Source organism: Phaseolus vulgaris, chromosome 8 (assembly GCF_051622355.1).
Source record: "Phaseolus vulgaris cultivar YP4 chromosome 8, ASM5162235v1, whole genome shotgun sequence".
In the NCBI taxonomy this organism is placed as follows: domain Eukaryota; kingdom Viridiplantae; phylum Streptophyta; class Magnoliopsida; order Fabales; family Fabaceae; genus Phaseolus; species Phaseolus vulgaris.
In genome coordinates, this window is record NC_143505.1 from 4,540,718 (window position 1) to 4,602,877 (window position 62,160).

At 32.3% G+C, this 62,160-nt stretch overlaps 7 protein-coding genes across 8 annotated transcripts; 3 read left to right on the forward strand and 4 right to left on the reverse strand.

The window, feature by feature from the left end:
* The first annotated feature begins 8,544 nt into the window (after positions 1 to 8,544).
* On the forward strand, positions 8,545 to 11,738 carry LOC137826117 (Thioesterase/thiol ester dehydrase-isomerase superfamily protein). The gene is made up of 5 exons (XM_068631977.1): positions 8,545 to 9,083; positions 9,787 to 9,964; positions 10,194 to 10,660; positions 11,037 to 11,165; positions 11,281 to 11,738. The coding sequence occupies exons 1-5, from the start codon at positions 8,673 to 8,675 to the stop codon at positions 11,491 to 11,493; spliced, it is 1,398 nt and encodes a 465-aa protein (XP_068488078.1). The 5' UTR covers positions 8,545 to 8,672; the 3' UTR covers positions 11,494 to 11,738.
* Positions 11,739 to 12,374: 636 nt separating this feature from the next.
* LOC137824560 (formin-like protein 1) lies at positions 12,375 to 16,763 on the reverse strand. Of its 2 annotated transcripts, none has more exons than XM_068630227.2 (4): positions 14,688 to 16,763; positions 14,262 to 14,461; positions 13,762 to 14,006; positions 12,375 to 13,430 (listed from the first exon to the last, which is right to left on the reverse strand). In XM_068630227.2, the coding sequence occupies exons 1-4, from the start codon at positions 16,505 to 16,507 to the stop codon at positions 12,690 to 12,692; spliced, it is 3,006 nt and encodes a 1,001-aa protein (XP_068486328.1). In that variant the 5' UTR covers positions 16,508 to 16,763; the 3' UTR covers positions 12,375 to 12,689. The 2 variants fall into 2 exon arrangements, with proteins under 2 accessions (XP_068486328.1, XP_090149868.1); XM_090293742.1 differs by having other exon boundaries at positions 14,262 to 14,426; positions 14,688 to 16,602.
* A 2,488-nt stretch (positions 16,764 to 19,251) lies between these two features.
* On the reverse strand, positions 19,252 to 24,483 carry LOC137824464 (Rhodanese/Cell cycle control phosphatase superfamily protein). The gene is made up of 4 exons (XM_068630115.2): positions 23,816 to 24,483; positions 22,545 to 22,647; positions 21,969 to 22,214; positions 19,252 to 19,480 (listed from the first exon to the last, which is right to left on the reverse strand). Exons 1-4 carry the CDS (start codon positions 24,424 to 24,426, stop codon positions 19,430 to 19,432), a joined length of 1,011 nt encoding a protein of 336 aa, XP_068486216.1. The 5' UTR covers positions 24,427 to 24,483; the 3' UTR covers positions 19,252 to 19,429.
* A 1,071-nt stretch (positions 24,484 to 25,554) lies between these two features.
* Positions 25,555 to 30,018, reverse strand: ATSPO22 (Tetratricopeptide repeat (TPR)-like superfamily protein). The gene is made up of 5 exons (XM_068633334.2): positions 28,610 to 30,018; positions 27,803 to 27,992; positions 27,684 to 27,716; positions 26,552 to 27,169; positions 25,555 to 26,395 (listed from the first exon to the last, which is right to left on the reverse strand). The coding sequence occupies exons 1-5, from the start codon at positions 29,923 to 29,925 to the stop codon at positions 25,772 to 25,774; spliced, it is 2,781 nt and encodes a 926-aa protein (XP_068489435.1). The 5' UTR covers positions 29,926 to 30,018; the 3' UTR covers positions 25,555 to 25,771.
* Positions 30,019 to 34,027: 4,009 nt separating this feature from the next.
* Positions 34,028 to 38,754, forward strand: LOC137825746 (DNA-directed RNA polymerase). Its single transcript, XM_068631502.1, has 7 exons — positions 34,028 to 34,230; positions 34,316 to 34,467; positions 34,565 to 34,674; positions 35,315 to 35,400; positions 36,045 to 36,149; positions 36,229 to 36,407; positions 38,333 to 38,754. The coding sequence occupies exons 1-6, from the start codon at positions 34,121 to 34,123 to the stop codon at positions 36,362 to 36,364; spliced, it is 699 nt and encodes a 232-aa protein (XP_068487603.1). The 5' UTR covers positions 34,028 to 34,120; the 3' UTR covers positions 36,365 to 36,407; positions 38,333 to 38,754.
* A 7,018-nt stretch (positions 38,755 to 45,772) lies between these two features.
* BIR1 (BAK1-interacting receptor-like kinase 1) lies at positions 45,773 to 48,681 on the forward strand. The gene is made up of 3 exons (XM_068631978.2): positions 45,773 to 45,999; positions 46,269 to 47,228; positions 47,478 to 48,681. The coding sequence occupies exons 2-3, from the start codon at positions 46,392 to 46,394 to the stop codon at positions 48,483 to 48,485; spliced, it is 1,845 nt and encodes a 614-aa protein (XP_068488079.1). The 5' UTR covers positions 45,773 to 45,999; positions 46,269 to 46,391; the 3' UTR covers positions 48,486 to 48,681.
* Positions 48,682 to 53,016: 4,335 nt separating this feature from the next.
* Positions 53,017 to 55,384, reverse strand: LOC137826538 (cytochrome c). Its single transcript, XM_068632536.1, has 3 exons — positions 55,083 to 55,384; positions 53,783 to 53,916; positions 53,017 to 53,394 (listed from the first exon to the last, which is right to left on the reverse strand). The coding sequence occupies exons 1-3, from the start codon at positions 55,192 to 55,194 to the stop codon at positions 53,302 to 53,304; spliced, it is 339 nt and encodes a 112-aa protein (XP_068488637.1). The 5' UTR covers positions 55,195 to 55,384; the 3' UTR covers positions 53,017 to 53,301.
* Positions 55,385 to 62,160: the final 6,776 nt, after the last annotated feature.

Here is a 62,160-nt window from a genome sequence, read left to right on the forward strand (position 1 = left end):
GACCTCACCCCATTGAGCCGGTTTTATGGGGTTGAGTTAGGCTTAAAGTCCACTCTTTCATAATATGGTATTTATTTCCTCTTTGCTGTTCTTGGTTATTTTTTTGTTTTGTTTTTTTTTTCTTTCTTTAAATCCTTGGAGGCGATGGCTAATGCAAATCCCATCCCACAAACAACATGGTTGTCTCTTGGTTAGTACACTCTGTTTCAATCCCTATTAGGCAAAGCATTGTTTGGATGGACATAGCCTTTGACATCTGGAATGATTTAAAAGTTAGATATTCACAAGGGGATTTATCTCGCATTTCTGATTTGCAATTTGAAGCTATTTCTTTAAACCAGGGGATATGTCTGTCACAGAGTATTTTACAAAATTGCGTATTATTTGGGACGAATTAGAGAATTTTAGACCTAATCCTGTGCACATGCCCAGTAAAATGTTCTTGTTCTATCATTTCTATTATAAATCAAAGAAAATGTGAGGATCGTGCTATGCAATTTTTAAGAGGATTAAATGATCAGTATAAAAATATTTGTTCTCATGTTTTGCTCATGGATCCCATTCCTGCCATATCCAAAAAAATTTCCTTGGTTGTTCAACAATTATCCACTGTTGTTCCTGCCCCTAGTCTTCATAGTCTTAACAGTAGTCGCACTACTACATGCAATTTTTGTGGTAAATACGGTCATACTGAAGCTGTTTGTTTTCGAAAAGTGGGTTTTCCTTCTGCTGATGTTAAAACCTCAAAGTTTTCTTCTACTAGAAAAAATTGCACTTTTTGTAATCGTCTTGGCCACACTGTCGACACCTGTTATAAAAAGCATGGGTTTCCTCCTGGCTACAAATCCATCAATAGGACATCCCAAGCCAACAATATGTTTACTACTAACTCTTCTTCTGAGTCTTTTTCTAAAAAACAGGATGTAAAAGGGATTCAATTTACATCACAGCAGTGTCAATTCCTGACCAACATTTTGCGTCAGCAAAACCTTGAGGATCATGCCCCTCACGCTCAAATTAATCAAGTCGGAACCTTCTCGACGGACAAAATCACCAATACCGAGCAATCTTCAACGGGTAAGTTTTTCTCTTCACTATCTGCTATAAAAGAATCTTGGCTTGTTGATTCTGGTGCCACTGATCATGTTTGCCACAATTTGAGCGCTTTTACTACTTGGACTAAAATCAAACATGTCTTAATTAGTCTCCCAAATGGTCAAACTGTTTATGCCACATATTCTGGTTTAGTACACTTTTCGGCCAAGTTTTATTTGTCTGATGTGTTATATGTGCCTCATTTTCAATTAAACTTAATATCTGTTTCTAAACTCACACACCAACTTAAATGCACTTTAACTTTCACTTTAACTCACTGCATTATACAGGACAATCTCACCCAAGAGAGGATTGTACAGTTGAAGCCACTGGTGGCTTGTACCCTGTCACTACCTTGTCTGCTTCTAGTCGCTCTAAACCACATAACTTTGCTCCTCTTATTAATTGTAATATCACAGACAAAACACTGTGGCACTATAGACTGGGGCACCCTTCACATGAAAGATTACATGTCTTACGTAAACAATACCCTTTTATTACTATTGATACTCATCATGTATGTGACACTTGTAGTCGTGCAAAACAGAGAAAACTTCCTTTCACTTTAAGTACTACTGCTACCTCTGCTATTTTTGATCTTGTACACTTTGATATTTGGGGACCCTGTTCCATAACTTCTATGCAAGGTTTTCGTTATTTCTTAACTATTGTTGATGATTACTCGCGTTATACTTGGGTTATTTTGTTGCATAATAAATCTGAAGTGCGTTCGCACATCATTCACTTCACTGTTTTTGTTCAAAATCATTTCCAAACTAATATCAAAACGATTCGTACTGACAACGGTGTTGAGTTTGCTATGTCCAGTTTTTATGCTTCAAAGGGAATTATACATCAAACACATACTAAATGTAACCAGGGCCTTACTTTTTCAAGCAAATCTTCCTCCTATTTTTTGGGAATTTGCTGTAAATCATGTTGTTTTCTTAATAAATTTTATTCCTACTCCATTACTTAATAACATCACTCCTCATGAACAATTGTTTGGAAAACCGTATGACATTTCTTTTTTAAAAGTGTTTGGTTGCCTATGTTATGCTAGTACCATTACTGCACATAGGAAGAAATTAGATGATAGATCTATCAAAGGTATTTTTCTTGGTTTCCCGCAAAATACAAAAGGTTATATTGTCTTAAATTTAAAGTTTCATCGCATAAAGATATCAAGACATGTAATCTTTCATGAAACCCATTTTCCATATAAATTGGATGGTGGCTTGCCTAGGGACCCCAACACTTTATCTCTTCCTATTTCTAACGCATATAATTCTGCTCTTGATTTTTTTTCTGATACTGCACCTCCTGCCGAGTCGTGTGCCTCTACTCCTGCATCTCTTGCCGAGCTGTGTGCCTCTACTCCTGCACCCAATACTGCCCCTCCACCAGCCTTATTATCCTTTGATCTTCCAGCAAATAATGTCTCTGCTTCTGCATCCAACACTGCACCTCCACCAGCATCATCACCTCCTGCACCTCCAGGAAGCACCTCACCCCAATTTCCAAGAAGATCAACTCGTCCTCACCGACAACCTGCCTATCTTGCTGATTTCCACACAGCAACCAACACTGTAAGTAGTAGATATCATATTCATAATTACTTGTCTTACAATTCCTTATCTTCTAATTTTAGAAATATTATTTCCTCTATCAATTCTCATCCTGAACCTCGCACCTATACCGAAGCCTCCAAACATGCTTCTTGGCAATCTGCCATGCAAGTTGAGCTTCAAGCTCTTGCTGCTAACAATATTTGGCAACTTACCCCTCTCCCTCCAGGAAAGAAAACTATTGGTTGTAAATGGGTATATAAAATCAAATATCATTCTGATGGAGGGTTCACCCAAGTTGAAGGACTTGATTTCTTAGACACTTTTGCACCTGTTGCTAAACTCACTACCGTTCCCCTTCTCCTTGTTGTTGCCACTACCAAAAATTGGGTTTTAAAACAACTTGATGTCAATAATGCCTTTCTTCACGGTGATCTCCATGAAGAGGTATACATGACCCCCCCACCTGGCCTCTCTCTTCCTTCTCCCCAGCATGTCTGCAAGCTTCAACGGTCTTTGTATGGTCTTCGTCAAGCTGGTCGTCAATGGTACGCAAAACTTTCTACTTTTCTTTTATCAGAGTCATTTCGAGTCTATCCTAGCGAGTGTTTGTGTTGGGCCTATCGTGCCACCCGCTATCGGGCCGCTATCGGACCACCCAAAATATATAGTCCCACGCACGAGTTGGCAGTCTCGGCGTGAGGGGGGTGTGTTGGAGATCCCACATCGACTAGAGATTAGAGCCTTTCATAGTGTATAAGTGGGTGCAGACCTCACCCCATTGAGCCGGTTTTATGGGGTTGAGTTAGGCTTAAAGTCCACTCTTTCGTAATAATAAATTAATTTAGAGAAAAAAAATAATTAGTTACTATATTAACTAAATTAGATACTATTATAGAAACTAAAAAAATTGTTAGAATCTAAAATAGTTTCTATTATTGATAAATAATTTCTAAATTGGTATCTAATTAATTACTTTGGACATTATTTATTAATAATAGAAACTACTTACTCATAATTGTTTTAGTATCTAATTTAGTTAATATAGTGACTAATTATTTTTTTGTTTCAAAAATTAATCTTTATCTAATGATTTTCTTGTAGTGATGGATATAAAAAATATCACATATCACTACAAGAAAATCATTAAATAGAAATCAAGTTTAGAGATAAAAAATAATTAGTCACTATATTGACTAAATTAGATATTATTTTATAGACTAAAATATTATTGATATTTAAAGATTAGTAGCTAATTAAATACCAATTTATAAATTTTATTAATAATAAAAACTACTTTAGATATAATACGTACGATAATCAACCAACCAATTAATTATAACCACCATACTCGGTCTCCATACCTAATACTATAAAAATGCAAAAATATACTTGGGATGTTTCTCTCCAACACAACGTTGAGCACAAAATTTAAAAAGACTAGAGTGACACCTGACTATTTGGATTTGGAAGCAATTAGGTCTGTGTAACATTTAAAGCACGAATATTAAACAAAACTAAATTGATATTTAATTAGTTATCAAAATTTTAAAGTAAAATCATTCAAAGAAAATTAAAAATAAATGAAAAAAAAATTCAAACGTCACACATGACTAAAATTTTATAATGAGACAGGTTGAATAATATGGTAGTGGTAGGCACATATTTTTTTTTATATCACTAAACAAAAATTATTAAATATAAATTAATTTTATAAATAAAAAAAAAATTATTATATTAACTAAATTATATATAAAAATTAATTAAGTTATTAGTATCTATTTAACTAATGATATCTAAATTGATAGTTAATTAGATATCAATTTAAAAATTATTTATTAATAATAGAAATTAGGTTAGATCAATATTTTTTTAATTTTTTAAAATAATATTTAATTTAATTAATATAGTGATTAGTTATTTTTTATATCTAAAATTAGTCTTTATTTAATTATTTTCTTATAGTACATGTTTTCACAAATTTTTTAAATTTACATTTAATTATGATTCTCAGATATTTTTATAGGAAAATTAGAATTCAAATTTTAAAATTTGAGTCTTATAAAATATTCTAAGCAGAATATATTAATATTATTTTTAACTTAATAATTTGAATTTAAAAAATAATTTTAAAACATAAAAATAAAAATTATATATTGTTTTAAAATATTTTTTTCATCAACAACTACATAATACATTATTAAAATATAAGTATAATATTCTCACATGGAAATAAATTACAAAAATAATTAGAAGTCATATTAATGTTTTGTTTGGTTGGGCCAATTTACTATTGGTGGAATTTGAGTGCTGAGAAAGTATGGATATTGTTTATGCATGATTAAATGAATTGAGAGTGGTTTGGGAGGAAAGAAAGGAGACATATGCTTGACTCATGTTTTAGTAAATCAAATATATGAGTATTATGTTGATAAATTGCAAGTCTAAGCACTCTCTTGTGTAAACTTCTTTAGGATAGACATTTTTTGGTCTCATCTTTCACTTATTCCAAGTGATATGGTCAAACCAATCACTATTCAGACTCTTCATGGTAATTTCAAGGAATTCATAGCTCCAATGGAGCCATCTTTGACACATTACTTCCAATAGTTTCCGCCAACTCTTACCAAAATTCAAAGAAAAACTCATTTCAGATGAAGAACATGCTATCATGAAATGCTAGCTTGCATCTTCATTTGTAGATTTTTTCATTGTTTTGACTTGAATATCTTCTACAGATAATGAAGAGTACTATTGTGAAAACATAAAGAATTGTAGAAATATGGGGAGATGAAAATTATGACAGTGAATTTAAGTGTTAGACAAACACTTAGTTTCTAGGGTGAGGTTAAACCAACATTACTAAGACAAGTTTAAAAAATTATCTAACAAAAAGACAACTTTAGAAAAAGCTTTTATTTAAGTACACTTTAGTTCAAAGTTCTTTCTAGAATTTTCTAAAATTTTTTAAACTTTGATATTAATTAAAAGGTTGTGACAAATACTTTGTTTAGTTTAAAAGGAAGCAATGAGAATGATTAAAAGTGTGGAAAGAGTGATGCACAGTTAATAAACAGTGTAATACTTCAGCAGTTGCTAACCGTGTAAGGCCATGAAGCACTAATTTTATAAAATTAAATTAGATTTAGAATTTAATTTTTAATAATTTAAAAAACATTTTTTGTAAAAAAACATGCAGAACTTTAAATCGAGAAAAATTGATTTGAAGGAACTAAAATAATTATTAAGCAATAATTATATTGAATAAGATCATTTAAAGCTGGAGTTGTCATCACATCTACAACTTTATTGCAATTTCTCCAACCATAAGGTTGTGAAGGTTTATCACAACTTCCCAACTAATCCCACACTTGTTTTAATCTTTAATGACTTTATTTTTTATTAAATGAAATTGTACAGACTTATTTATATAGGCAATAAAAAAATTATCTAAATTCACAATAAATAACTCAAATTGTATCATTAATATAAATTTTTCAAAAAATTATCTCATTTTTTATTTATTTATTATTGTATTGAAAAATTGAGAATGATATTTTGATATAAAAAATTATATTAATAATTATAAACATATTTTTAAAATTACTTAATCTATTATTAAAATGATATTGATAACTTTTTAATATCTTTTAGAAATCATGATATAAGTATGTTAGTCATGACAAATTCACTGCACATGGGTGCAACTATATATTTGTGACCAAATCTCTTTGTATAAATTTTTCTCTACAAAAGTCCTTATCACACCATGTGGATCCACTGATTTTTATGACTGCACCTTTCACATTCATGTGGGCTCAACCACACTTATGTAGTTGGACTTTATTCAATTTTTTCTATATTAACACACTTATGCCAGTGTAATCACATATTGATGATGAAATATTTAACATAATTTTTTATATTAGCACACTTCTAACTCATCACTGTGATATAGGGAAGGTTTAAATATCTAAATTTTATACGTTTAAATATTTTTTCAGAGTTATTGTCGATTTGTATTCACTTTTCATGATATTATGTACGGGTCAGATATATTATAGCGAATTCTTCAGATTTCATTGTGTCATCTACAATAGAATCTAGAGATTCAGGGTAATTATTTTCATAATCTTCTTCTGTCCAAATAAATGGCTCATCGAAATAATGAATTACCATTGATATCGACACATCTGAGATCGCTAAAGATTCAATAGTTCTTCTATTCAATCATTTTCCTTCTTGTTGTTGGATATCTCGTTCATACACATCTTCTCTTTATTTCTCGAGTCTATAGTAAACAAATAATTTTTTTTATGATTCCAATCATACATGAGTTGGTTTATTGTTGAACCTTTAATTTAAATTTTGATATTAATGCATTTCACACACTAAGCCATGTGAATTTAAGATACAATTTTCTTTACTCCATCACTGATCTTTCTTTATGCAAATTTGTTTCTTATGCAATCACACTTAAAAGTTGTTGGATAAAGTTGGTAAAAGTTAACTACACAAAGCATAACATCCTTCTTATTAAACTTTATGTAGGTAAGATATCTGTATTGTTTCATATTTTGGTGTTTACTTATTTCGGTCTCATAGATGTCAATAAATGGTGGAAAAAAAACAAAAACAATTTATACTAATGTAGATAATAAAATATGGGTAACTAATTTTCTGTCAAGTTTAATTATAACTTGAATATAAAATATGCAATACAATGTCACTTATTAGTTTCCTTAAATTAGTGCTGACTACGAAAAGAGATACTATTATTATCGATACTGTGACAATAAAATAAATACAAAACTTAAAAGGACACTTAACACACACTACGAATTATAAAAATAACAAATAATTAGTATAGACTTGATGAACATAAAGATAGACAATAAATAATAATTTATATTAAATAGTAATATTGTAAAAAGTATTATAAAAATTATAATATAAATAAAATATAATATAATTTCAATATTAATTGTTTTTTTTCAGTTAATTTGTAAAAAATCATATATCTAAAATAATATTTTATATTGTGTCTACTTATGTTTGGCATAATAACCTAACATTACTATTTTGAAGAACAATAACTTTCCTATACTATTACTTTATCAATTTTAGTTATAATTGTTTAAACTAATATGTCAACACTTTTATGATATGTCTGTTGTTTCTCATGTGTGTAGTGACTTGTTCATTTCTTGTCCCTAAAAAATGGATAATAACTTATTAACATACATGCTTTTAACATCAAATTTTTTAGTGTTGAATTATACAATAATTGCTAAAACTGTTAAGGATATTTTCAAGCTAATTATTTTTATAAAAATTAATAAATATAATATAAAATATACTTAGAGATTCGTTATAATTATTAAATTAGAAAAGAAATATGATAGGACCTGAAAGCTAATCTGGTATGCCTAATTCCTTTCAAATTTATGGCACACGCACCATTCACCAGCCTACTATTAATTTTTTAATAAATATTTTTTTAATGAACCAAATAATTTATATATATATATATTCATATTTCTTACATGTCTAATTAAAAATATTTTTATCTGGTCACAAATGATTTTGTACTAGTGTTGTTGTTCATTATTAAATCCATTTAACGTGAAATTATTTTCATTTTCATTTTTTATGCTATTTATATATTTTTATTTGATTACAAAGCTACCATATATACTAATTTTGTTGATTAATAGTTATCTTAACTACTTATAATTAGTTTATTAGTTTATTAGTTAGTTACTGATTTACACTATGTATCATTAAATTAAAAAATAATGTTTCTTAACACATTATTATTATTATTATTATTATTATTATTATTATTATTATTATTATTATTATTATTATTATTATTATTATTTCCGAAACATTAGATGTTACCAAACAACAAGTAGAAAAAGGATTGTAAGAAAGAGAGGAAAGTAGAAGAACTGATTCATCCCAATTCAAAGTGGAGTAAACATTCAAAAGACTAAAAAAAATACAATGGATTTGAATTCTTCTCCTTCCAACTACACAATTCCTGTGAATGGAACAATCCCTGTTGCTTCCACCTTCGCCAGCGCCACCGCGGCGATGGAGAATGCTCTGCCGGCGAACGGTTCGGGGGACCGGAAACCCATTGCTCTGTGGCCGGGGATGTACCATTCTCCGGTGACCACGGCTCTGTGGGAGGCGCGAGGCCAGATTTTCGAGAGGCTTCTTGACCCTCCGAGGGACGCTCCTCCACAGAGTGAATTGCTCACCAGAACTCCCTCGCAGAGCAGGACCAGCATCTTGTACAACTTCTCCTCTGATTTTGTGCTCAGAGAGCAGTATAGGGATCCCTGGAACGAGGTCCGAATTGGGAAGTTGCTTGAAGATCTTGATGCCCTCGCTGGAACTATTTCTGTCAAGGTGCACTTTTAAAGTTTCAATTTTTCTTTGTGGTTTTGGGATTTTAAAAGGGTTCGTGGAGTTTTGTTTTTTGGGTATTGCTTCTTATGTGATTAGAAGGTCAATGGTGATGGGGTTGGACTCAAACTGAGGCACTTGTGGTTTCAGATTTTTTTTATAATTATTTTGTGCTGTGTTTTCTGGTTTTTTTAGGTTTTATGGAAAGATTTAAATTCTCGTGTACACTCTAGACAGCTTTTACACGGAAAAACAGTCAAAATTCATGACTGAAATAAACTTATATCATCTATAATTGAATTTGAATGATAGTATAAAGATTCACATAGCACTTTAATTAAATTCTTGTAAGAATCGGGTATCTGGGTAATGTTTGTAATATGACTTCGTTCATTGAGTGTGGTGTAAAGAGGTAAATGGGGATGATAAGGCAGAACTTTTCAAGTTCAAACTAGGTTGTACTTTGATGATTGGCATTTGTGGTGAATGACTTGTTTGTTTTGTAGTAGGTCAAATGTAGTTTGATACTTGTTTGTATTCTGGAAGACAGGAAGTTTTCACATGAACGTTAATTTAAATTTGGAAACCTGAACTGGCATTTACACGTAGTTAAGTGGGGTACTTAACTACATTCTAAATTCTAATGAAGATTTCATTTGATGTACCTATTTTTGACTGTGCTGTTTGTTGTTTGATTGTGGAATAGCACTGTTCTGATGAAGCTAGCACAACGAGGCCACTTATAGTTGTCACTGCTTCTGTTGATAAGATTGTGCTGAAGAAGCCAATTAGTGTTAACATTGATCTCAAAATAGTTGGTTCTGTTATATGGGTTGGGCACTCCTCGATAGAAATTCAACTGGAGGTTACTCAGTCCAATGAAGGTACATTTCTTAGGGCTTATGCGGCTATGACAATATAAGTAGTTGATGGTTTATTCATAACAGTGTACATCATGTTGCATAGACCTTAAATTTCTCCTCGTATCTTTCCACATAAAAATTATACAAACCTTCATAATAGAATCTCATCTTCATTCTTTTTAATATCCTCCAATACTCCTTTTTTTACCAAAATTGCTCCACAACTTATGCCTCGTCAAAATATGCGCAGAGGGCAATGATTCAGACTCCGTAGCACTAACAGCCAACTTCATATTTGTTGCTCGAGACTCAAAAACTGGGAAAGCTGCTCCAGTGAATCGACTTTCACCAGAAACAGATCATGAAAAAGTTCTTTTTGAACAAGCTGAAGCAAGAAGTAATTTGAGAAAAAGGAAAAGGGGAGGGGAAAAGAGAGAGTTTGAGAATGGGGAGAAAAATAGACTCAAGGCCCTTTTGGCAGAGGGAAGAATCTTTTGCGACATGCCAGCTTTAGCTGACAGAAACAGTATTCTTCTAAAGGATACCAGTCTTGAGAATGCTCTAATATGCCAGCCACAGCAAAGGAACATCCATGGTCGAATATTTGGAGGTTTCTTGATGCATCGTGCATTTGAATTGGCTTTCTCAACAACCTATGCCTTTGCTGGATTAGTTCCTTACTTTCTTGAAGTTGACCATGTTGATTTCCTAAGACCTGTGAGTATTTTATCCATTCTTTTACAAATTTCAAAATTTAACTGTTAACATGATTCTGTATCATATGCACAGTTGGCACAATCTTTGATATTTCTATAACCAATTTCAATCAACTACAGTTACAAAAAAATTGTTACAGGAGTTTCAAATTGTTTGAATTGACATCCAAAATCTAGATTCTAGGGTAATTGCGTGTTAAGTTTGTGGAAGTGAGAGAGGGGAAGGGAAGTATTACAGTTTTATAACAGTGTTTTTGGGGTGAAATAAAACCTTTAAGTTGTGATCTTTTGAGTAGTTCTATTCTCGGACCTTATGTGTGCTATACAATTTTCCACACATTCTGCTCTTCTATGTGATAAAATGGACCCTTGAGCAGGTTGATGTGGGGGACTTTTTGCGTCTCAAATCTTGTGTTCTGTACACGGAGGTTCATGATCCAGATCAGCCACTTATCAATGTTGAAGTTGTTGCTCATGTTACGCGACCTGAGTTGCGTTCTAGTGAGGTTAGTCTCTACAAAAATGAACTGTATAAAATACACAATCATTATCAGTTGCACTTTTTCTTCTTGCAACTTCCAAGTTATCAAAGATTGTAATCACCATTGTCCGTTCTTACAGGTATCAAATACTTTCCATTTCACTTTCACAGTGCGTCCAGAAGCCAAGGTGACGAAAAATGGATTTAAGCTTCGAAATGTAGTGCCGGCGACGGAGGAGGAAGCATGCCGCATATTAGAGCGCATAGATGCTGACAACTTGAATGAGTTCTTCAGAACACAAGAGGAAAAACAACAATTAGCTAATAATGTGAGCAGAAGTTCAGAAGATTAGCTCTTACATAATAAATTTCAAAGCCTCATGTTAGAGAGCACTAGTGTGTCTTTTATGTCTAGCATCATGACTTGTTAGAAGGAAATTGGTGCTTAGACAAGTATATGAATCTGAATTCAGTGGGCACTATTGTGCAAGTAGTATGAGGAAAACATAGTTAAGTTAATGAAAGAAATTGTACTATGACTTCTGCTACATTTGTTAAGCATATGAAATGAAGCAAATTATATTATTACTTCTTAGAAGTCTCATTGTATCTTTCACATAGCAGTTATACAAACCATTTTTGTGCTTCTTCATTGTGTCTATTGTAAGTTGATAATAAAATTCTAGGTTTTAAATAAAATCTTAGATTATAGAAAGATTTTTTTTCAGAAAATATTCTATAATAATAAATACTTTTTTAAATATAAATAACATATCATTAAATAAAATTTTATAGGAGCCTTGAAAAAATGAGATTTTAAAAATATATATCTTTGTAGGACTTACAATCCCATGTTATATGCACTGAAAATACTCCAAGGAGGTTTTCTCTATGCAAGCAAAACTAGAATGAGGTTCCAATACCAATCCACAATAATAAGAATTATTGTCTAATTTTATGTTTTCAATCCACAATAAAAGAATTATTGCGTATTAATTTTATACTTGTGACCCTTTTAGTTGTGCTTTTTTATCTATTAATTTCAATATTACAGACGTGACGTTATATATTAAGTTGAATATATTGCTATTCTTGTAGTTATTATTCCTATTTTGTGGATATATTTAATATTGATTTTGTCATCATTATAGTATTATAAATAGTCTTTAATCTCTTTCAAAAAATATTAAAAATTTAATAGGCCCATTTAAATAGAGGTGTTATAATCTGAGTCGCCATAATAAATATCAATTCAAAGAAAATGTATATACAAAACACCCAAGTTCTAACTGAAATTTGTTTGCTTGGAAATAATTGAAAAGCTTTGTACATGCTGCTTACTACAAGCTTATGTAGTAGTAGATATGGAGGCTTTCTCCCCCAAAGAAAAACTTTTACTATATATAAACTGAAGTCTCTTACAAGGATTTTTACAATTTAACAAGAAAAAATAACTTAGAACAATTTTGGCCAGATCAATAAAAAATGAACTGGTACCAGATATTTAGGAGAAGATGCAGCCAAAAAGTGAGTTTAATGAGTGATGTAGCTAAGGTGATCCAGGAAGTGGTTGTGGAAGCATTGGGTTAACTGGCACAGGGAATTTATGGGCTGAACTAACCATGGTTCTCTCATTCATCATTCCAACTTCTTTGCAGACACGGTCAAGAACTGCTACAAAGTCTCTTACAACCATGAAGAGTCTAAATGGATGGGCTTCTTCCTTTGCCAAATTCCCATGAAAATACTCTGTAATCTCCTTCACAAGGGAGGAAGCAACACTTTCTTGAGCTTGAATTTTTGGAATTTCCTCCTCAGCCATGCTGATGAATTTCTTCACTGATTCTGTAAAATTCTCACTGCTTTGGTTTAACTGCACAACCTCTGCTATGGTTGCAATTCCTTTGGAAAGTTTTGACACATCGCTGCTGAGAACTTCGGAATCCATAGCAGCAGCCTTCTTCACATTTGACAGCTCTGAACTCAGGCTTGATACAACTTGTAGGCCAAGCCTCCTACACTTGCCATCTTCGTTCAAACTAGAGCTTGGAGTTTGATTAGTGTCAGAGAGACGTGCACCTTCGGTTCGACTAATTTCTTGTACAACAAAATGCAGCAAAGTGGTTTTGCCATCTGCGCCTTTTACATCAGCCAGCTTGAGAAGTGTATCAAGTTTGAATGCCTCTGCATCCCCACGGTTGGTTCCCACGTTCATGCGGTTCCCAGTTTTAAGTACAGCCTCCAAAAGCTTCAAGAACATTCTACAATGTCGCAGCTCTTCACAGGCAGCCTGGAAAAGCACCGATCAGAAGAGGAAGAAACTTTAAATCATAATATCCAATGTATACAAGAAACATAATTGAATTCTTCTTGGCCTCTTATGAACAAACTATGTTGAAATAAGGCAAGAATAACAAGGAAGGGAAGAGGTAAGACATTGTAGATATATTTTGCTGGAATTGAAATTTCAAATGGTAGTTTTTGAAGTACACTCTATATATGCATCGAATTCCTACCAACAAAGACGTGTATCAAATTCAGAACATCAATCTATCATCTTGACAGCAGCAAGAATAATCCTGAAGAAATGAATAATATCAGTGTGAGATTGATTAGATTACCTCTAGTGTTTGAAAGGATGTTCTAAGATACTCCACTTCAGACTCAAAACTGGCTATGAAAAGCATTGCTTCAATCCTTTTAAATGCGAAGGGTACATCAAGCACTGCCTTCAAAAATTTCTCAGCCAGACCAAGCTTGGTTTGTGACTCATCTTTATGCTCCCTCAATTTACGTTCTTCTTCCTTGCTTGGTGCCATTCTTAGTAAGCTTTCAAGTAATTCTGTTCCAAGTGCATCAGTACTACCTGTAGAGAGGTAAATTGAAATAGGTGCATCATCAGTATATACAACTACATAGTTGAAAGTGGTTATCAGAACTAACTATGGTCCATTAAGCAACTCTTCTGCAACATAATTATTTAAAGATAACCATGAACTAAATTATGCAACTATCTTAGAAGAGATTATCCTGCAAATCTATGCTTTGAGTAAGAATAGAAAATAAGGAATAGAACTAAAAAACCTACTCTGTAACTGAAGGTGGGAATTAGAAAATATACCTTCTGAAAGTGCTTCACACACTTCTTCTATAGTGACATTAAGCGCTTTCAGCAATATTGAAATATTTTGCGACTTTTTAGGATCGAGTATTCTCTCCTCCTGATTTGGCGGGTGAGAAACAGAGTTTGTAGCTGCATCCTTGCCCTTAGGGTTTGGTGTGTTCACTACAAACAACGTTTCAATCATTTTCTCATTCAATCTGCAGCCAACCCAATTCAATGTTACTCAATTCAAGAACACCAATAGCCACATAAACAACAATTATGAACCACTAAATTCCATCCACAAAACAAGGAAAGGGAATTAAGAAACTTCACAGCAAAACACCATCTTGAAATCATCACATCCAATTTGGGTAAAATAGCAAACTGATATCTAAAACTAAAAGGCTAAAAATTTAACAAACGTTAGGGTTAGAATCTTACTTAAATGAACTGGACTTCATCTGATCCCACACCATTTCACGTTCAGAGCTTGTTCTCACTTTGTCCCAATGCAGGGGCTTCAATTTTGGTCTACCAGTCTCTTCAATTTCCCTCAAACTCCCCGGCAACTCAACATTGGTTGCTTGGTTTTGCAACACAAAAGGCCTCGAAGGAGGCACCAATTCCGGTGGCCTTGACACGGGTTGACCAACCGGTGTTGACGGTCCCGGCGCTTGAACTCCCCACTGCTTCCTCTGCCGTGGCAATGGCGGCGGTGGTGGCGGAGCAGGGCCTGGAATCTCCCAGTGCTTCCTCTGTGGCAAAGGTGGAGGAGCTGGAATGCTTCGAATTTCATCAAACGGTGTTGTTATTGGCATTGACAGTACAGGAATGCTCCAGTGTTTTCTCTGCGCGCCAAAAGAACCTCTTTCGGTTTCCGGTGAAGAAAGCAGGGCGGGTGACAAAGGCAACGATGACAAGCCAGGTAACATTAGTCCGTCGGAAACACTCGACATTCTCGGAGACTGATCGAAAGTGTGATGACGTGTCACGTTCTCCGGCGAAGATGGAAGAGAAAAAGCGGAAGACGAAGAAGCATTAGATAGTCTCTGTGGTGGCGGTGAAGATAATGCATTTTCATTTTTCTCCAGTGTTCCCTCGTGTAATGATGATGGTGCTGCATCTGCATGTGCACATGCACTTAATGCATCGTTATCACGTTCAGCAAAAACCCTATCTGGTGTTGAGCACATCGAAGAAGAAGAAGAATGCACGTGCTGGTGGTTGTAATTCTCCGGCGATTTTGGCAGCGTGTTCCCATAACTCGAACTCGCCCGCGGCAGCAAGTTCGTGATAGACCTTTCCGGCGATCCGGAAGAAGAGGAAGAACGCGAGCTAGAGGTCACGCTTCTATCGGCGGCGAACACTCGCCGTGACACCGATCCGGTTCCGCCGGAGCCTCCCAACGACGAACCTCTCGGCGAGTAAAACTCGTCTTCGTCCTCCTCCGCTGTCATGAAACCCGCCTCATCGCGGGGCGCCGGCGGAACCGAAAGCTGCCGCGCGAGCGGCGGAAGCGGCCGGAGCTCCGGCGATTCCATTTTCCTGTCACCATCGCCGACTTCGGCTTCCTCGACCATGTGAGAGTTCACGACGGTGCCCAGGTAGAGAAACTCGGAGCTGGCGGAGGACGTGTGCCGGAGCTTGCGTGTTTCAACGGAAGTTTCGGCATTGCGGCGGAGCGGGCGGAGGCCGGTCTCGGAACGGAGTACTTTGCCAGCTGGGGAGGGGGGAGCGTTCCGGCGGCGGCGGTAACAGACGAAGGTGGAGATGGAGATAACGAGTGCAGCAGCGACGACGGCGGAGAGAGCGACTGGGAGGAGTTTGTTGGAGGAGGAACTGGGTTTTGGGGAGTGAGGGAGAATGAGGGAGGAGATGTTGGCAGGAAAGGAGGCAAAGGTGATCGGAGAAGGAGGAGGAGGCGAAGAAGGGTATAATGGGAAAAATGGTGATTGTGTTGTTGTTGTGGTTGCTGTTTCTGGTGTGGTGGTAATGGTGGTAGTGGGGATGGTGGATGAAGAAGGGTATTTGGGTTTTTGTTTTGAGGCTGAAGGAGAAGGATGAGGAGGTGGTGGTTTTGGTGGTTGAGAAGGAGAAGGATGAGAAGGTGGTGGTTTTGGTGGGTCAGAAGGAGAAAGAGAGGTTAAAGGAATAAAGGGTTCATGGAGGATCCTTCTGTTGAAGAACAAGGGTTGTGAAGAAGCCAATGCACACAACAAAAACAAGTAAAAGAAGAAGAAGAAGAAGGAGGAGATTTGCATTTTCTGTGTTGTGTGAAGTGAGTGAGTGAGTGGATGAGTGAGAGAGAAAGAGAAAGAGAGTGAGATATGTAGTTATGGCAGTGGGGACTTTTGGTGCAGAGAAGAAAGAAAGAAGAGAGAGTGTGAAAAGGTTGAATTTATGAAGAGATGAAAAGGGTGTTGCATACAGCTAAGATTCTCTTGGTCGTTCTGTTTCACTACTTGAAGCTTTTGCACTTCCACTGTTCCATACTCTATGCTTATGGAACTTCTTCACACTGTGTTTGAGTTGGGTGATTTAATTTTAGTGCATGCCACTACTACAACCCAATCATTGTTTCACCTTTCTCTTTCACTTTTTTTCCTATCTTTTTTCTTTCCTTTTAACCTTTTGACATTTTTGGTTAATTGGTACATGGAAACAGTGTCACAGGCCACACTGATGAAGATTTTTGTAGGAATATTTGGTATGCAACATTCACAGTTCTTCCTTCAGTATGAGGACAACCAAAGTAATTTTCTAATCTTGAGATTTGAGTTGCTTTTAGAATGAGTGTTCAAACAGATAAGAGTTATGTACTTAATGGTACAGTGTAAATTTAATATTTCATCGGATTATAACCCAATATAAACTTAATTAGTATGTAAAAATCCTAAATGCTTGAACAGAACCTACACTTCAGTTGACAGAGTTGAATTAAATTTAATTTTAATGGTAGTTTTTAATTGTTTGTGAATGTTAAATCTTTTACAGCATAAAAAACAGATTAGCCGTATCAAAATTATTATTAAAAAATGAATCGAAATAAATATAACATACGAATTATGAATGGAAATTAATACAGTAACATTTAATTCTGATGTTGCAATTCATTTACTGTATCTATAAATTCGTATTGTTTTTCCTAAGATTTGTTTTTACAAATCATAATTATATAAGTAACACCAGACATTCAAACTTAATTTAATTAAACTAACCAACTTTCCATGAGTTGTATAAATACTTCTCATAAGTACTTCTCAGCATTTCTCATAATCTTTTAATTATTAATGTCCATATTTTAACTAAAATTTGTTGGTTAATCTTTCCCTTCATTTAAAAAAAACAAGAAATGCAATATTATTTTAATTTTAATAAAATATTTATGATTTTTTTATTGCTACGTTACCATAAATACATCTATATGATGTAATTAAAAACTAGATGGAGAATAAATATATAAATGAGTAAAAATAGTTAATGTTTAAAAATAACATTTAAATACAAATAATTTTAAAATGTCAATTATAGTTTATATACATTTTTCACCATTAATCCTCTGAAGTGTCTCGTGATGAGACTCGTAGCTTCAAAACGGACAATATATCAAATGCATTGATTGATTCTAATAATGTTATCTCAAAAAACTTAAAATTGGAATATTAACACCGTCTATGAAAACAAAACGAGATTAAAAAACGAATCCTCTTTCCTAAGAGAATGGAACACGAAATTCCAAACTTCAAAGCAGACAATATTTTAAATATACCCTAATAATACTATCTCAACAAATTTGAAATCGAAACGTATAGAGAATATAATATTAGATAAAAAGATGTGATAATGATAAAGGATAAAGTTTAAGGAAGGTTAAGATTCTATGTTATTCTTATTTGTCTTGTTTTCGTACTTCTATAAACATGTTGAAATAACAAAACAAAAATGCATTAAGAAACAGGATAATTGATGTTAGTTTAAAAATGGTTATTATAATGGTGATGCAGGGATTATATTCGGAAATGAAAAGTGTGAAATTGTAATTTGATTAGAGACAAAAAAAGATGGACTTTCGGTGTTACTCTGACGCGGCGCATGAATTAAAAAAATCTCAAGTCCTTAAAAAGAAGAGATGGAAGCAGTATTTAGTTTGACAAAATGACAAGAAAGAAAGCCAAAAATATACAAACTTCCTTAAAGTCCGGGGAAACATGTTTCATTGACCATGATAAGGATGGTGCAGTGAAAACCTGTAATTTTAAAATAAGGATGTTTTTCACTATTTTTCATTATTGGTCTCACCAAGTAAATTTTTGAACCAAATGATTAACACGATAAAGTGGTGATTAAAAGTTGGAGTATTTTATTAGGGAAATGTAAAAAAAGGTCATAAAAAAGTCATATTAACATCTTTTAAGAAAGCATTGGTCCCTTTATTTTTCAAATCAGGTACACTTTTTTTCCCTTTAAATAATAAAAGTCTCATGAAATAAAATGCTTGTGGATTATAGTGTTTTCTTTTTACTTGTGGGGTAGCAGTAAGCCTACCTCATTAACCTTATGCTATGTTCATTCTTTTGGTGGAAGCTTTAAAATACTTTCATCGATACAAAAAAGATTTTCCACTGTTGAAAGTTGCCTCCTCCTATAAAGATAAGGACATAAAGGAATGATTGAATGAAAACACAGAATAGACACAGTAAATCCATTTTAATCATTCATGCGTAAGTTAATTTTAACTTATAAAAATTTAATCAAACTTTTTTCTCTTATTTTTCACTTCTAGAATAAGATTATGGAAAAATTCATTCAAACAATTATTCGTAATCATTATTATATGTTAGTTCGTAGATATTATGAATGTCCACCGTCTTTAATTTTTGTCCTGACAAAGATGCAAACATTTAGTAATATTTTTCTTCATTTTGTTCTCTTCTTTTTTTGGCCAGTCTCCTAAACTAACTAATTCACTTTCATTGTTGATGTTGCCAAAATTTTGTTCAGAGTATAAATACTAAACATCCAGATTGATTCTGCTTGTGCAGTGTTTGATGATTACGTATTTTACATCCTAAAATTCAAAAGTAGAAAAAGAATGATTGTGAAATTAGAAATAAACAATTTAAGAGTACCAAATTGTATTTCTGCCATACAAACGTCAGTTAAGTATGCTATAACCAACAAAACTATTGTGGCTTTGATGGAGTTGGAGATGATGGTGGCTTCAAATCCGGGTACTGCAAATGAGAAAGACAAAAATTAGGAGAATTTTTATTTCTAAAACATAAAATGTAAGAAAACAGTAGTACACACACTTCACAAGTATTGATGTTTACTGTGGCTCTGTTTCATGTTTTCAAATCATGCAAGCAAATATCTTAATAACAAAATCAATCAAATTTATAAAAAAAAGATTGACATCTTCCATTTTTAGCATATATAAAAGAGAACACACATGTACTGACAAAGTTGGAATCACCATTGTGGGAACCAGTCTATACTCCAATGGACCTTTCCATCCCAAATCAGCTAAATCAAGTTCATTCTTATATTTTCATATTGACACCACCAATTGAGATACACAAAGTTCTGTGCATGTGATTGCTTGAGATACAATTACTATCAATATTCAACACTTCAATCTAAAGGTATGATTTCTTCTCACTATTTAAAAATATTGCATAACTGTTAACTACAAACGTAGATAGCCATAACTTCTGAATCTTGAAGGTTGTTGTGAACTTGCATCAGAATAGAGAGAAAATTAAAGAGCAAATTAAAAGCACGCAAATGATTCCTCTTTTATTTTTATATCCAATAAGGTTGCTATAATTGATATGATATCAAACCATCAGAATTACAATGTTCTTTCCAACTATCATATGCACCCATGAGTCATGGATGCAACTACTTATACTCAGCTGGCTTGGAACGCTTGTACTCCCTTTCTTAATATCTAAAAACAATTGAGACGGTTGGGTAGGGTACTTTGAAATTTGAATTATGACATTAAATGATAAATAAAGTTGCTGCCACTGCCACGATACCAGTGGGTTGTAGCATAACGAGGTGCAGTTAAAAGGTAAAAAGAACAGGTCAATAAGTTACTCCATCATTACTACCAATCAAGGTGGTAAAAAGCATGCTTGGAATCCCAGTGGAGTAAGAAAAGGCCCATCAAGAGAATTACTTCCCAGGATTCTTTTAAATTCCTGGAAGGAGGGTATTCACTATTCGATTAGCCTCAAGACACCAGGAGTAACTTCATCAATTCTGTGTCTTTTAAGTTATTCATATCTGTTTTGTTTTTATTTTTTATATACCTATGATCTTTGCAAATGATGAACTGGAAAATCATAGAGAGGCTAAAATTATATTCTCTAAAAACAAGAATGAAAATAATTGGGAGTTTTTGACATTTTAATATATTTGCCCCCCTCCCCCACACGTCAGTAGTTAGTTCTGCCGATGGGACATTGGTGGATTTGGTAAAATGCTAATTGCTAACAACCCTATAGATAATCGTAGGGATTTGTATTCAGAATCTTTCAGTCTTACTGTTATCATTTCTGATATGAGAGGTTTATAAACTGCCAAAGCTAATTCAATATATCCCGCTTAAACCATTTTCTATCATCTTCTAACTCATCATGACTCGAGATATTACTTCAATCATTAAAAGGATGCCACAATGTTGTCCAGCCAAAAAGGGAACAATGATGTAGCTCACTGTAACCAAAGGAAAGAAAGAAAAGCTAACTGAGGCATAGTGAATAGCCCACAGGGTTTCGTTTAATGTAAATAGGGATAAGACCCCCAAAGGAGGAAAAAGGTAAAATGGGTTTCTCAGACATCACACTCATTAGCCATAAAGAAACTTGAGTACTCGAAAGTTAAAATATTGGGATTGCATTACTTTCCAACATGATTGATAGTGAAAATATTTTTTGAGAGTATTTCAATACTATATCAACATACCTCAACTGTGTTTTCCTAGGATCAGTTGTCATGTTAATCAGTACAACAAAACAATGGACCTAAAACACCAGTTGCAAGGCTCGTGCGGTGGAAGATATAGCACAGATGCTTAAACGAAGAAATAGAGATACATTGAAGTGGAACAATAACAAAGGTATTAAGATCTAAAAAATATAATACCAACAAATAGATGCTGAATACAAATCCTTAATATTATTTATACTGGGGTTACTTGCACAGTACTAAACCTAGTCCAATCTTTCAAAGCCTAAATAACCTTAAAGTCTACACCTCATTAAAACATTGCATTCTTGTCATTTGGCAACTAATTATTCAGAAATCACATTAAATTCAAAACAAAATAAACTGCAACAAATATGTATAACTAGATTAGTGAAGAAGTTGTTCCTGCATTTAAGCCAACCTGATATATATGCAGACAAACACATTAAGCCAAAGTGTGAAAATTTGTGAGTAAATTTCTGAAAAGAATGAAAACTATTGGCATAATTAATTTGGCCTGAACATTGATGTTATCAGTGTGAACCCAAATACAATACACTTTTGCCACAGTAATAATTTCACAGTAACACATGAGCTGAATAACAGTAATTTGGAACAAATTTGAGTTGCATAAGCATAACTCATCGATCAACATTAACTAATTGACTGTTCTCAATTTAACTGTTAAACATACCCTTTTAGAACATGAAGAAACAAGATACGAGAGAGTTGAGGATAACATACATTGGGATAAGGAGAGGAGGACACTACAGCCCCAGTTTTCACTTCTGGAATAGACTCTGCAGAACTTTTCACATTACCATTGTCCACCTTTTGGTTTTCAACAGGGGAGATCTCTTGGGATAACGAACTCTTATTTTTACTATCATTTTGCTGGATACGTCCATTTCCATTTGTATTGAGTTCCTTTGAAGATTTTACCCTTTTCCTTATATGCACAGAAGGGGGCAAAAGGGAATCCTGTATAGCCTGCAACCATGAAGACTCTTTTACCTTACTTTGAACAGATTTTCTGTAACAGATTCGTAAACTCCTTTTTTGGCATCAAGTTTAACTGAAACTGAATTACCAAAAATTTTATTTTTGAATCCACTACTTAGATATTTCTAATACTCTGAAGAGCAAGAATCTTGTATAGCTCTATTATAGGTGTTTTGATAGAGACAATGAAGAAAACCAACTTACAACCAATTTCAAAGGTTTTCATAATGTTAAGAAAAAATGTATAGAATGTAGACAGATGTTTGTTCTTAATTTCTGCAAAACAAACACAAGTGAAAGAGAAGAGAATGGCCATACCATCCAACCTTGCTCGCCTCTAACTCCACCTTTGATTGCATAGGCCTCTTTGAAACCATTCTTAAATAGTAACTCGGCAACTTTCATGGAATTATCATCAAAACTACCTTACACTCAAAAAGAGAATAGGGTGAGAAATTCTGCAGACATGTATAGTCTACTGTTTAAGAAATTATATTATTCTCGTTAACAATAAGATTCCTTTGTTCTTAGTCAGAGCTATATTGTAAACAGATTTTTTTTCCCCAATAAGATAACATAAGTGAAGTGTCCAGACAAAAGCTGTAATTCAAACAAATCACTCAATTGTAGGAAAATGAAAATGAAAAGTTGCAGATGGGCAAGAGCTCTCCAGGCACTTTCCAAGCCAGATAACCACAGTTTGAATGAGTCCTCTATTCACTCCACAGGAGTATAATGAATCATGAAATGGGGAGATCTTTTCAAAAGAATCAAAGTAGATAGTAGCTATCTATCAAGTGCAAAGTCAACAGAAAAAATTCTCATTCAAATAAAACCAAGTCAAGGGAATAATGGTGAGGAAACTGGATTGCTGCCACATTAAAATGTATACCCACTACCCATATTACATAGCACTGTATAATGTATCTTGTTCAAAATGGCAAAATTAAATTTTGTAGAGACATTTATTATGTCCCGGTATGAGGAAAGCAAAACACAAAATAATGTCAATTAATCAGTCAAATAACTTCATTCAGATTTCCTTTCTTCAAGCTTAATTGCCCTTTCCAGTTAAATTCAGTACATACTCGCTTTAAAATTTAAAAGGGAAATACATAAATCATATCCAATTACTTTCACTTAGCATCTCTTAAAGATGAACGGACTTTTATAGGAAAACATCAATACCATTCCAGTATATGCCAAATTAAACAATCCAGAATATCCACTTTTGCTCTAAACTTCTAAACACAAATGTCGGCTTCTTTTCTATGAAACAGAATTATTATCTAGTTTCCTTTTTCCACTTCAATAACACACACGGTTCAGAATTCAACTTCACAGAGAAAACAATGCTTTAAACCGCGTGTTCGAGATTTCATGTTAACTAACATCACTAAAATAGCGTATATAAATGTTCTCATCCCAAGGATTAACGTTTCAACTCTTCAGTTCATCGCAAACTTTATGGCAGATCAAAGTAGTGTGCATAAATAGGTATTTCAGAATGAGCTACGTCCAATGCAAAATTCCAAGATCATTGCAACATGAAATACTATTCTCTCTCCCATTCTCTATTTTTTATTTACCTGTCCAAAACACAGAGAGCAGTGTTCGACGCGTCCTTGAACCTCCCCAACACCTTCTTCACAAACTCGTCTTCATTCCCACCATCAGTGAACTCAACATGCACCACTTCCTTCTCAATAAATTTCAAATTCGGCGACCTCATAAACCTCACGCTCTTCTCATCCCTTATGTCCAACAGCTTCGAGCTCGGATCATCGCGGAGCCTCCTGAAGGCGTCAATCGCCGACACGAACTTGCACTTCTTGAAATACTCCTCCGCCAGCGGAATCGCCACCAGCCAAATGAAGGCGCAGCCGGCCACGAAAAAGGGGTACCGGTTGAAGAAGCCGTCGATGGAAACCACAACGGACTCAATGTTGATTTTGCCATCGTCGACGGCGACGTCAGCTAGGCACGGAAAGGGAGTGAAGAGGTTGAAGAGGGTGAATGAGAAGAAGGGTTTTGCTAATGCATTGGAAGAAGGTATTTGGAGTGAATGGGGTTGAAAAGGTTGAATTGTGGAGTGTTCTGGGTTGTGGGTTGAGAAATTAGAGAAGCTTTTGAAGGTTTTGAGCTTGTGGGGTTTTCGGGAAAGTGGATAAGGAGAGAGAAGAAGAGAGAGAGAATCCATGAGAGTGTGGTTTTGCAGAGACACACTCTTCTCCAAGTTATTCACTATCTTCTCACACCAACCTTCAAATTTATATTCAATTTTTATTTATAGTAATAAACTTTTTAAAACCTGCATTAAATCTACTTATTATTCAATATATTTTTACTCTAAATTCACATACTTTTAAATTATAATTATTTAAGACTATGAAAGAAGGAAGATGGAGAAGGATATGTTAGTCACGGAGAATACTATGGAGGACAAATTTTTAAACTAAAAGTACAAAAGAAAATAATTAAAAGGTAAAGTTGTTTGAATTAAAAAATGAGGGAAAATTTTATAACTAATTTGATTGACTGATTGAATCTAGTTTATATATATTTAAAAAATATTTTTTAAATTAGTTTGATGTAAAAACAATTTTTAAATGTAATTTGATATAAATATAAATAAAAGATAAAAGAAATTTTAAATTAAAACAAAAATATTTATCAAATCATAATAAGTAAGAAATTATATTTTAAAATAATAATATAGCAGAGTAGATTGTTTTATAAACTATCAAAATTTAAATTAATTTAATTTAATTTATTTACAATTTTAATACTATTATAATATATATATATATATATATTATGTTTTTATTTTTAAAATGTTTTATTTGAATAAAAAATTCAAAATTTTAGGATTTTAAATTTTTATTTGAATAAAATATTTCAATTACTAATTATCAGTAAACACAACAATTGAGAAATAGTTTTGTTCTATATAGGAACATATCTAATAAATTTTGATTTTATTAATTGAGGAATTGCTTTATTAAATGATAAAATGTCCATAATAAAAAAATACTAATGTCAATATTGATTGAAAAATAATTTTAAATTATATTTTGATGAAGGTTGTTAAAAAACAACCTTAAGCAACTTCAATTGAAAATAATATACTGATATTAACAAAAGAAATAGTATTTCACATCAACAACAAAATTTGTTAATATTAATGAAAATTAATAGTTCGGTAGTTGAAGAAAAACTTTCACTTGTATCTAAACCTATAAACTATAAAACATCTATTTGGATCTAGAAAGTCCAGTGTTTCGACTCAACATTTAAACAAACAGATACACACTTTGAATAATATGGAAACCCAGAAAAGAAAACCCCAAGATTTGAATGGGAGTAGCTTTTTTTTACAGAAGAATAGAAGTACTTGAAACCTGCTCTTGTAAAACTTACAGAAAATTACCAAAACGAAATTCATTACCAGATGTTTTCTACAATATACACTTTTCTGAACTTATTTCCTGTACAAAATGTATGAATTCTATACTTCTAGAAACCGTATTTGAGATTCATGTGTATCAAGGTTCTTTATTCAAATTACCTAGGACTTCTTCCATGCATGCTTTGTAAGCTTCCATGCCTGGAACATGCTTTGCAATGTCCAAGCCAACAGTCATCCATTTCTTCCCTGCTTCAATCTGGCCCAACTTCACTGGCACTGCTGCTCGGTTCCATGCAGTCATGGCAAGCCACTTTCCTTCTTCAATTGGATATTCATCTTCCTTTAAACCAACCATTATCCTATAGGCTTGCCTGTACATGCCATACACAAGATCATCATCAGTATCACCCTTGTAAACGCTAGCCATGGATATAAGCTTGCGCATCACAAGAGCAACATTTGGATAATCTGGAACTGGTGATGATAGGAAAGATGAGAGGCATTCATTTAAAGCAAAGGAGGCTACTTCGTGATTCAACCGTGGTGCCTGTGAGGCAGAGAGACCAATTTGGAGGAGGTGATGGGGTTTGCAAGCCTTTGAACTGGCAAAGTTTCTCACATTGAGAAATTGTGACCCTGGGTCATTCAGCCTGCCTTGTATATCATAAGCACAGAAAGTGTATATGAAAAAAAGTTCAGGCTCAATGGTATTACTTTGGTCATTGTTAACTGAGCTCCTGGCCATATTTGATTTTATCATCTGCATCCACACAAAATGGGAGCAAGAAAATGATCAAGGGGATTGAAAACTAAAATATAACCTAAAAAAATTACTTTGATACCATATTTTATGCATCATGACAATCTAAAAGACAAATGCATCAAGCCAAATGAATTTGGTGCTACATGTTCATACCTGAACTGCTCTATCTAGCAAGTGTAAAGCTTGCTTGACTTCAGTTTCTGACATTGGAGTCTTCCTTTCAAACTCTAAAGCTATCATTGATGATACAGAAAGCACTAACGATTTACAAACCATGACATTGTTCTCATCATCGGACCCCTCAACTAGGGCATAAAAATCAGAAGCCAGTTTTAAGAACTCAGCTGATAATTCATAATTCTTATCCTGCCCCGTTTTTGTACCATAGTTCCATGAAGTCATAGCAAACCAATTCCGTTCCCGTCTGCCAACATCCTCTTTCCCAAAGAAGAAATCGGGACCAATCTCTGATGCTCGAGAATGGGCATGTTTTAAGAATTTGATAACTTGCTGCTCGTTACCTGGTTCTTGAGAGAGGACTGTCAGCAAGGTGCGCACAACTGTTACTTCGGCTGTGGGCATGGACTTTCCTGAAGCGTAGAAGTTTAGCATACTTGATAGAGAGGCAACAGCAACAGGTAGAGCATGACATGCAACAGCTTCATGCGCTGAAAGTGAGAGAAAATCTGGTTGAAAGTCAAGGCACGTTGTCATGGCTTCTATTTGATCAATAGCACCTTGGTGGTCATTCTTTTGGAGATAAATTTTGAACTGAGTTAAAACAAGTAAATGTCAATGTAAGTTCACATGTCATTTCTGTTGCAAACGTGTTTCTATAATCCTAATGAGATGCAAGTGGGGTTAGTTTCAACCAGCTAAAAGCAAAATTAATTTTAATTAGAATAGATATTGAATTAAATATATTATGTTTGAATGTTTTTATTCTATCAAGTTAGTAAAACAAGACAACTAGTTAAGATTTGTTAAGTAAAATTCAATTTTGAACTTGTATCAATTCACCCAATATTAAGTTAGCTGATATTTTAAAATGTTTTTTATTATTTAACATAATTCCAAACGTGTAGGATAGCATTATAAATTTGTATGATGTGTGATGTATGCATATGGATACAAACAAGCACCAACACACGATTATTAATCATATTTCAATGTGATTTTGGATAGTTCAACATGAATTCAAGGGATAGCCTTATAAATTATATGATGTTTTATATACATACGGATACTAAAGCACCAACACACACTCGGTGAGAAGAAAGTGTACCTTAAGAAAAGCACAGACAACGTTAGGCTCGAGCTGCAGAGATACAAAAACATTGATAATATTTCATATTTGACTGAAAAATTAGTGCAACAAATTCAAAACTCTGTCAATAACAATACCTTTCCAGCCTCGTTGATGTATTCTTGGGCACGATCCAGCTGCAGGAGACCAAGGTGGCAGAGACACAGAACTCTATAGCCCTTTGCTCGAAGTATTCTGTTCTCTGTATCATGTGCAATATATAGCATTGATTTTTCAAAGAGTTCCGCACTGGTCTCATAATCTTTTGTTTGAAAATTATCGGCACCACTGCAAATCACATTAAAATATTGAGATCAGTAGCTTCATTTGGAGAGAACTTCCTAGTTAATGCAAAACGTTACGGAACGCAAATCTGGATCAGGCAAACGGTAAACCCCACAGCATGTGCATTTTATTTTTACCAAGGTAAAATCAATAATAATTTAGCCATAAAATATCACATCTAAGAATCAGAGTATAAGAAGTTGCTTATGTTCCTATTTTGACTTTGTAGGTACTCAACATAAAGGCAATCTTGCTTGAAGTGCAATCAAGCATGAAACGGGGCCACCTCTTCGAACAAAAATTCATACCCTAATTAACCACTAGGTGAAACTACTTCCTAATCTCCAATGCCATGGTGTCTTTATGTCCTTTAACATTAGTTCAATCACGAAGCTATCACACTTAGTTGGCAATTTGACCACCAACAATAACTTCTATTCCATTATATTCAACCATACTAAATATTTTCTTAAGAATACATTTAAGAAGATAAAACAGAAAGATAAAATAGACAAACTGTTCTAAATTTGAAGTTTGCACACCCCACCGTGTCACATTGCAAAACTCACAAACTTTAGTATTCAAAGCAAATTAGGAATGAAAGATTCAGGAAGCTATACCAATTCCATAGAACAGCATGCATTGCCACTCTATCCTTAGCAGCATCTTGTCCTGCAAAGAGAGCCACCACCCTCTCATCTGACACAAGTTCGGCAACGACCTTAGCCCTCACTCTCCCCCCTTCCCCGCCACCACCCGCCACCCTATGTGCCACCCTCACCGCCGCGCCAGCACTAATATGACACCTTCCCAACAGCCCCAAGAACACCCCCTTCGCCGTCTCCGCTCCAGCTGTCCCTGCCGCCGCAAAATACGCCTCCACCGCCGACACCCAAACCCCCTCCGGAATCCCCCTGTCAATCACCATACCCCGCAGCTCCCTCTCCGCCTCACCGTGCCTCCCCAACCCTAACCACGCCTTCATCGCCAACACCGAAAGACTCGGATGCTCGTCACCGCCATCATTCGAGTCTCTCAAAACCTTCACACACTTGATCACACTCTCATATTCCTCTTTCTGCAAATGAATCGCTGCGATAAACCTAAGCGTCTTCCACCTCAACCCTCGGATCTCTACCTTCTCTTCCCGTGTTCGCGCTGTATCGAATCCCTTCTCGCAAGTTTCCAACGCCTCGTTCATTAGCTTCAGTGCCTCGCGATTCGCGTCCGCGCCACTGTTCAACAGCGCGCGTTTTCCAAACGCCATGAACTGCTTCGCGAGATCCGCGTAGTGGTTGCACGAACCGAAGAGGAAGCTCTTGCTCCGGTTAAGCAGCGCCACCGACAGGCTCGAGTCCCGAATCTCCCACGCTGTTCGGGACCGAGCCAGGTTCAGATCCAGCAACAGTTTTCTCTCTCCAGCGTCGACGATTGAATTGATGTCAAGCTTCGAGACCATATCAGTGGCGCGCTCGAAGCACTTCGCAGCGAGATCAAATTTTCGGAGGTTGTGCCATATTAGACCGGTCTTGTGGTAGAACGACGCCGATTTTATCGCAGGAGAGGGAACACCGGCTACTTCTCCGGCGATAGAGAGGAGGTCGGCGGCGATGTGTCGGAGTTCGGCTTGGCTTTCGGTAGTAGCTGATGAGGAACGGATGGCGGTGGTGTTGGAGATGTCGACGCATGCGTTCCAGAGGCGGTAGCTGAGCTTCCAGATCTGAAGCTTCAACGAATTCGAAAACGGAGCGAATTGACTCAGCTGAGTCAGACATTGCCTGAGATCGTAGGTAGTAGTTTCCGGCGGTGGTTTGTCGGCGGTGAGCGTTTCGAGTTGCTTGACAATTGCTTCGATATGGGATAGACTACGATTGTTAGCCTCCGTCTCTCGTTGGAGTGGCCGGAGCTCCGGCGAGGATATCTCTGCAATTCTCATTCTTTTGGCGGGAAAATTTGAAAGACTGGTTTTTCGGTTTTGTCTTTTGTTGTTTTCTTTTTTTGTACAATTTACCTTTCATCTTGAAATTGCAATAGATAGACAACATTTTTTAATTTAATAGATTATTAATGGATAGTAAATTTATTAAAATATATTTTTGAAATTATTTTTAACTAGTTCATAATATGCGTAGAACTAAATTGTTATTGTTTTACAAATGAAACATTTATTTTCAAGGATGAAGTTTTTAGTGATTTTAGTTTTACTTTGCATTTTTCATTTCCTTTTTATTTGGAAATCAAAATAATTTCATAGTTTTACTTCAAAATGCCTAAATTTGTTTTTACTATATTATATGAAATACAAATAATTATTTTAGAAAAATTTACCACGAACAACCAAAGATTTTAAATCTTCTTTGTATATAAATTAAAATATGTTTTAAATGAAAGTGTTTCTTATGGATAAATATTCAATAAAGTTTTTATAGTAACGATTCTTAATGAGATGGTTCGGTTGAAATTTGGGTGTGTTTCAATTAGTTTTCTTCAAATTTTAGTGATTCAATTTTTAGGAACTCCACTGCATAAAATACTCTGACGCTTGAGTGAGTAACAACATCAATATTAATACAATAACATAATTATGTAAGAGTTTATAATAAATATTTCAAAAAAAAATTTGTTAATTTTACAAATCTTCCCACATTTTAGATCGAAAGGGAACACATCCAACTTGGATCAAATCGGACACTTGACAGAGTAAACGTTTTTAAGAAATTTTTTTAATCTCTTATAATTTAAAAGTTTTTCAATCTTACATGTATAAAAAATATTTTTACATTATTATCCAATAAACAAATAATAAACTTGTTGAATTTTACAAAGTAATATGTATAGCATGATTTTTTTAGTTCACCGTGAAATTCATTCTGTCCGGTATGAAATAATACTTTTAAATAGAAATTCAATATTTTAAATTAAATTACGAGTAAATTTATTTTTTAATCTTTAAGAATACAAACACTTTTGGAATTTTTGTATTATTTTAATTCCTATAAAATGTAGATATAATTTATGTATTGTTGTTATTAATCAGACGTGTTAACGAACTTTTTATTTTATCTTTCTATTTGTAGTCGTTATTATAATTTTGTGTTCTCCAAGTTTAAAAGTGGTTTTCTTTATCCTTCATGCCTCAACTACCATATTTTTTATTTTTCATTACTTAAATATTAATATTGTGTTTGTTTTTAGGTATGTACTTTTCACATAGACAGAAAGAGGTAGATTAGTGTTGTTTGTTTCAACTATTTTGAGAAAAAAATAAAAGACGAAAATGTGGAAGAAAATCAATTTTGGTCACTCTAATGTGTGAGAAGAAAAACACAAGAAATTGGAGAATAGGTTTTTAAGGTTTTACGCTTACTTTCTCCATATTAATGTATATTTCGCAAGTTTTTATTCCTTTAAGCTTTGGATCATGTGCATGGCAAATAATCTTTTACCAATGACTAGTAACATGGTGACCTTACAAAGTTGTTTGAAAATGTGTGAACAAAATGCTCCGTTGTCCCTTCTTACTTGGTTTTTTATCATGAGTTGGTGTGGTAGTTTGGGTGAATTGTGTTTTGTTATTGGGTTGGTTAGAGTGTGAAATTGTTCCTGTGTTGATAAAATTAAGCTCTCTGTGTTCATGTGAAGATCAAACAAGTAAGTTTCCAATTCGTTTGAACATGTATAAAGGATGTTGGTTGATAGAAAAAATGGTTGAAATTTGTCGTTGTTGGAGATCCTACATCGATTAGAGATTAGAGCCTTTCATTGTATATAAGTGGGTGCAAACCTCAACCCTATGAGCTGGTTTTATGGGGTTGAGTTAGGCTTAAAGTCCACTTCGTAATATGGTATTAGAGCTTTTCGCATGAAGAGTTTTGCTGCGCTTTTATCTTATTTTTATTTCCCTCTTTGCTGTTCTTGGTTATTTTTTTATTTTTTTTTCTGTTCTCTTTCAAAATCTTGATTGGTTTTAAAAATCTTTTAGGCAATGTTTAATGAAAACCCTAGTCTTCATAGTCTTAATAGTAGTCACACTATTACATGCAATTTTTGTGGTAAATATGGTCATACTGAGGCTGTTTGTTTTCGCAAAGTGGATTTTCCTTATGGTAATGTTAAAACCTCAAAGTTTTCTTTTACTAGAAAAGTCTACACTTTTTATAATCGTCTTGGCCACACTGTTGACACCTGTTATAAAAAGCATGGGTTCCCTCCTGGCTACAAATTCACCAATTGGACATCCTAAGCCAATAATATGATTACTACTGACACTTTTTTTGAGCTTTTTCCTAAAGAACAGGATGTAAAGGGGATTCAACTTACATCATAACAGTATCAATTCCTTACCAACATTTTGCGTCAGCAAAACCTTGAGGATCCTGCACCTCACACTCAAATTAATCAAGTCGGCACCATCTCTACGGATGAAATCCCCAATACTGAGCCGGTTTTATGGGGTTGAGTTAGGCTTAAAGTTCACTTTCGTAATATGGTATCAGAGCCATTTCGAGCCTATCCTAGCGAGTATTTATGTTGGGCCTATCGTGCCACCCGCTATCGGGCAGCTATCGGACCACCCATAATATATAGTCCCACGCACGAGTTGGCAATCTCGGCGTGAGGGGGGTGTGTTGGAGATCCCACATCGACTAGAGATTAGAGTCTTTCATTGTATATAAGTGGGTGCAAACCTCAACCATATGAGCCGGTTTTATGGGATTGAGTTAGCCTTAAAGTTCACTTCGTAATAACTGTATGCTGCTTCAAATTGGATTTAAGCACAATGGTCGTGTTCCGATATAAAAGATAATTGACTAGGAGGCACCAACATAACCAACATAATTGAATGTGCTTAAATAAATACATAATAAATTATGATTATAATGTATAATCGATTAGGGTATGTTTTTTATCAAGTGTATGAAGATGGATGAATTTTGTGTTGTGTGGTTATTATTTGAAGGCACATAATCGATTATGATCGACTTTGGTTGTAATATTTTGTAGCGGTTGTATCATTTAGAGTTTTATTCCTTTGGTTCTTTCGAATGATATTTATGATTATGCTTCATGCTTTATATTTAACTTAATTGAGTTTGGGTTAAGTGACATCTCGCTTAAGCAAAACATTATTTGTTTAAACGAGTTTTACGAAAAAAAAAGTCAAACTTTACCAGAGTGAACTTGCTTAAGCAAGTCTTAGATGAGTTTTTAATGCTCTAACTTTATCTTTTCTCCTTATATTGTCTATTATGCTTTTAGTTTTTTATATCTCTATTTTTTCTTATATCCCTAAAATTAACACAAATTTAAGAATAGATCCTTCATATTCATCTTATAATTTAAAAATATGTAAAAAAATTAAATTCTTAAATTAAAAGTTGAATTATAACTATTTTATCAATTCTTAAGATACTCATTTTAAATTGTTGACAAATATTTTATATTTAAACCGCATGTACTTTTTTAATTTTAGCGTAGATGTTTTTTTTAGTGTTACTGTGCGTTTGTTTTTATAAAAAATAGAAAACAATATATTTAAAATTACTATTTTTTAATACAATTTAACTAATAAAATATATGACAATGAATTATAATTCTATCATATCATATATCAGGCATCTATAACGGATTACAGGGCAACATAATTAATGTTATAATTGTTTAGATTATGATTATAGAATATTTTAGCTAAAAAATAATTTAAAAAATATGTTTGCTTCTCAGTGTTTTTTTATATTTTTTAAATGAAAACAAGTTTTCCTCCTAGTTTTTAATATAAATGGACTGAAAATATCTTTTTAAATGATTCTTTAGGGTGAGTATTCTAAAATAAGATGAAAACAATTATTCACCCTAGTTTTTGAAATATTTATATTCAGTTTGTTTCCCTCTTTGTTCTACTTTACTCACCCCAGTTTTTACTTATTTCTTTTATGTTCTATTTAACGCAATTTACATTTTCAATTAGGTCAAATTAGTCAACCCAAGAAAGGGAGTTAGGGGTATTTTCGGTACTAAGAAGTGTTTAAACCTAATTCCCCACCGTTTCTTCTTCTCTTCACTCTCTTCGTAGCCAAACAACGGTGTCACTTCATCACCCGAGCTCGGTGGCGCGTGGAGCACAGTCGTCAATGGAATGGTTAAAGGTCTCGAAAGCGAACTTAACAGTATACATTCACCCTTCAAAGAGCAATCAAGTTTCCAAAGCCGTTCTCCGCGAACTCAGTTCCTTGCTTTTCACGTACGCGCCTCCAAACCAAAACCAAACCCTAACAAAACGTCACAATCATTGTCGTCGTTTTTATCTTTAACTTCTTCTATTGCAGGTTCAGCGAAATTGTCGGCGGTGTCGTTTTGGCCTACGATGTTAACTCGCTTGACACGTGCGCTAAGATCCTCCCCGGCGTTCACCCTTACCTCGGCGTCAAACTCAAGGCCAATTTGTTGCTGTTTTGTCCCAAGCCAAACACGCTTTTAGGTATTTCTTCTTCCCTGCCTTTTTTTAGTCCAGCAAATAAATTAGTGAAAAATCAATGCCTCGCGTCAATTGATAGGGTTTGTTTGGTTGGTTTCAGAAGGGAAGGTGGTTAAGCTTACGCAAGAGTCAATTCACGTTGTTGTGCTTGGCTTTTCCGCTGCGATTATAACAGAGAAGGACATCAGGGAAGAGTTTGTGTGCAAAACGGTGAGTCTGGTTTCAACTTGTTTGAGCGATTATTTAACCGATTTGTGCTGCTGTTATGGTTTGTGTGGTTCTTATATTGTAGATTAATGAGAGATTCTTTAGTGTTTGTGATTTGGTTTAGCAATTAATCAATTAGAGGTGTGTTGATTAGCGATCAATTGAATGTGTGTTTGGATGCATGTTAATTCAAGGTTTAATTATTCACTTAGTTTCCGTACTTACACAATCTTTACTACTTAGTCTCTATATACATAAAAGCTACTCGTAGTAGCCTCTACATGCACATATTTTAATTCATTGCAGTCTCTACACACATTTTGTCCCTATGGTTTTGTATGACTGGGACTTAAAGCAAGTAGTTTTAGGTTTAGGGACTAAAACGTAAAGATTGCAGAGGTACAGGAACCTAATAAGTAATTAAAGTTTTATTCAACATTGATGTGGATCAAATGAAGCTAGGATGACTAACTTTTGCGTGTTTCGTTCAAATTTGATATGGAAATATTGGAATTTTTAATTTTGAAAGTTGTTTCCGGACATGCTTTAATTAGTGGCAATGATTATTTTATTAGTTCTATTTGTTTTAGTGATTAATTAGTGGTGCTGATACGGTTTATGTGATTCCTCTTCCTCTTTGTAGAAAAAAGGGCAAGAGGTGTATGCAAGCAGGTCTAACAAGCGACATGTGATAAAGGTCGGGACCATGATACGGTTTTTAGTCAAGAGGTGACATACTATTTATATGCTTCGGTTAAGACTAATTGTGTAGAATGTATATTCTTTGGAATTGAGTGTGACTTCATATCTTGATGCACATTAATATCAATAAATAGTATTACCTATCCTAGTTGATACAATGAAGAAATGTCAAGCTTTAACAGAATGTGTTTCCCACTTGGTGAGGTTGTCTACAATGAAGAAACACCATACTTGCAGACTTATATGAGTAGTAATTTGGAAATAGTCGTAAGTTTGCAGGACTGTTTATCATTATATTATTAGCTGTATCTGAATTTATCAGAAACTTCACAGTTTTGACATATTCATTGTATGAGATTATGCATTTGTGTTTTTGTTTCTGTGAATGGATTCAAGTGGGCACTGATAGCATCTTATGCATATGCAGTGGGTATCATATAATTGTTCTTTTCTATTGTTTTCAGGGACATGTATTCCGTGTTTGATTGTTTCTACAGTAGTGTAGACAGTAGAATAAGTACTATGAGTATTTTTGTTCACAGAAATGAAATTTTATTAGAGACCAAATACTGATAACCTCCTGATGATAAAATTTATATGAATTGATGGTAATAAGATTATGAGTTGAACATTTCATCACATGATTAATTTCAATGATTTATCTTTTGTAGTTTTGATGAAGAAATACTTCATATTTGTGGATCTCTGATTCCCGATCACACAGGCAGCATTTATTGGTTGGACAAGAACTTAGAAGTTGTTTCCCATGCTGACAGGTTTTTCTCTTATAATGTATTTGTCCTGTCAAGACAATACTTTTGAAAGTATATACTTAGCTGTCTTAAAAACATACAGGAGTGAAAAGAAGAAAAGAATTGAGCCAGAACGAATAATGCTTGAACAAGGTGCTGTGGATGGGGAACTGTCAAACTTGGACATTGTCCAAAAGAGAACAAATGCAAAGAGGCAAAAACACTGGGAGGAATCTTGAATGTAGCATTGGAATCTTATTTTGTAGTGCATTTTATCCATAGGTAAATTTTAAGTTTTTAATAGTGTATTATATATTGAGTGTCTAATGCCTAGAAATTTTATGTAGGGTGTCAAAGTGAGTCAATTCAGTTTACATGGGTTATCTTACCACATGTGAGCTAAAAATGGGTTAAGCTCAGCCCGACTCACTTTATGGTGAGCAAAGATATTTTTTAACTTTGCTCTATCCACTATTGGTTGGGAACTTAGGACAACACTCACTAAATTTAAAAGAATATAAAAATAATGTTTTTCATTAATGGTCCTTTATATATGTGTGTATATAATAACATTGAATATTTAAATAGCTAACCAATATTAAGAGTTCTAATATATTCAATTTGTAATTATTTTTTAAATATGAAAACGGGTCAACCCTTTTATAACCCAGCTCAAACCTGTTTGACTCACGGTTAAATGAGCCAAGTTGATTTTGATCCACAATTGAAAACTCCTCAATTTTTCAACTCAACCCGTTCCAAACCCATGGTGAGCTTGCTTAACTCACTGGTTGCAATTCATTCTGACACCTCTAATTTTGTGGTTGATGGTCTGATGAATGCGTTTTTGCATCAAGTTTTTGACTCTGTGGTTTTTGTTTCTGTAGTACGACAACACTTAATAGGGAGCCATGTTTATCTTGAACAAATGCCCGACTCCTTTGTGCTCATTATGACACATTACACCTCACTGTAGGATTCCTTTGAAAAGCTGCCATTCTTTGAATGTCTGAAATAGCAAACCTCCTGGAAGATAATGAAGGAGAAGCTTAAAAATATATTTGATCTCAGCAAATTTTAAGGCTGTAGTGACACCATTAAGTTGGGTTGGAAGCATCCGGCTCCAACCAGCTGTACCCAACAGTTTCAAACATCTTAATTTTTCATCAAAGCCCTTTAATTTTATTTTATTTTTAAAATGTCATTTACTGTGTTCTTTTTCATGGAGAAAAATTAAAAAAATGACTTCAAACTCTTGAAACTTTAACATGTTTGAATCAATTTAAAGCTTATAGACAAAAATCCAGTCATTGAATGCAAAAAAATGTTTGCATATCTTTATCAACTCAGGCTTAATAAAATGTTGGATATAAGGTATTGATGAGTCACTTTCACATTGTTGCTATAGTCACTTCTCTTTTTTCAATTATATCTCTTTTCTAAATACTTAAATAGATGAAAATAATAAACAGATCGAGGGAAAGATATAGTGCAGAGATGACATTTCATTCCCCTACATTAGAACTGTAGTAAAGAGAGAAGTAAAGGGAAAAACAAATTATTGAATTTCTAAAATAAACTTGAAAATTTTTCTTAGGATACAGGAGTCGACAGACTACCTCAATTCTAGATATTTTAGAAAAGGACGGATACAATAATTTCCCTTTATATATTATATTGTTAGTGTTTCAGATTGACGTATGTTTTCATTTATGCTCTTTTTACCCTATAAAAGATCATTTTGTCATTTTATTAGAAATGTAAACTATGTTTGGGTTAATGTTGTAACATTGAATATTTTTTTATGCCGCAAGAGGATGTTGAGTGCAGCCCTTGGCATTTCTCTACATTGTTCATTTTAGAACATCGCTTTGTTGTTCCGTTTGCATTGACCTATTGAAACATTGGTTTGTGGAGTCTCTTGTGCTCAATATTTTTTACGGTAGTGCTGGCTACATCTGAATCATAGCTTGCGATAAAGGCTTTGGAATTTTGTATAAATATCTAAATTCAATTTTTCATACAATAGATGACTTTAGATTTCCTGTGTTTATGTTTGTGCAACTTTATGTAATATCTACTTTCTTCACTGGAGAGTCTATGATGACTATAATAAGACGATTGACATTGCATAGTAGCTAAATTTATGAATGAAATAGTTTGAACTTATCATCTGATGTGAAACATGTTTCTTTCTTTTTTTCAAGGACTGGTAAAGCAAATTGGCATGTCTTAATTACATTGGGATGCTCCAGCATTTAGATTTCTGAAAGGATTCCCGAAGTTGCCTTGGACATAGGTGCACTTGTTTCATTTAGATCATAATTTTTTAAGATTATGATGATAATTTACTGTATGATTAAGAAGTCAAAGGAAGTTTTGCAGTCTTTTCCTATTGGTAATATAGCTTGAGTCCTTTAGGAAGTGGGACCCATCCATGTATATCAGTGAGTCCCGTAATTAGGTAGGAGGGCAAGAATGGCGTGGATTACGTGGTAAGAAAAGTTGCCTATTTTTCTTTGTTTGATCACATTGATGTTATATGCTGAAAGTATCCCAAACTTTCCTCAACTGGTTTGTAGATTACTATATTCTCTTGTTACAATTTGACTGGCACAAATTCTTCTTAGTCCTCCGGTTACTTCCACGGCAAATATGATTGCTAATTTGCCTTTTAAACCAATAAATTATAATTTCTCACGGGTAAAGGTTACCTCCCTTGATGTGGAGGAGGGAACCCCTGGAACGCTTTTTTTTCTTTTCCTATTTTTATTTTTGCCCATCCACCTACCACTAACTTGCAATTTGCTAGTTTCTTTCTACCCTTTTTTCATCGTGCCGTGTGAAATGAAAATTTAAATATACTTGGAGCAATTATTTGAGTGAGCTTTACCTTTTGAAGGGCTCTTATCCGAATAACTGGGGAAGAGGTGTGAAGCTACGTTTTCTGTATCTAGTAATGTAGAGAACATAGTTGATTACTCGATCGGTAGTCTCCGTTTAGTTTCTTCGGTTGAAAAGTGATCTATTAACTATGAAATCGTTTTCTCTTATGAAGTGAAAAAAAATACACATTTTAGCATAATCTATCATTGCATTAACGAATCTGCTAACAGTATGAATACTATACAACCGATTACCTGGACAGTTGGGAGACCAAAAATATTATTCCTGTGTAGTTGCATAATTTTTAAATGTAGGGAGTACCATGATCAATTCGGTATCTTTGAATTTTGTTATTTATTGAAATGAAAACTGCCTGCAGCTATATATATTTGACCATAATTATTTGGTAATGTACGATTCATTTGAAACAATTTTAAGTATTGATTTAAAAAGTTGTTAAATTAGGATAATAATAATCTATCGAGGTTGATTTAATGGTTAAAAACGTGTTTACGCAATACCTGTTAATATTTGAATTCGATGTGTAAAAGTAATCATCTTTAAGGAACTCTTTGCTTTTAAGAATGTACCTTTTATAGTTAAAAAAATAGAGGATATTAGTTATTTGAATTCAGGAATTTGTGGGAAAAAAAGGAGAGGATATACTTGGAAAATGTCTTATTTCTTAAGAATGAAGATATGTATCTAAAGAAAAAATCATGTCATGTGTTATTTTTGAATTTATTTTCATTTATTTTATTGTTGTAATATTTTTTTATTTTTCAGAAGCAAGATTTTTTAATATTAAAAAATTATATTTTTTTATTGTGATTTATTTTTCAATTTTATAATATATGTTTAATATTTTAAAAAATTATTCTGTTTTTATTTAATTTGTTGTTGTGTTTATATTAATATTTTTTTGAATAATTATTATGTTTACGAGTTATAATTTATTTGATAATAATTTTTTATGGTTAATTACGTTATATTTTTGTTGTTGTTGTATTTTTTATTTTTCATTACTACATGTATTTAATAATAAAAAATTATATATTTTTATTTAAGATTTGAATTATTTTTCAATTCTATAGAATATGTTTAATATTTTAATAAAATATTTGAAGTTCTAAATACACGATTAACTAATATTTCTCAAATTTGAAAAAGTGTTAGAAGAAATAATTCGATCCTTTTATTTTGATTTCTTGAACGGAGAGATCTATGAATTGATATCCTAATGCATATAGATACAAATGGTCCAATGGAAGCAAGAATTTTCAAAAATATTTGGACTATTTCATTTCTGAGCAAAATAACCTTCAAGTATCTATTACATATTAATCAATATTCGATTGATTGGTATGAGGTTATCGACAAAAAAGATTTGTCTAAGTCACTTTGTTTATTTTTGTCCAAGTTACTTCTTTTTATTTAATTTGTTGAATACATTTTTTTTTTTCTAATTATATAGTTTTTAAATAATACCTATCTACATTTAATATATATTTATTTTTTAATTATAATTTTTAAACCTATTAAATATGTAAAAGTTGTTTATTTTTAAACAAAATTAACTCATATTTTATTATTAATTTTTTTTAATAGGTTAGGATAAATTTATAAAATAACATTTTACATCTTTAAAAAAAATAAAATTTTCTCCTAATCATAACATCACTCACAAATTTTCATAAATTTTTCTCACATCTCCTCTAATATATCAGAATCAAAACACTCTTACTTTCTTTACATTTTTCTTTTACATTCTCACATATTCACTCTTTTAAATCTTCACACATTCCATCATCGAACAAACAGAGCCTAGTGTTTACCCTAAGTCTTTAGTGGTTTTAAGTTTTCCGTGCTTGTTGGGCAAGCGACGTTTCTCGTGTATAGAAGGAGAATCGCGCATCTTTGATTCAACATTCAACGTGTTTAAATGCATGTCGTTTTCACGGATAATGTGAAAACCCAACACAAGGACACTCTTTTTCAGCTTTCTCATTATTAGTTAAACAAGTCAAACAATTTTTGAGTTAGTCTTCGGAAATTGGGATGCTGCGTCATACTTCTATGTTGCTCCCTTGTTTACTCCCTTTTTCCTTTCTATTAAACAAACCCAAATTACAAAGAAAAACCACAAATATTATGATTATTAGTAAGTTATTTTTTTAATTACTGATTTTTTTTATTAAATGGTAAGTTTATTTATTTACTTTTTCAAAAGTTAATTAAAAAATTTGTACCCGGAAAATAACTATCTCGACTACTATAATCACTCCATCTCAATTTTCTCCCTTCTAATTTCTGAATATTTTAGAGTATGTATATGATGGATTAAAAATTAACTCATGACAAAATAAATGCCCATTAACTTGTTCTCTTGTTTGTGTATGTGTTGGATTTAGTAAACAATATTTCTTTTGTGGGAGATAACTATTTTCTTTAAAGGAAAATTCCCATCTTCCCATTAAGGAAATAAGTAAACTTTGTTAAACAAACAGCAACTTAATTTGCTTGTGGAAGAGTGTGAGATCAGCAAATGCACCATTTCATATATATTATCTTGAATCCAAGTCACAGTATTATAACACGATGACACATTTTGCACATACTTTGGACCAAAGAATAATAAATCAAATTCCACTATGAAGACCATATGACCCTCTTGACAAATTATCAGAAAACCAATATTTATAGCCTCTGGAATCATATCCCACTTTTATAATCACTACATTATTTAGAGGAATTAAAATCTTCATACAAAATTAGTATAAGATGAGGTGTTTTTATAAGTTCATGTGTGGTCCATCACATTGGCTTCATAGTTATGGTTTTGCTATCATCTAAAACCCAACTTCAAATGTCTCTGTATCACCTAGAGTTGAAAGACTTAACAGCTATACAAAACAACATGAAGAAACATTGTCTATAACAGACATTAATCTCTCACAATTTAGGAGACTACATTTGGCTCCTATGTTTGTTCTTGAGGATTATTTTAATTTAAAAATGGAGTGAGTAAATTTTGATGATTAAATTCACATAGATAGTTCATGTTAGAACATTAAAAATTGTATATCTAATTCAATTCACTATATCATCTTTTTTAACTTTCAATCTCTACAAATTTATATGATTTATGGTTTCTTTTTCCTCTCTTAAAACAAAAATAACACTAATATAAATCAACCTGAAACTCTAAAAAGAATGAATTTCATTATGCAATCATATGTGAACAAGTTAAAGTTGTTTCACACTCCAAAATTTTGATGAATAACAAAATATTAATACTTGGATATTTTTTTTAATAAATGGTAAAGAATCTTCTAATATCATCCATTAAATAAGTCATCGATTAAATGGCCTTTATAAACAATGCTCTTTTCTTGAAATGAGATAGACATGACATCATCAACCTTTAGAAAAAGTGACAAAATGCAAAATTTACAATAAAAAGTTTAACTCAAAAAAGTGATTGAAGAAGTTGTTGTCAAATCAAAAGATAATGCAAATATGTAAAATATTAATACATCTTTACATTAAATGCATGGTTCAGCATTAGATTGATACTTATGAATAAGGAGTTTCCATCTTCAAGAGATACAATTTTTTTTTTGCCCAAAACACCAAAATTATAAATTATTAAAAGAGCATAACTTACCTCAATAATAATTATTTCATTTGTTTTTCAAAGCTCTCCTTCTTTATTCTCTATATATTGCCGATTTTTTTTTTCTTACTTATTATTAGTTATCCTTAGCCTTTAGATAAATTTTAAATTTATTTCTTAAAGATTTTTGAAAACCTTAGGAATTTTATCCAATAGAATACTCAAGACTTAAAGTATATAAAAACATAAAAATAAATGACAAACGAGGATTCCTTTATTTTTGGAAGAAAAAAAATTTAATTTAAAAAAAAGTACTTTTTTTTAATTTGAAGAATTACGAAAATCATTTTTAAATTTGAGAAACAAAATATATTTTGAGTGACTATAATTAAATTTGAATAAAATTTAAATATTAAAATATCATAGTAAAAAAAATTAAAAAACTTTTACATTATTATTTTAGTTATATATATATGTGTGTGTATATCATAATTAATTAAAGTATAAAAATAAAAGAAGACAAAATTGAGGGTTAAATTAAATTTTTTAAATAAAAGACTAAGAGTATTTTCACGCGTCATTTTTAAAAAAAATAAGAGACTAAGAATATGATTAACGCGTTATTTCAATTAAAATTTATTTTTTCAATAAAAAATTAAAACTATGTTTGACACGTCACTTGAACTTGTGTGATTCTGTTGGCAGTGTTTGGTCAATGTTTTTAGTAATTTGTAAACACTGTTAGAAGCACTTTTTTTAAACGCTACCTTATACTTAGTTTATTTTTTTACCATTTTCATTGTGTATTAATAATTTGTTATGTTTTTTAAATATTTTATGTGTATTTAAAATTTAAACAGAAATATTCTAATATTTAGTATAAGATTGATAATAAATACACAATACGTAATATATATATATATATATAATTAAATAATTTATCTACAAATATAATATTGTAAGAGTTTAGTATTAATTAAAGAAATAAAATTAAAAATATCCTAAAATATATTTTAACAATAAAAAATATCGTATAAACATTTCTAATTCTATTATTTACCTTTATATATTGTTTAGTTAATAAATTTTTCAAACATTTATAATTTGATAAATTAGTTAGATAGTTTAAACTATAAGCTAATTTTTCAGTTATCAAAAACAGAAAAAAATTATTTAATCCTTTTGAAAATACCTTTTCTGGTTTCATACGTCTCTCCAACACTCTTTAAAACGATTGGTTCCTTAAAGTTTTTGAAAAAAAAAAGTAAAAGAAAAATCTGGATTCAACCTTTTTTCTTTTGCTTTTAATTTATTCTTTCGTACATAACTTCATGTCTAATCTTTGCGTAAAAAAACTTCATATTTAATTTTAATTACTCATGCAATATCTAATTATCCATGTTTAGTATTTAATTATATTATTCTCCTACCAAATCATTGATTTCACCTAACATAACATAACAAATCATACACGCCATATTAAAAACATAATATATAATATATAAGTTCCCACTAAATTTAGAATAAGCGATTTTATTTAATTTTTTTGGTATATCGTAAAAATAAAATAGAGTGGCTATGAAATTCAAACTAAATGATACCCCTTCATTTATTTGGCTCGATTAACTAATTCATTAAAATTAAGGAAAAATCAAATGCATTTTTAATTCTTATAAAGTAAATGTGTTTTGATTTTGCTCTTTATAATTTTTTTTCTTTCTAAAATTTAAAATCGCTGTTTTTAATTTTTTTAAATGAATTTTTTTGGTTTCCGTCTCTGTTAAATATAATTTTTATTTTAGTTTCTCAAATTTATAATCACTAACTTTTCTTCCAAAAATTCATTTGGTAAATAATTAATATTTATTTTAGAGATTTTGGTATTATATGGTAAGACTGTACGACAAACACTAGTTGGTTTTACTATGTAATTCAATGGTCTCACATAATAGTAAGAATTCAAATAATTTTTTTTAAGAAATCAAATTAAAAAAATTAAAATCAAATCATACATTAATTTTATAACGAAAGATTACTTTCAGAATGACCTTAATATAATGATACATATACTATTATTATTATGTTTTAATTTCTTTCATTTTCAACGTATCATTGTTTAAATTTATTTTAATTAATGAAAGCAACTTTCTAAAATACTCCAAGACCATACCGCGTTCCACTTATTTAAGAGTATTCTTATAGAAGAAAGAACCAATACAAAAATATTTCAAATTAATTTTTAAAATTTGAATTCTAATGCACATAAATTGTTATCATACATTGTTATGACTAAAATAAAAATTTAATTTCAAAAGTTATTATATCTATATATTGATATCCTCATTCATTCTATTTTCCTTTCATTTTTTTTTATATACCATGCACAACATCTATATTCTTTTGTCTTGTGTTTCTTTTGTTGTACAAGATAATATAGAGTCTAAAATCAAATGTTTTGTAAATTACTCCACACAAGTTGGGACACTCCTCTTAAATGGCGTGTCCGTGTCCGATACTCGTATTGGATACCGACACTCGTATGACACAGGTAGGACACGTATTTGTGAGGTGTCCAATTCAAAAAGTATTTGCTAGATTTATAATAATTATAGTATGGTTCTAACACAATTTTAAAAAAGAAAAATACATTAATTTTCTAAAAGTTCAAACTTTATTGTATAAATTATTATTGTGATTATAAAAATAAGAAACAAATCCTTTTGAACCAGTCATGAAAAACATATTTCTGCTTCAAAAAATAATTTGAAACATATTTGTGTACATAAATCTTTATTTTCAATTTATATAATTTTTAATTATATAATATATAGATCCGTATTTTCGTATCCTATATTTTTTAGATTTTACTTATCTCTATATCCGTCCGTATCCACGTCGTGTCTGTGATATATAACTCCACACCGCATTAGATCTCTCTCTTTGGAAGGATATAGGTTGTTTTTTTCCCTATTTTTGAAAAGGTAAAATTAAAAAGAAAATGAATAAAGTTTTGTCCTTTAATATTTTCTGCCCCTCATTTTCAGCAAAAAGGCTGAGAATTAGTCAAAGAAACAAACTTGTTAAGTCTTCGTCTTCATCAGTAGTCCACACCTCTCTGAACTTGTCCAAAAAAAAAAAAAAGCTAAGCGTGTTATTTGTTGACTCGTGAATATCTTCTCTTTTGAGTTCTCATCAGAATTCATGAAACGCATACTCACTCTCTTCTTTCCCATAATCACTATACAGCGATTCTTTCTCTCTACACAATTCTTAGTCTAGTCTTCCTTTTCTTCTGTTCCATGTGCCTTGCCCTTTCCTTTGGGCAAAGTGATTATTCCTTGTTATTTCTGAGTTGACTCGCTCAATATCCAGGTGGGTATTTTAGTGCTCCTGGGCAAAATTCACGTGATTTCTGAATCTGGGTTCCTTCTGTTTATGTTTGTGTTGATTTGTGTCAAAAGGGTTTTTTTAAAAAGATATTTTTTATGTAAGTTCAGTGGGTTTCGGCGTAGACTGTGAATTTTGTTCTTAAAGGGGGAGAAGTAGTTGCCCTGTTTTTTGTTCATGGGTTGGTTGATTTGGTCGGTGTGAATTGTGGAGTGCTGAATTGAGTTGATGGTGTTTGTGTTATTGTGTTTCAGGGTGTGTATGTGCTCATGTGAGGGTTGCAGTGCTATGGAGTCTATAGATTTAATGCCACAGCTTCATTAGTTACAAATTTTGGTGAATTATCTCAATAGGTTGTTTTTGGCTTTTGGGTAAAGATGGTAGAGGGTAGCCAAATTTTCAGTGCTCATGTTATTGTTAGTTTCTTTCTGCTGGTTCTCTGTGGCATGGTTTGTGGGACTGATAATGATATATCCTGCTTGAGAAGTGTAAAGGCGGCACTTCAGGACCCTTACAATTATTTGCAATCCTGGGATTTCAACAACAAAACAGAAGGGTATATATGCAAGTTCACTGGGGTTGAGTGTTGGCACCCTGATGAGAATAGGGTCTTGAATCTCAAACTGTCGAACATGGGACTCAAGGGTGAGTTTCCTCGCGGCGTTGAAAATTGCTCAAGCATGACAGGATTAGATTTTTCACTTAACAGACTCTCTAAAACCATTCCAGCCGATATATCCACACTTCTTACATTTGTGACATCTATTGACCTATCCTCAAATGATTTTACTGGGGAAATACCTGCTTCCCTCTCAAACTGTACCTATCTTAATACTCTTAGACTTGACCAAAACCAACTCTCTGGTCAAATTCCTGCAAACTTGAGCCAGCTCCCGCGGCTTAAGATGTTTAGTGTTTCCAATAATCTTTTGACAGGGCAGGTTCCATCCTTTAAAGCAGGTGTGGTTGATGCAGCAAGTTATGCAAACAATTCTGGTTTGTGTGGTGCTCCCTTGGATCCTTGCCAGGCCAAGAGTCAAGCGAGAAACACTGCTGTTATAGCTGGAGCAGCTGTTGGTGGTGTGACTGTTGCAGCATTAGGTTTGGGCATTGGAATGTTCTTCTACGTGCGCCGTATTTCTTATAGGAAAAGGGAAGAGGACCCTGAAGGAAACAAGTGGGCAAGAAGTCTAAAGGGAACCAAAACAATAAAGGTAAGCTACATTATACATGGAGCTGATATTCCTTTTATTTCTTAGATTGATCGATGTTTTAGAAAATTGCTTAGTTATGGAAAGTTTCTTGGATAATATTTTGAGATTGGATTTTTTTTCACTGACAACCAATCAGAAACCAAAACAATCTGTCTATATATTTCCATTTAAATTTATGCAGCCATAGTTCATGTAATTTGAACTCTTAGGTATTATGTGTAATGTAACTGTGCTGAATTTGTACACCAGGTTTCTATGTTTGAGAAGGCAATTTCAAAAATGAACTTGAATGATCTCATGAAGGCAACTAATAACTTCAGTAAAAGCAATATTATTGGGTCTGGAAGATCAGGAACTGTTTACAAAGCCGTCCTTCCTGATGGCACATCACTCATGGTTAAGAGATTGCAGGAATCTCAACACTCAGAGAAAGAATTTATGTCTGAGATGGCTATACTAGGGACTGTCAAACATGGTAACCTGGTTCCTCTTTTAGGTTTTTGTCTGGCAAAACGGGAGAGGCTTTTGGTCTATAAAAATATGCCAAATGGTACCCTCCATGATCAACTGCATCCTGATGAAGGCGTGTGCACCATGGATTGGGCTCTAAGGCTCAAAATTGCAATTGGGGCAGCCAAAGGGTTAGCATGGCTCCATCATAGCTGCAATCCCCGTATTATCCATCGAAACATAAGCTCTAAGTGCATCTTGTTGGACACTGATTTTGAGCCCAGAATTTCTGATTTTGGTCTTGCTAGATTGATGAACCCAATTGATACACATTTGAGTACTTTTGTGAATGGGGAGTTTGGGGATTTGGGTTATGTTGCTCCTGAATATGCAAAAACTTTGGTGGCTACTCCTAAAGGGGATATTTATAGCTTCGGGATCGTGCTTCTTGAGTTGGTCACAGGTGAAAGAGCAACTCATGTGGCTAAAGCTCCAGAAACTTTTAAAGGAAATTTGGTTGAATGGATTTCACAGCAATCTAGCAATGCAAAACTCCATGATGTCATTGAGGAATCATTAGTTGGGAATGGAGTAGACCAGGAGCTTTTCCAATTTCTGAAGGTTGCATGCAATTGTGTTTCGGAAATGCCAAAGGAGAGGCCTACCATGTTTGAAGTATACCAGCTTCTAAGAGCCATTGGCATAAATTATAATTTCACAGCTGAGGATGAGATAATGCTGCCTGTAGACTCTGGTGACGCTGATAACTTAGAAGAACTTATTGTAGCTCGAGAGGGACATGATTGAAAAGGTTTGTATGTGAGATCTTATTAGGGTATGCAATCAATTTTAATATGTAAGTATCTCTTTCATTGTGGCCCTAGAATAAATGTTAGTCTTTTATATATAAAATATATAGGTTTTATGGTCTAGATCCATTTGTGTGCTATCAATATTGAAACATCAATTTAATATCATCAATCATGAATGCTCGTTATATATAGGTCACGTTGTTATAATCCTTATTTTGCTCTAATTTCCTTGTTCTTCCCCTTGCATATCAACATGTTGGCAGATTTAGCTTTTCCCCTTGCATATCCTTATTTTGAGTAGTGAGTTACTGTCATTATTAACTTTCCCCTCATGTGGTTTAAACATGCAAACCATAAGAGGGTCATCATGCTAAATTTCATTTTAGATTGCATTATGTATGCTTAGTTGACCAAGTATGCATTTAATACCCTTTCAGTTGGTTCCACAATCCCATGTGATGGGTGGATTTTCGTGTAGGACGTGGGCCAATAGGTACATTCTTGGTCACATTATGTTTTGGCCCGTTGAAGCATGGATACATAGATACTACAGTGCTTGGAAATGTAAAGAATTAAATGTGTGTGGATTCAGTTATTATGGTGAGGTAAAATCAGAAGGAAAAAAGATTGTGCCAAACTTGCACTGTTTGTTTCTTTGAGACTACAAATTCTAACCAACTTGATTAAGCATACGGGAGTGTTTGGAAGAACTTAGATTTGAGTTGGTGAAAATGCTTTATAACTTTCATAAGTTTTTTTTAACTTGTTTCCTTAAGCTTATTGGTATAAGTTATCAAAATAAGCTTTTTTTGGCTTATTGTACTGAGTTTCATGGTTAAATTTATGACATAAAGTCTCATAATGATGAGAGCTTAATGATAAGCAATTAATTAAGCTGTTTAAACAGTTTATTTTGACAAGTTTCACAAAATAATGTATTGAAATAGATTAAAAAGAGTTTGCTGGAGTTCTCAGACAGTTCCTTAAGCATTAGTTGAATTCTGATAAAACACACACACATAAAAGGCCTTAAAAACAACTAAATTCTGAATTGGCAATCATGGAAATAGAAGAAATAAATAATCTTTATCTAGAATTTGTAGATATTGCAGTCAGAAGAAAGAAAGAAAAAGGAGACAGGTTCATTTCTGTCTGGGACCTAACCAAACTTCTCTTGCGTCTTCCAAGCTATTTCCCCATAACTTTAAATCTTCAGTAACAAAAATCACGTGCTACTGGTTAACTTTTGCTACATTCTATAAGGCAAATCTCAATCATATCTTGAACATTCCCCACCATTGCTTAAAGCTATTGCAAAAGTCTTCAAAACAACAGTGAATTTATAGTGGATAAACATACACTTTGTATAAAAAGTTTCCTTGCTACAAAGTTAATCATAGTTGCAAACAATACGTGTCAGTGCAAAGTTGATCTCATGTACACATTTCGAAGAAATTTCTAATTTTAAGAGATTCTTCAAACCACTTTTATGTTTGTAGGGATTCAAATTTAACTGTACCAATTTGAGCCTAACGGGCATGTATGGATTTCATAAATGTTTGAAAATTGAAAGAGACAGAAGTTACAAATGCACTTTTGAAATTGAGTCATGTTCCTAACTTAACACTGTTTTTGAAAAGAAGGTCAAGTAACCACTGTGCTTTGATTGAAATAAGAATAATATATTCTTGTAACATAAAAATAAAAAAATGAATATTGGTCTTAATCCTTCACACCATTTTCCTCAACCAAACAAAAAGTCCAAAGGCTTCAATTGTTATGTTTTATTTACAACTTTTACTATAAAGATGTTTGTGAAGGTTGAATTTGTAGACACCTATTTCAGACTAGAAAGAGATAAATTGAAGCCAAAACAAGCAATCTGGTGCATGACAGTGATCTGAAAATTGGGTGCAAGCAACTACTATTTGACTTTCATTAAAAACGTTTTAGTTTAACATATGTTTATGGAATCTGAGAAGTACCCTTAATTATCTGCATTAAAGTTGTTGAGGTTGTTTAATGAAAGTTTGATTGGGTGCTTAATAGCTAATTCTACTTTTGGTGGGGCCCTCTCAACCAATAATAAACATAATGCTCAATGAAGGTGGATTAAAAAGATGCATGAATAAAGAAGTTGTGAGGAATATCCACTGAAAAGGTGGTGTTTCCAGGGATTAAAAAATGCCAATGACCCTTCAATAATTGGATTGCACTCTATAAATAGCTGGTTGTGAAAATTAATTAATAATCACAATTTTAAAACATCAGTTGCACCTGCCTAGTTTGAAACACTTGCTCCTGGTTTCTTACATTATTAAGGTACATAATTAGTTTCTTTTCAAAAACAAACAAAAAATGGTGTCTGTGTATTTTTTGGTGACTAACTGTTACCGAAATACTTTCCAAAATGAGCAATTTCGAAAGTTTTCAAATTTCAAAAAAATAAAGATGTTTGTAGGGTTAGACTAGTAATCTTCAATGTGAAAATATTAAATCCATATAAAAAATTGAATCTACTGAAAAAAGTATAATTATTTTTAAAGATAATATTTTATCTTTAAAATACAAAACACCATAAACTTCACTCGTGATATTTAGAAAAATGTTTGAACAATGATATCACATAAAATAATTTAAACCTAAAAAACGGAATTAAAATATAATTTCAAAGTTCTTTCTAGTAAAAAGCTTTTAAAGAAAAAAATTGAGCAAAAACAAAATAAATTAAAATTATTTAAGTATTATATAATATGAACATTAAAGGTAATATTTGAAACTAAATGAAAGAATAAGAATGGTTCACGAATTCTATACGAGCAATTAGAAATAAAATAAAAAAGAAACTAAATCTAATCAAGAAATCGAGAAAAATCAGTGAACAAGGACGTAAGTAATGTTCCGTTTTTCAAATCCAATTCATAAATAAACTTTCAAACACTTACATAATTATTTTGGCAAATTCTTCCTAACTTTCGTACCTTCTCCATGTATTTTCATATATTTTCTTTTAATTCTAACCATACTTTGATTATGATGAAGAGTGATTTTTTTTCAAAGTTGTGATGGTAGTTTTTTGTGATGCCTGATAAATATTGATGATTAAGATAAATTTTGTGATTTTTTATAATATTGACTGTGCTTTTTTAGTTTTTCATAAAACCAAAAAAAATATTTTTTCATCAATCCTCACATACACTTAAATGGAAAGTGCTTTCACTGATATTAAAAAAAAAAAACTATTACAACTAAAAAAAAGAGAAGTATGTGGTGAAAAAATACAATTGAGATTATTTAAAAAATTAAAATTATACTTTATTTAAGATTATTTAAAACATTTTAAAAAAAAGTTGAATTATTCTTATTTTATTTTTTTATGAACATATCTATTTATCTATATTTAATATTTTCCATACATTTTGTAACACCCCTTCCATTAGTAATGAAACCACTTTCTTAGAATCTTTCTAATAATAAACTTCTTCTATACATTACTTTTTCTTTATCTGACAAATCACTTCTATATAGATCCACAATTTATTTTAAAATATTCATAAATATATTATATTATATTATATCTAACTCATTCTTAATATTTTTTTATTAACATATCAAAACCCAGAAATTTAACTCAAATCAATTGATCCTTAAAACATTGATTTCCACCTGCTTATCTATAATATTAAAATAACTCATTCTAAAAAAATTTCTCTTGGATGATAAAAAAATTGATGCAATAACAATTCGAGAAAGATATTTCAAAAATTTGCTGAATAATTTTCAATAAAATTATTTATTTTGGTCATTCATTTATGATGTAGTACAGAGTAAGGTATAAATCAACATACTCAATGATAGCCATTCTATTTGCCAGTAAAATTTTATAAAAATTCACCTAAATGTCATTTCAAAATAAACGTTCTCAAATGAAAAAATTAACAAATAAAATTTTATAATAAAACACCAATAATGCAAATTACATCATTAACCAACCAATCACAAACCATAACATAATTTCAAAGAAATTATTATAAAGTCCATAAATGCAATCCTTTCATGCAAACTTACTAGATTTTTAATATGAATATGGTATACATGTATGTGTGTGTGCATATATGTAAATAATACAGCTGAATTCAACACCTCTATACAGAATTCGCTCAGATAGAATTATTAACCATTCTCACTCAATTTTAATCTTCCAGCACAACACCAGCATAGTATCTGAATGCTCTAACCATTCCCCTCCCACTACACTCTTTGAAATCCTAAATTCATGTCCAAAACATATCTATTGTTTCATCTTACCAAGAACTATGCGTTCAATGAACCATCCAAATCATTAGATGTTAAGGTTTTAAAATCCAGAAAGAAAAAAAATATCCAGGAAAACACTACCTATCATAATGGAAAATAAGCTTTCCTCCTCCTGCTCAAGTATTCTAAAAATATTCAACTACTTCTCTACTTTTCTACTTCCCTTGCGTTGCATTCAGCTAAGCAAACCAAAGTAAGAAATTATAAGATTTGAAAATTTGCTTGTCCAGCAAAGGTAGACCAAATTGTGGTTCTAGCAAATTAAATATCAACAACAATGTTTAAACTTTCAACTGCTACATCAATAGGGCATTAGCCCATATATTGCAACTTCTTAAGAAGCAATGCAAAATGAACAAAATAGCATTGCAAACCAATCAAGTCTACTTTATTTGTTGATACAGTACTCACTGCACCACGTAATTAAATGTCTGAAAATTTAAATCTCGGAAACTTCGAATGAACAGTGCGTTGTATGTATGAAAGTTTAATCATTACGCAGTGGATTCCTTAAGATAAGCAATAAGATCTGCACGATCCTGAGGTTTCTTAAGACCAGGAAATACCATCTTCGTCCCTGGAATGTACTGCAGAAGAGGATAATAAAAGACAAATCAGTAACATGGTGGTGGAAACAAGTTCTCATTGTCGCCGAGCATCAATATTATTACCATAAAATCTAACAGCACAATCCTGACTACATAAGAAAACAATCTCAATCAAAATGAAAATTATATAAAAGGTGACATGAAATGATTCACAAACAGGTTACATGAGCAAATTTCACACTTGGGTGATCAATTATCTCTGTATGTCACCTTGCAACATTACCATATTACTCAACAGCACAATACCCGAATTATAATAGAAAAAATGTATATATATCAAAATGAAGGTTATACAAGTAGCATGAAGTGATAACTATGCAGGGTTAGTGAAGTAGATTTGAAATTTAAACATTAATTTACGCTTTACCTTTTTGGGATTGAGCAAGTAATCATACAAGGTATTTTCCTCCCAAGTCACAGCCCTGTTTTTGTTAGCAGAAGAATAGGAATATCCAGCGGTTGTGCCAGATTGCCTTCCAAACAAACCATTCAGATTGGGTCCTAAAGTTATCAACAAGAGTAAATAAGTTGATCTTCAGAATATTGCATAATGACATTATTCATGGAGGGGAGACAAATAACAGAAGATTAAAGAATTAACTGTCGAGTGCGATCAGATAAGTGGAACCATAATTGGACTTATAAACTAATCACACGGGACCAAAGATGAAATGTAAAAATTATTGACCAAGTATCAAGGAAAAGCAAGAAAGAAATTCAACATAGATTTATTCTAAAATCACAATTATTTGGATAAATATTTAAAAAATAAAAGTATCATAAAGAAATGGCAACAACAACAACCTTACACGCTTCATTAGGTTTACAGACCAAATTCTTAGAGACACCACCATATCCCTTCTAAATTTTTAATTTTTACATCCATTGTGCTTCTAGGTCTCCCCCTACCTTTTCTAAAAAAACAAAGGTGTGTAAAACTATATATCCTTAGCAGCATCATTACAAAACAAAATTAAAAAAATAATAATTCCGATAGAAAAGGAACATTAGATCAAGGAAATCTTCTCTATAGAACCTTCAAAGTCTATGATTTCTTATCGGTTGAAATTATAAAATTGTTTCACCGACAACGCACAGAAATTAAACCCTCATTGCTTTCCCAATAATTTCTAACATAACCAATTCATTCGCCTATTACTTCTCTCCGGTTAAATCTCAAATAAACAAACCACCCAATTAGAAGAAAAATACTTGACACAGGTTGACAGATCAGGTTTCAAACAAACAATTTCAAGTTTCCAAAAAACCAATCAGGCATCAAAATAAGCTTCAGACTTGATAACAAATTAATAACACATAAGGCTATGTTCGGATTGAAGTTAACAGAGTAATCTGCGAATTCCAACCACAAAACGAAGTTGCTTTGAGGGCAAAATTACTTTTGAACTCTTCCAACTGAAAGCCAAACATACAATAGAACGATCGAGTCAACGTCAATACAGAGGAACTCTGAACCTAGAAAATGAAAAAAAAAACAAAAAAAAACTAGAATTCCCTTTTATTGAATGAAAAGGCGCGAATGGCTAAAATTGAAGACCTGATAGCATGGAGCGTTGAGAGTGAAGGAAAAGGTGATGAAAAAGTAACAGTGGAGCGACAGATCTGAGAGTTAATCAGGGTAAAAAGAGACGAATCGAATACGATACCTTGTTTGTGACCGGCACCCTTATCGACGGTGTGGCACTGAGCACACTTAGTCTTGAAGATCTTCTCGCCGTTCTTGGAGTTTCCGGGAGGAGCTTCATCGAAAGACGCCATGGATCTGTGCTACAGAAGCTTCGAGAAGCAAAACGCCAAATGAAATGCAAATGAAACCAAATGAAGTTGAAATGAGATTATAGCACCACGCCACCACACTACACCACAAGGCGGTCACATAAAATCTTTTTAAAACCTCACTTTTCACTTCCCACCTAACCCCTTTCTCGAATACAGTAGTAGCTTTCTCAAAACTAAATTATCTAAATCTTAAATAAAATAAAAACGTAGGTAAAAAGTTTTTAAATTATTTGAATTTCTTAATTAGTTCCATAAATTTAAAATACTAGGTGAAGTTTATTTATATCCTTTAAATAATTTATTCTTGAATATTCAGTTTAAAAGTAGTTAATCTCACCTAATAAAAAAAATTAAAAAGGTGACAACGCTGAAATAGAGGTATTTGCCTCTACATTTTTAAAGACATGAAAAGAGATAATTACGGTTAAATAAAATAATATTTTTTATGTATAGTTATGGATGAAATAAATTCTACTTAATTTTCAAATACAAATAACTTAAGTTATGGAAATCAATCTATAAAGTCAAATAAAATTTCTTTATTGCATTTCAAAATTACAATTACGTTCAAAACATATTCTTTTTACGGAAAAATTCAGTCAAACCTTTTTCTTAAATTTGTTTATACTGTGTTAAAGACCATTGTATTACCACTATTTACAAAAATATTATATAAATGTTAATAATTAGTAGTCTATAATTATAACTATATAATACTCGCAAGGTTAAATATATTATTATTATTATTATTATTATAAATATAAAAGGCTAGTGCTCATATGTGTCTGTATTTTGATAAACTTATCTTATTGAGTTAAATATTTAATTTTTATATTAAATTTAGCTTCATATGATTATTAGATGACACTTTTTTGTGTGGGTTATCAAAATGAATTCAGTAAGGTCAAAATGGATTCACTGCATCTTCAACATGCTAAAAATGGGCTGGACCCATTTTTAAATTGGATAAAAAAACTCAGAGGGTTTTACATTCTGCACCTAATAAAACTCAATTGAAAATTCATTTTTACTTTTTTGGAATTATATATCTGGTTCGACATTTTGGAATACATTATTTTTTAATTTTTAAAAATATATTTACATTTTATTTTAATTAATTTCAAACATAATTTATTTATTTTAAAATTATTTTTAATTTTAAAACAAAAAATATTTTCTTTAATAGAAATAATATTTAACAAAAATAGTCATTATGAATGATGACAATAATGCCATATATTAATAATAAAAAAGTTGTGTACAATATTATTTAAAAATATAAAACTTAAGTACTGGATAACAATTCTTATTGTTTGTCTCTTATAGGATTGGTGGTAAAAACAATTTTATCATTTGTCACATCCAATGCTAGCTACCATGCAACATGAGTTTCGTCCCACATTGGAGTACCCCCACATGTCCAAATTCAATCATGCAATCCAGAATGCTAACCATTATTCTAAATATACGCTACATTCATTAAACTAATGCATTAACCACTTGAAAAAATAAAAAATAAAAAAACCATAATAATAGAAATAATTCACCAAACAAGCATGCTTGTGTTGTGACAATGATTGTGTTTGGCCATCATCCAAACTATGTGCTTGATGACACGGTAGTACATATGGTCAATCTTCATTCGCCACTGAACACTGATGTGAATCAGTCCATGTATCTGACTACACATGTTGAGGAATATGACCAATCATCAACGTCACTTCCTTCGAAACTGGTGCAACACACCCTCAAGCAAATGTTGTTTTTGGGCGTATCCGAGTCATATATATTCGAAACAAGGGTATCCTCAACCAGTAAACTAGGTGACCATCGTAAAGAGTTCAGAGCACTGTACCATGGATAATATCGTCAATTTGCACTCCACAACCCCAACAGTACATATATGGCGTTTGATGACATAACATCATGCCCGATGGAGGAGATTATAATATGTGGGAGTGATATCTTTGATGTCCACCATTGGGAAGTATTTATATATGCACGTCTTATCTATTATGAACTAAATATTATTCATATATTTAATTGAAAAAAAACTAAATTGTTCAAATTATGTGTGTTATTTACATGTAACAACGTGACATAACCTTTTAACTATTTTGTTTGTGCAGAATAAGTTTTACTTAGTTGGTTGTACATGTGGATGAGTGTGATAACTTCTCATGCATACCCACCACACATTCTCAAATTGTTTAATAGTGATAAGTATAACACGTTAATTGATGTTGCACTTTTATCAGCAAAAATTGTTTACTGAACCAAATGTAACAAATAAGCTCGACCTATGAACCCCATTTGTGGTATAGTTAGCTAGCTCGGTCATACGTCACCAAAATTCAATGTCACATACATACCCACAATATGAAGATGGAGCAATGTGAACACATCATCTAAAATTATGGTCATCTCATAAATAGGGAGGTCGAAAATGTTGGTGTCGCGATGTCACCTCTGAATAAAGACTAATATGAGACTTTTATCAATGGTCTCATACTAAAGTTGCATAGTGACAACAACTCGATGTTAAGCATCTCATAAATGGAGGAAGAAAAATCTCAAGGAGTGTGAGTGTAGGTGGTGCAACGTGAACGAAATAAGAAGAAGAGACGAGGGGAGGAGAAAAGAAAAGTAGCTTAAATATAAATATAAGTAGGGGTATTTTTGGCTTTTCAGAAGGAATAAGAGGTGCAATTGAGTTTTAGGGAGTTGCAGAATGCAAAACCCAAAATCAGAAGCAATCTAATCATAGTGAGGCAATTTCTTCCTGCACCATATCAATTATAACCTGCACTCTATCATTTTTTTAAATTTTCAAAATTACCCTTATTCCGAATTTAAAAATCCAGAATAATAAATATAATTCAAAAATAAAAAAAATACATTCCGAATAAAAAAGTTTGGAACAAAAAATAAAAATGTATTATCTAAATCTGGAATATTTCCAGATAAAAGGTTCCGGAAGTAATTTTTATTTATACCTCCATTTATTTAAGGTTATTTTCATTATTTTGAATGGTTCTTTTTGTCATTTTCAATAAAAGGTTGGGTGCATGTTGGAATTGATATGGTGCAGGGAGCATTTGCCTCACGGTGAATTGTAATTTGGGCCAGATTAGTCCACTGATAAAGAAAAGGCAGTTTCTTCTTGCACCCCTACATTTTTCACCCTGCACCCCCACAAGGTTGCGTTGTCCCTATATAAAACTGTTCATTTTTGGTTCCGGATTATGAAATTCGGTAAATTTTCAGATTGACGCTTCTAGTAAAATTTCGGATTGGCGCATCCGGTAATCTCCTGGATTGGTGCTTTCGGTAGTACATGAATGACAGTGTTAATCCAAAATAAAAAAATGCAAAACATCCATAATTAAAAAACTATTCCGGATCTGCCAATCCGTAATTCAAAATATGCATTCCGGATTCAGAAATCCTTAATTGAAAAAAATAATTCTGGATCCACCAATTCGTAATAGACATTAGGCTTTTGGACTCAGCAATCCGAAAATCAACAATTTATGCAAACTTTGCTTCTTGAACACCCCCTCATTCGGAACCCAACATGATTCACTTCTGGATTGATGAATCCGTAGCACACTCCCAGATCCCAAATTCAAATAACAGGTGAAGGTCAGTTTCGGAATTTACAAAATAATGGGGTGAAGGAAGAAAAATATAGGAGTGCACGAAGAAACTGCCTAAAGAAAATTCAAACAGAAATATAAAATAAAGTCATAAGAATGCCAAGATACTATATTGCATTGACATATATGCTCTTTGGCAAGCTAACCCCACAAGTTAAATAAATATAGTGCAAAATAAAAACAACATGAAATTCATAATAATCTACAAAATATTCAATAAAACACTATTTCCCCTAACAATTTATTAAAATATAAACAAATAATAAATTAACCTAGTATAACTTATTATTTGACTCATCAAGTTGACACCAATCATATAAATAATTAAATTCATTTGTATAGGTTAAGTAACTTATCAATTTCATTCTATTATGACATATTTTTAATAAGTGAATAAATTTTAAATGAACAAAATACTAAAAATGCCAAAAATACTATAACTATGTTTTTTTAATTTTAATTTATAAGTTGGATTGTGTTTGGTTTTGTAATTTTCAGAGCATCAAAATAAACTTTCATAGAGTTCAAAGTTATAAAGGAACTCTCATACATTTAATATCCTTTCTTCAAATACATACTTAGACAATCTCTAATTCTATGAGTTCTTAACACTTCATATACATTTAATAACAACATAAAATTATAAAATTAAAGTATATTATTAAATCTAATCCGTATATAATTATCAAACCAAAATTTAATATCAAAACACACAAAATTATAATTATAAAGATAAAATTATAATTATAAAGTGCAAAATCAAAATTAGATAATTATCAAATCAAAATTTAATATTCCAAGACACAAAATTATAATTATAAAGTGTAAAATCAAAATTAGATAAAAATCAAATCAAAATTCAATATTCAAACCCACAAAATTATAAGTATAAAGTGCAAAATCAAAATTAAATAAGAGAAGAACAAACTCACAAGTGGTCGATAAATGGTGCAAAACTTAATTTCACTAATTTAATCTTAATTTTATGAATTGATGTCATTGATTAGTTATCTATTTATAAAAAAAGAAAACAAGAGAAAACGAGAAAAAGTCAAAACGAAAATTGAGAAGAAAAAAATTAAATAACAATTCTAAAACATAAAAACTAAACAAATGGTATGAAGGATTAGAGTATATACTCTCAAATCTAAATTTGAGCAATAAATAAATCTTTAAGTACAATTAAAAAATTTAAGCTAATATAAAAAAAAATTAATATACATAGATTCTTAGACAAAATTTCAGCAAATCTGCTTAGTTTTTTTTTTTAAAAAAAAAAGTTGAGAATTTCAAATACAACAAATTATAATAGCCTAAAAATTAGAATATAATGTAACTGAAATTAATCAAATTAATATTTAAAAAAAAACATTACACTACAACAATAAAGAAAGGCACATAAGTTGAAAATACAAAATTAAGATTACTATCCATGATTCCAATTTATTACTATTTAAAGAAAATGAATCGAAAACTAAAATAAAACTTATGGAAATTGCATTCACTCTACAATAAAATTATAAATGTATCTATAGAATATGTATCATCATTATTCTAATTAAAATGCAGAAAGTTAGAGTTACTTTAAATATAATTGAATAATTTTTTTATAAGTTTGATGATGCTAAGTTACCTAGTACTCTGTGTATGGCGAGTGAAACTTTTTTAAGGGTCCCTACTAAGTGTACCTCAAAATAATTTTTAATGGGATCTTCTTCAGTTCATGACAATTGCATGTTTCACTCCAAGGAACCTTAATAATCATTTCAAATCAATCAGCTGATTATTCATTATAATTTTAGTACTATGTTTTTTTATGACAAGACCCAACTATTACCTTAGTACATTTTGTTTTCAGAAAGTCACCATATATAATAATACCAGGCTAAAACAATTAGGGTTTCGAAGTTACATCTATTGTTTTTTTCATTTGTTATGGCATAAATAGTTCAACTATTGCTAAAAAAAATTAAGGACCCGTAGTAAAATACATACACTCTTTACATTAATAAATTATTATTTTAATTATATTTATTTTATTTTTAATTTAAAATATTATTATATTATTATAATTGGTTTTCAGACGTGTGTGGTTTACTGTGTGAGTGTCAAAGTAAACTTTTCCAAAAGTTATATCTATTGATTTTTTTTATTGGTTTAGTGTAGAAAAAAAAAACTTGCATATGATGGGATTAAAATTAGACAACAACTCCTCATGTAGTTAAAGTGTCTTAAATAAATAGTTATAAACTCATGGCATGTTAGATGACTTAGTGCATCGCGTTTGTCAAAAGTAATAATTGTTTCTAAAGGATATCGATATGATAGAGAAGGGTCCAACACTACAGAAAGACCCAAGAGACAACCAAAACAACCCACATGGACGAAGGATTACATACTAAACTAGGGGAGTGCAGTTAATCAATATGAATGTAATTGGGCCTATGTTAGCCTATAACTCTTAACCTAAAAACTCACATATATAAGTGAGCACTATGAGAAATAAAGCAAGAGTATTTTTACCCTAATATTAGTTAGTCAAGGTAGTTATTGTAGCTGTCCCCTTTTATCTATCATTGGTGCTTTCACTGAGCTTGCTCTATGGCTCGCAAACCACAATCCAAAGATATGGAGGAGATTCTGCAGGTCATTCAGGACCGCCTCACAGCCATCCAATCTCAAATGGAGGTTACAGAAGCTCGCCAGAACAATCTGGATGGCCGCAATGACCTCATCCAGTCATCCCTGTCTCAGTTACAAAACCAGGTTTCTGCTTTAACTCCACAACAATCTTCACCTTTTACTACTTCGTATGAGCCCCCACACACCGTAACACCCCCTACCCAAACACTAAGACCACCTAAACTCCAACTCAATTTTTTTGAGGGACCAGACCCACTGGATTGGTTATTTCAAGCAGATCAGTATTTTGATTTTTACCAGATTCCACCCGAAAATAGGTTATCCATCATTCCTTTTCACATGAAAGGAGAAGCACTCAGCTGGTTTAAGTGGCTGCATCACAACCACCTCATTACTGATTGGCCTTCATTTACTCGTTCCTTAGAACTCCGATTTGGCCCTTCCTCATATATCAACCACCAAGCCGAGCTATTCAAGCTTCACCAACACTCCACTGTCACGGACTACCAAACCAGATTTGAAAAACTGTGTAACTGTGTTCAAGGTTTGACACCAGACACTATTCTCAACTGTTTCATCTCTGGTCTTACCCCAGAAATTCGTAGAGAACTTACCATTCTCAACCCATACTCCATCTCCCAAG

Coding starts and splice junctions, on each gene's coding strand:
- LOC137826117 (XM_068631977.1), top strand. CDS start 8,673: ATGGATTTGAATTCTTCTCCTTCCAACTACACAATTCCTGTGAATGGA. Junction 9,084..9,786: donor CTGGAACTATTTCTGTCAAG/GTGCACTTTTAA, acceptor ATTGTGGAATAG/CACTGTTCTGATGAAGCTAG. Junction 9,965..10,193: donor GGTTACTCAGTCCAATGAAG/GTACATTTCTTA, acceptor AAATATGCGCAG/AGGGCAATGATTCAGACTCC.
- LOC137824560 (XM_068630227.2), bottom strand. CDS start 16,507: ATGCAAATCTCCTCCTTCTTCTTCTTCTTCTTTTACTTGTTTTTGTTG. Junction 14,462..14,687: donor ATGAAGTCCAGTTCATTTAA/GTAAGATTCTAA, acceptor GGTTGGCTGCAG/ATTGAATGAGAAAATGATTG. Junction 14,007..14,261: donor GTGTGAAGCACTTTCAGAAG/GTATATTTTCTA, acceptor ACCTCTCTACAG/GTAGTACTGATGCACTTGGA.
- LOC137824464 (XM_068630115.2), bottom strand. CDS start 24,426: ATGGATTCTCTCTCTCTTCTTCTCTCTCCTTATCCACTTTCCCGAAAA. Junction 22,648..23,815: donor GCTCTCTGTGTTTTGGACAG/GTAAATAAAAAA, acceptor AGTGTAAGGTAG/TTTTGATGATAATTCCATGA. Junction 19,481..21,968: donor CCTCCTCTCCTTATCCCAAT/GTATGTTATCCT, acceptor TCTCATTTGCAG/TACCCGGATTTGAAGCCACC.
- ATSPO22 (XM_068633334.2), bottom strand. CDS start 29,925: ATGAGAATTGCAGAGATATCCTCGCCGGAGCTCCGGCCACTCCAACGA. Junction 27,170..27,683: donor TTGTCTGTGCTTTTCTTAAG/GTACACTTTCTT, acceptor GTTTTAACTCAG/TTCAAAATTTATCTCCAAAA. Junction 26,396..26,551: donor TGCTAGATAGAGCAGTTCAG/GTATGAACATGT, acceptor GTGTGGATGCAG/ATGATAAAATCAAATATGGC.
- LOC137825746 (XM_068631502.1), top strand. CDS start 34,121: ATGGAATGGTTAAAGGTCTCGAAAGCGAACTTAACAGTATACATTCAC. Junction 34,675..35,314: donor AAGAGTTTGTGTGCAAAACG/GTGAGTCTGGTT, acceptor TCCTCTTTGTAG/AAAAAAGGGCAAGAGGTGTA. Junction 35,401..36,044: donor ATACGGTTTTTAGTCAAGAG/GTGACATACTAT, acceptor TATCTTTTGTAG/TTTTGATGAAGAAATACTTC.
- BIR1 (XM_068631978.2), top strand. CDS start 46,392: ATGGTAGAGGGTAGCCAAATTTTCAGTGCTCATGTTATTGTTAGTTTC. Junction 47,229..47,477: donor AGGGAACCAAAACAATAAAG/GTAAGCTACATT, acceptor TTTGTACACCAG/GTTTCTATGTTTGAGAAGGC.
- LOC137826538 (XM_068632536.1), bottom strand. CDS start 55,194: ATGGCGTCTTTCGATGAAGCTCCTCCCGGAAACTCCAAGAACGGCGAG. Junction 53,917..55,082: donor GGGTGCCGGTCACAAACAAG/GTATCGTATTCG, acceptor TGATAACTTTAG/GACCCAATCTGAATGGTTTG. Junction 53,395..53,782: donor ACTTGCTCAATCCCAAAAAG/GTAAAGCGTAAA, acceptor CCTCTTCTGCAG/TACATTCCAGGGACGAAGAT.